Here is a 72,089-nt window from a genome sequence, read left to right on the forward strand (position 1 = left end):
GCTCCCAAGAGACTAAACCAACAATCAAGGAGTACACATAGAGGGTCCCATAGCTCCAGCCCCATATGTAGCAAAAGAAGGCCTTGTCCGGCATCAATGGGAGGAGAGAGCCTTGATCCTGTGATGGCTCCATTCCCCAGTGTAGGGGATTTTGAGGGCTGGGAAGCGAGAGTGGGGGGGGTTGGGAAAAGGAAACCCTCATAGAAGCAGGAGATGGGTGATGGGATATGTGAACTCAGGGAGAACATGTGAAGGTGATAACATTTGAAATGTAAATAAAGAATATATCCATTAAAAAGATAAAAAGAAGATAATTCTATTATGACCAAAAAAGACATAAGCTAACAGACTGGATATGCAAACAAGATCCAGCTTTTTCTGCATGCAAGAAGCCCACCTCAATAACAACAATGCTACTTTCAGAATAAAAGGATGAAAAACAGTCTTCCAAGTAATTGGTCCCAAGAAAAAGGCTGGAGTTGCCATCCTAATATCCAATAAAATAGACTTTTAACTAAAAGTTATCAAGAATGATGAGAAAGGACTTCATGTTCATCAAAGGCAAAATCCACCAAGAGAAAGTCTCAATTCTGAACATCTAGGCCCCACATTCATAAAGGAAACTTTACTAAAGCTCAAAACACACATTGAGATCCACACAATAATAGTGAGAGACTTAACACCCCATTCCCACCAATAGACAGGGCATTGAAACAGAAACTAAACAGAGACACAGTGAAACTAATAGAGGTTATGAACCAAAAGGATTTAACAGATATCTATAAACATGTCATCCTAAAACAAAACAAAAAAAAAATACCTTCTTCTCAGCACATCATGTTACCTTCTCCAAAATTGACCATATAATTGGTCAAAAAAACAACCCTCAACAGATGCAAAAAGATTGAAATAATCCCATGCATCCTATCAGATCATCACTGACTATGGCTGGTCTTCAATAACAGCAAAACCAACAGAAAGCCAACATACACATAGAAGCTGAACAACTCTCTCTACTCAATGATAACTAGGTCAAAGAAGATATAAAGAAAGAAATTAATGACTAGAATTTAATGAAAATGCTCACACATCATACCAAACTTATTGGACACAGTGAAAGCAGTCCAATGAGGAAAGTTCATAGCACTAAGCACCCTGGTTAAGAAACTGGAGACATCTTACACTAGAAACATAATGACACACCAGGAGCTCTAGAACAAAAAAAAAAAAGAAAACATAAATAAGAGGAGTTGCAGGCAGGAAATAATCAAAATCAGAGCAGAAATCAACCATTAGAAATAAAGAGAACAATACAAAAAAGCAACAAATCAAAAAGCTGATTCTTTGAGTGAATCAACAAGATAGAAAAAGCCCCTAGTAAAACTAAATAAAAGGGCCCAGAGGCATTATCCAAATTAACAAAATAAGAAAAGAAGACATAACAACAGAAACCAAGGAAATTCAAAAGAAAATCATCAGATCTTACTACAAAAGACTATACTCAACAAAACTGGAGAGTCTAGATGAAATGGATGGTTTTCTAAACAGCAACAACATACCAAAGTTAAAACAAGAGCAGGTAAAATATCTAAACAAGCCCATATCTCAATAAGAAATAGAAGAAGCCAACCAAAAGAAGCCTAGGGCAGCACCCAGTCGTGCATGTTCTTAGTCAGCCATCATCTTCCTGACTAGCCTAGGCCTGAAAATACAACACTGCTGCTCGGTTCAGCCCCCTGGCTCTGGAGGGACAGAGACACCAGCCCATCACCCACGAGACACCAGCATGGGAGATGGCTCTACCAATCTTCCATGCTGTCTCCACAAGGCTGGGCTGAGCACACACCATCCCACCATTTTTTGGTACCCAATAGAAAAGAGACTCTAATGTGTAAAGATTATCCAATAGCTTTATATCTTTGGCAATGCTCAAATAACAAGAAGCCCACACAATTGGAAGTGTTAACTAATTAACTGACCTAGATATAAGTTGTTATCCAGGATGGCTCCTGATACATGTGTGGCCATCCATGGCTCCTACATCTCTCTCCTCAGCTCCTCCTCCTCCTTCCCTCTTCCTCTCCTTACTTCTCCCACCTCAGCTCCTCCCAACTTGCAGGGGAATATGCTGCTACAAAGGTGATCACTAATAACCACTGTACTGAAATTTTTCTCTCTCAACTACATTTATCCAAAACTCTTCAGTTTGGCCTCTGGCTGGTGTTTTAGGACAAGGGCAAAGAGCAGCCACATTTTTTGCCAAAATACCATAATAGTTGTCTTCAGGATTATTTCTTCTGGAATCTCTTGAGCCACCATGGTCCTCGCTGCACTCAGCATTTCTGTAGTCCGAGTTCCTACAATGAGTGCATGGTAAGGTCTACTTATACAGTTCAACTGCATTTCTTTTTTTCCAACAGATAAAATTTTTTAAATACTATATCATATTAATATATTTCTTCAATTATTCCTGAAATTTCATCACTTACTGTAAAATAGTTATGATAGTCAAATACCTCTAATTCAATTTTAAGTGAAAAGCCAATCAATCTTATTTTATATAACAGGTGATATAACAACTTTCATCATCCCAAACTACACATGTGCCTGGTTGCATGAATGTGGCTATTTGAAGACCCAAAAATTTTGCTATTATTTATTTTGTTTTAATTTTTATTTGTTGTTTTATTTATTTATATTTTCAATGTTGCACCCCATCCCGATTTTCCCAAAATAAACTCACTATCCTATTCTGCCTGCAGCCCTGATTCTATGAGAATGCTCCCCCACCCACACATCGACTCCTGCCTTTCTGCCCTAACATTCCCCTATTCTGGGGCACTGAGCCATCACAGGAACAAGGGTCTCCCCTCCCATTGATGCCAGATAAGGACATCCTCTGCTACATATGCAACTGGAGCCATGGGTCCCTCCATGTTTATACTTTGTTTGGTGGTTTGGTCTCTAGGAGCTCTGGCGAGTCTGGTTGTCAACTGCATATCTGGTCCAAAGGTCCAAATGATAGAATGTTCAGACCTATCTCAGTCTGATCATGTTGCATAGTTTATCCTGGAGAAAGGCTCCATTCTCAAGTACAAATTTAGTTACAGTTAGTTTTGTGTGATGTAACACAATTTGCACAGAAATTTTGGAACAAATACAGCTATTTGAGGGCTAGCTTACAGTCTCAAAGGATTAGTCCATTTCCATCTCAGTAGGGACTGTGGCTTAAGGCAGGCAGACCTAGGGCTGGACTACAACCTGATAGTTTATATCTTGATGCACAAGCAGGATCCAGAGAGAGACCCGATTAACTTTTGTTCTGTAACTGAGACTGTTGATTAAAATCACCATCCTTGTAGAAGATCATTTTAAACTATAATCAATAGAGACCAATGGCTTCAATGATTCTACTACTGTGACACTCTCCATGGATACAAAGAACAGCAATTGTTTCAGCACTCACATCATATACTATGAATTGCACTTCTCCCAGGCTAAATTGAAAACTGTATTGGAAGGAAACATTGTACATATTGTGTGTCTACTTTGAAGGTTCATGTTGGCCATGTGTTCACAGAAAACAACAGAGTACAAGAAAGGGAAAGAAGGATACAGACATTATGGCATTTAGTGTTCTCTGACTCCACAAGCACAGTGTGTTGTCTGGTAAGAACAGGCACAGCAGAGCCTGAAAACTGAGATGTAGTGTCTTAGGAGCAGAAAGGGACAGAATGCTGGAAAGCATGCACTCATGGCTAAATTTGCATTTGACAGCCACATAAATGTTACATCTATCACAGACAGATAAAATGTCAAGACAATAGAGATTACATAGAACACCACAAAGGTACTCACTAAGATGAGGATGCTTTGGGTGGCTCTGGTCTCAAGGGATGACCTAGGTGATAGAGATTTGTGAATGTGTTCAACCCTCTGCTTGTGTTTGATCAGAATAAACACCATGGAGCCACTGGCCCACATCATCAGTCCCAAAAACATGACATCATTGAATGTCAAAAACATTACATTAAGAATGCTGATGATTCTCCGGGAATTAACAAAAGCGCAGTATCCAAATTCTTTTACACCAGTAACATTTTTTACACTCCATATGTCAGTTGTGTATATAGGAATGAAGACATATACCAACAGCTGGATTGTCCAGCACAGGCCCAGAGAAGGACCAACTATCCTGGGAATTCTGACCTTGAGCTGTGCCCACTTGGAATTCCCAGGGCTGATAGTGATGAACTGAAAGACACTAAGCAGAGATGTGGAGCCAAGGGATACACCTCTGGCAACTCTATGAAAATAAAACACAAGTTTACATGTAAAGTCATCTAGAAAATATGTCTGACCAAATGCAGTCATTGTCTGAGGGATGCCTTTGAAGAGAAGAACCATGATGCTGGAACAGGTCAGGTGTTTGACAATCAGGTCTGTGGGCTTTGCCTTGATCCCAGTGAAGTTAGAAATGATAAAACAGCAAAGCAAGGTTGAATTCCCCAGAATTCCCAGTGCAGTCTGGAACAGAAAGAACATCCCTGTGGCCAAGTCTCTGGAAGCCATACCATCACTGTCCTAGGTCAGTGCATATAAAGTCCAGAGGACACTTGTTAAGCAAATTAGACTATCTCCTTCATAGCATGACCACCACTGTGCTGCCTAGAATTCACCGCCATATGTTCATAAGTTCATATATTAAAATGTCTTTCTAGTTTGAGATTCCTAGATTTCAATGATTTCCTATTGTTTTAATTACAGGTAATTAACTTGGACATTATAGTAAGAGTTGAACTTTATATTGCCATTCGTGAGAGTCTTAGTCAGGGGTTCTTTTCCTGCACAGAACATTAAGACCAAGAAGCTAACTGGGGAAAATTGGGTTATTCAATTTACACTTCCAAATTTTGTTCATCACCAAAGGAAGTCAGGACTGGAACTCACACAGGGCAGGAACCTGAAGGCGGGAGCTGATGCAGAGGCCATGAAGGGGTGCTGCTTACTGGATTGCTTTTCCTGGCTTGCTTAGCTTGCTTTCTTATAGAACCCAGGAATATCAGGCTAGGAATGGCACCACCCACAACACCCCCGCTTGTCATTAATTGAGAAAGTGACTTACAGCAGGATATCATTGAGACATTTTCTCAAATGAGGCTCTATTCTCTGTAATAACTCTAGCTTATATGTAGTTGACACACAAAACCAGCCAGTACATTAAGGGTTTTCATTTCTCAAATGCTTTACAACTAATTGCTGGTTTAATATCAACAAGTGCACTGTAGAGAGGGTATAATGATGAAGCCACATTCAGAAGAGTGTCCTAACTGGTTTCCAATGTCCCTGCAACTAGGAAAAGCAGGCACTTACCAGTAAGGACACGCTCTGTCTCCAGAGAAAATACTAACCACTAAGATGCTCTTGACATTGTATAGCTACCAGAGAGGGCAAGTCAGCTTCCTTTAAATATATGGCTCCTAATACGTTGATTGACAATGCTTCAGTGGATGTCCACCCACCTAAGATCATATGGCCCATACAAATTGTGTCATATGAGTTAAAAATCTCAAAAAGATACAAAGTTTATCAGGTAGAGAAGGGTGGATGAAGAAGTGGGGAAATCATGGAAATGATGAAAACACATTACTAGAATTTCTCAAAGGTAAACCATGACAATAAATAATAAAGAATAATAAAAACATAATAAATTCTGAGAATAAGAACAAAGAGTAATTAAAAATAAGGAAGGAATATAGGGACAATCACATATCAAGAAAAAACATTTGAATTCTCCTGTGTCGTTACAGTCACATGTAAATCTAGTTACTTATGTCTCAAGTAAATAAATGTATTTATCTTACTTTTAAGTGTTTTCACAAACACATTCTAATGTTTACTTTGGTGAACAGTATTTAAAATATAACTGTATCACAAATAATTATGTCTACAAATAAAGAGAAATAGCAAAGTACTTGTGAATGTGTTTAAAACAGTATCCAAGAAATGTATTTATTCTATAGGAGGATTGCTGGTGTGATACTTAACCTTTTGTGTAATGAAATTAAAGTAAATTAGATACAGCATAGAAATATTTAGCAATAGTAGCATGTTTTCTGTGGGACATAATGTTTACCAAGTAGGCACTAAAGACATGGCAAAGTGACTAGAACATAATACATGGCACAATTGACATCACTGATCAATTTGAAAGCATTATCTGGGCAGAGAATATTGGAACACTCATCTTATCCTGGCATCTGGTAGATCCCTGTCAGTTTCAGGCTAATCTAGTCTACATAACAATCTCCAGGACAGCCAGGAATACATAAAGAGAAAGTATCTCATAAAAACAAACAAAAAAGTAAGCTCTGAGGTTCTTGGTCTTGTTCATGGGCTTCTGTGTCTGAGGAACTTGAAACAGCAGAATGTGACTTCTGATGTTTGGGTAACATGAGGTTGGAGTTATTCAGTTAGTCAAACATGATTGGACTTGGAATTTCCATATTGAAGCATCTGGTTACTGGTTGATCATCTTTTCATAGTCCCAATCATACAGGCCTCACAGAAGGATATTAACTTCTCAGTATGACACTCTACACTGATATTTTCTGCAAATGGAAAGAAATAATTCGCATCTACATGAGAAACTGCACAAATCATGATTTGAGTTGTAAGTATGAAACGGTCATCAAACACATCTCAAATAACGCTTGCAACTCCCTAAACTCTGGAAGAGATTTTACCACCCATGTGAAAATAACCTTAGGTTCCCTGGGAAAAAATAAGTGCAAGTTTATTCTGAGAAATAATCACAAACAATTTTAGCCATCAGGACCCCATAATGCTGGAAACAATTATGCTGTCACTGTCTTGGGAAAGAGCAACAAAAAATAATACTAGTAATATAATAATCAAAGTAGCATTTTCTCTAAAGCCTCTGTCAAATCATGTTGGATTCACATCTTGGGATGAACCTCCCCACTCTGAGCATTCAACCTGTGCAGGCTTTCCCTGAAAGAGGAGAACCATTTCAGAGAGCTGCACTCACACATCTTCCAGATGACAGCCTGCCCTCTGCACACGAGTGACCTGAAGGAGAGCAACTCACCTGTGCAGGTAGGATGCAGTTGTGATGCTGGCTACTAGATGGGGACTCAGTGGCCAGTGGGGCTTTCAACCCTCACATAGCTATGAAGTTAGCAGCAATCCCCAAGTGAAGGCTGAATGTTCTCAGAGCTCAGACCCCAAGAGGATGACATGGTCATGTCACAGAAAGGAAAATGACAATTTACCAAGGGAGCTGACATCTCTAAAAAACAAAACAAAAACAAAACAAAAACAAAACTTCTTCCCACTAATAAGAAAAGAAAACTTATAATTGAATAGTGAGCATCACAGAGGGACAAGCTGGAAATTAATGGAACTCTGTTCTCTTGTGGTGTCAGAAGCTGAGAATCCAGTTAGGAGAACCAGACAGAGACTACATTCTATGGAACAGAGACTGATACCAGATGTTCAACTCACTTTCAAGCAAACAGTGTTACAACCAAACATACTTGCTTTAGTTTCTGATGTCATCAGCTTTTATGGTCAAAACCTCGCCTATGGTATCATCCTAAAATATGTAGTCTTCCATGCCCCTGATAAATGTGTAGTTCAGGTGTCTGTAAGTTTTGTGGTAATCAAACCTGAAACAGCAAGTATTTTGGTAGCCATCTTTGTAAACAAAATTTTACCATAAGGTTTGGGGGAGAAATAATAATGAGTTGATAAATCTGTGTATAGTGATGTTTGCAACATGTTGCCTGGGTCACTTGGGGAGCAGTTGGAGTCAGTGACTTAATCCCCACAGTGAGAGAGATGCAGCACAATTCAAATCTGTACTTACTCTTGGTTAAATACACAAGGAATGTGATTCTTAATTTCTTTTCTTTAATGTGACCCTGATACATTTTGCGTCATTTGGGGATATTATTGATTCATTCAATCCAATACACCGTGATTCTTTACTATCTGTTTTTGTCAAATTTAACTGACACTTGTTCTATTTAAATCTTATTAAATTTCCCTCGCCCGGATCCCAGTGACTGGAGCAGTCACACAGCTGATCTGCTCCCCTTTAAAAACTGCACCCAGAGGCATCCTAGAGAGGTGATGGAAAGCAGAGCTGCAGGTAGGAGCACAGGCACACTGCCCCAGGCCCCAGAAGCACAACTGGCAGTAGGGAGCCCCCAGAGAGCACCTGGCATCCAGAACCCACCCCTGCGGAAAAACCACTCCCCTTCCGGCTCTTTCCTGGATCCAGGTGGCTGGAGCAGTCAAACAGCTGATCTGCTCCCCTTTGGGAACTGCATCCGGAGGCATCCTAAAGAGGTCATGAAACAAAGAGCTGCAGGCATCCTAGAGTGGTCACAGACCACGGAACTGCAGAGCAGGGGACACCATATCCTAAAGCATCCTAGAGGATCGACTACATCCAGAGCAGCAAACAAATAGCTGGTCTACTACCATGGAGACACCATATCCTAAGATAACCTAGAGGAGCCACAGTACCCAGAACAGCTGGAGCTCAGGATCATACAGACATCTGGACCCGGAGGAGCTCTGACACAACCAAGATAACTGGAAAGGCAGACTCCAGTCAGAACCAGTAAGTTCGAGTTGCACTACAGCTAACCAAATGGCAAAAGGTAAGCACAAGAATGTAAACAACAAAAACTAAAGTTACTTGGCATCTCCAGAACCCAGTCCCCCCAACATAGCAAGTCCTGAACACCACATCACACCAGAAAAGCAGGAATCAGAATTAAAATCATACTCATGATCATGATAGAGGACTTTAAAAAGGACATAAACAACACTCACAAAGAATTTGAGGAGAACACAGGTAAGCATGTAGAAGCCCTTAAAGAAATGCAAGAAAACACAACCAAACGGGTGAAGGAATTACACAAAACTGTCCAGGATCTAAAAATGGAAATAGAAACAATAAAGAAATCTCAAAGGGGGACACTACCCTGGAGATAGAAAACCTAGGAAAAAGATCAAGAGTCATAGACACAAGCATCACCAACAGAATACAAGAGATAGAAGAGAGAATTTTATGTGCAGAAGATACCATGGAAAACATAGACAAAACAATCAAAGAAAATTCGAAATGCAAAAAGCTCCTAACACAAAACATCCAGGAAATCCAGGACACAATGAGAAGACCAAGCCTAAGGATAATAGGTATAGATGAGGGTGAAGACTCCCAACTTAAAGGGCCAATAAATATCTTCAACATAATTATAGATGAAAACTTCCCTAACCTAAAGAAAGAGATGTCCTTAAATATACAAGAAGCCTACAGAACCCCAAATAGACTAGACCAAAAGAGAAATACCTCCCGTCACATAATAATCAAAGCATCAAATATACAAAAGAAAGAGAAGATACTGGTACTAGCCGGGACAATTTAGCCCCCAAAGCTTAGGGCTCTAACAGTTTTGGCCCTTAAGCTTTTGGCAGTGCTGGTTCCAACATTTGGCATATTGGTCCTTGGTCCTTGACACTTTGGCTCTTAACGTGGGGCAGCAAGAACGGTCCTTGGTCCTTGACACTTTGGCGCTTAACGTGGGGCAGCAAGAACGAGAGACCCAGTGAGGGATCTTATTGGAAGAAGGATCTGCTGAAAATTCAGAAGTGAAACTAAGGTGATCACCGCGGGGAATCTGCCGTTGAAAAAGGTGCCCTCATCTGGGCCCCAGTCTCTGAAGATCATGATGGCATATATGAACCCGGGGCCTCACTATTCTGTCAATGCCTTGGCTCTGAGTGGCCCCAGTGTGGACCTGATGCACCAGGCTGTCCCATACTCAAGTGCCCCTAGGAAGCAGCGTCGGGAGCGGACCACGTTCACCAGAAGCCAGCTGGAGGAGCTGGAGGCCATGTTCGCCAAGACCCAGTACCCAGATGTGTATGCACGTGAGGAGGTTGCTCTCAAAATAAACCTGCCTGAATCCAGGGTCCAGGTCTGGTTCAAGAATCACAGGGCAAAATGCAGGCAGCAGCGACAACAGCAGAAACAGCAGCAGCAGCCTTCAGGGGGACAGGCCAAGGCTCGTCCTGCGAAAAGGAAGGCAGGCACATCTCCCAGACCCTCTACAGATGTTTGTACAGATCCTTTGGGCATCTCAGATGCCTACAGCCCATCTCTGCCTAGCCCCTCAGGCTCACCTACCACAGCAGTAGCCACTTGTATCCATTTGGAGTCCAGCTTCAGAGTCTCCTTTGCCTGAGGCCCAGAGAGCTGGCCTAGTGGCCTCAGGGTCCTCTCTCACCCCAGCCCCTTATGCCATGACCTATGCCCCTGCCTCTGCTTTCTGTTCTTCCCCTTCAGCTTATGCATCTCCAAGTTCCTACTTCAGTGGGTTGGATCCCTACCTTTCTCCCATGGTGCCCCAGCTAGGTGGTCCGGCTCTCAGCCCCCTCTCAGGCCCCTCTGTAGGGCCATCCTTGGCCCAGTCTCCGACCTCCTTGTCAGGCCAGAGCTACAGCACCTACAGCCCTGTGGACAGCCTGGAATTCAAGGACCCCACAGGCACCTGGAAATTTACCTACAATCCCATGGACCCTCTGGACTACAAAGATCAGAGTGCCTGGAAGTTTCAGATCTTGTAGAAGAGGCTTTATACTCCCACTTCCAGTGGAATCACCCTCTGTGGACTCCAGCTGCCTCCTCCAGCTTAGATTCCAGGAGAGCAGCCCTCAGCAGGCAACAGCAAGTAGCAGTCCTGCCAAAGGCTGTGAACAATCCAGCTTCAGGTGTAGTCCTCCCTCAGCTCCATGAGAGAGCTTAGCCCATTTATAGTCTACCCCAAGCAATGAAAGAGACTTCTTCCTCACTCAAGACAGCCCAGCAGCAGCCATGGTTGTGTCATGGTGTGCATATCTGATGCTTTCCCCCCAGTCTTCAGTAAAGGTGCTGAGAACTTGCTCTGGAGAGAAAGGAAATCTGTCTTGCAAGTGACTTGGAGAATGTTTGGGTTAGAACTCGTGGTGTGCTAAGCCAGGTGTGGTGACTCAATGTTCATAATCCCAGCATGGAAGAAGTTGAGGCAGGAGGATGGCTGGGAATTTGAGGCCAGCAAATCTGGCCTCAAATCTGGACTGTGAAGTGAGACCTCTAAATTCATTTAGAAAATTTATACAGTTAAAGTTAATAATCATCAGGTTTACCTGGTAGGTTTAGGGGATTGTTCATTTGAACATGTATATATGATTTAAATGTATATATGATCTATGTGTCTGTATGTATTACAGGCATGAGACACCAAACTGAGCTGGGATGCTGCAGCTTGTATTAAAAAATTCAAAAGAAGCTTGATGTGAATAGTGGGGAGGACTTGAAAGATAAGGTGCCCCAGGCAGAGGTTCCTAGGGTCAGATTAAGGAATTCCAGATGCCTATAGGAGTTGAATCTCAAGAGGCTGGAAGTCCTATTCATGGGCAAACCTGGGTAGAGGTCTTTTAGACATCCATAGAGTATGTTCAATATTCTTTTTTTAAAAAAAGATTTATTTTATTTATATGAGTGCACATTAGCTATCTCCAGACACACCAGGAAAGGGCATTGGATCCCGTTACAGATGGTCGTGAGCCACCATGTGGTTGCTAGGAATTGAACTCAGGACCTCTGGAAGAGTAGTCAGTGCTCTTAACTGCTGAGCCATCTTGCCAGCTCATGGACAATATTCTATTTCATAAGCCAGGAGTGGTGGCACATGCTTGTGATCTCAACACGAGGGACGTGGAGGCAGAAGGATTATGACTTCAAGATCATTCTAGGCTACAATGCAAATTTGAGACCAGCCTGGGCTACATAAAACTCTGTTGCACTCTGACCCCTGCAAATCTTACTAGCCAAACCACAAGGCTGATAAGGCAAATGGACATAGAATGACAAGGCCAGGAGTTCCCCTTGTTTAATGTTAGCATCTTTGTTCTCTCCTTTCCTACTTACTAGCCTTGCAGGTCTCCCTTCCCTGGCTACCCAGAGTGAAACTGATTAAAAATGTTGGATCTAAAAAAAAAAAAAAGAAGAAGAAGAAGATACTAAAAGCAGTAAGGGAAAAAGGTAAAGTACCAAAGTACCATATAAAGGCAGGCCTATAAGAATTACACCAGATTTCTCACCAGAGACTATAAAAGCCAGAAGATCCAGGAATGATATTATACAGACCTTAAGGGATCACAAATGCCAGACCAGACTACTATACCCAGCAAAACTCTCAATCACTATTGATGGAGAAACCAAGATATTCCATGACAAAACCAAATTTACACAATATCTTCCCACAAATCCAGCACATCAAAGAATAATGGATGAAAAACTCCAACACAAGGAGGGAAACTACAACCAAGAAAGAGCAAGAAAGTAGTCTTCCAGCAACCTCAAAAGAAGATAGCTACACAAACATAATTCCACCTCTAATAACAAAAATAACAGGAAGCAACAATCATTTTTCCTTAATATCTCTTAATATCAATGGACTCAGTTCACCAATAAAAAGATGCAGACTATCAGACTGGTTACATAAAGAGGACCCAACATTCTGCTGCATACAGGAAATGCACCTCTGTGACAAAGACAGACACTACCTCAGAGTAAAAGGTTGGAAAACAATCTTCCAAGCAAATGGCCCCAAGAAACAAGCTGGAGTAGCGATTCTAATATCAAATAAAATCGTTTTTCAACCAAAAGTAATCAAAAAAGATAAAGAAGGAAACTTCATATTCATCAAAGGAAAAATGTACCAAGAAAAACTCGCAATTCTCAACATCTATGCCCCAAATGCAAGGGCACCCACATACATAAAAGAAACTTTACTAAAGCTTAAAGCATATATTGCACCTCACACAATAATAGTGGGAGATTTCAACACCCTACTCTCAGCTATGGACAGATCATGGAAACAGAAACTGAACTGAGACCCAATGAAACTAACAGAAGTCATGAACCAATTGGACTTAACTGACATCTATAGAACATTCCATCCTAAAACAAAAGAATATACCTTTTTCTCAGCACCTTATGGTACCTTCTCCAAAATAGACCATATGACTGGTCACAAAACAGGCCTCAACAGATACAAAAAGATTGAAATAATCCCTTGTACCCTATCAGACTATCATGTACTAAGACTCATCTTTGATATGGACAAAAACAACGGAAAGCCCACATACACTTGGAAACTGAACAATGCTCTACTCAATGATAACTTGGTCAAGGAAGAAATAAAGAAAGAAATTAAAGACTTTTTAGAATTTAATGAAAATGAGGACACATCATATCAAAACTTGTGGGGCTCCATGAAAGCAATACTAAGAGGAAAAATCATAGCTCTAAGTGCCCACAAAAAGTAAATGGAAAGAGCATACATTAACAACTTGACAGCACACCTGAAAGAGTTAGAACAAAAAGAAGCTAATATACCCAAGAGGAGTAGACGGCAGGAAATAATCAAACACAGGGATGAAATCAACCAAGTTGAAACAGAAAGAACTATACAAAATATCAACAAAACCAGGAGCTGGTTCTTTGAGAAAATCAACAAGATAGACAAACCCTTAGCCAGACTAACCAAAGGGTGCAGAGACAGTACTCAAATTAATAAAATCAGAACTGAAAAGGGAGACATAACAACAGAAACAGAGGAAATTTTTAAAAATCGTCAGATCCAACTACAAAGGCTTATACTCAACAAAATTGGAAAATTTGAATGAAACGGACAATTTTCTAGACAGATACTAGGTACCAAATTTAAACGAGGAGCAGATAAACCATCTAAACAGTCCCATAACCCCTAAAGAAATAGAAACAGTCATTAAAAACCTTCCCACCATTTAGTGCAGAATTCTATCAGACCTTCCAGGAAGACCTAATACCAATTCTCTTCAAACTATTCCACAGAATAGAAACAGAAGGAAAAATACCCAATTTGTTCTATGAAGCTACAATTATGCCCATACCTAAGCCTCACAAAGACCCAACAAAGAAAGAGAACTACAGAACAATTCGCTTATGAATACTGATGCAAAAATACTCAATAAAATTCTCAAAAACCAAATCCAAGAACACATCAAAACAATCATCCATCATGATCAAGTAGGCTTTGTCCCAGGAATGCAGGGATGGTTCAATATTCAGAAATCTATTAATGCAATCCACTACATAAATAAGCTCAAAGAAAAAAACCACATGATCATCTCACTAGATGCTGAGAAAGCATTTGACAAAATTCAACATCTCTTCATGTTAAAAGTCTTGAAAAGATCAGAAATTCAAGGCACATACCTAAACATAGTAAAAGCAATATAAAGCAAGCCAGTAGCCAACATCAAACTAAATGGAGAGAAACTTGAAGCAATCCCACTAAGATCAGGGACTAGACAAGGGTGCCCACTCTCACCCTACCTATTCAATATAGTACTGGAAGTCCTAGCCAGAGCGATTAGACAACAAAAGGAAGTCAAAGGGAAACAAATAGGAAAGGAAGAAGTCAAAATTGCACTATTTGCAGATGATATGATAGTATACTTAAGTGACCCTAAAATTTCCATCAGAGAACTCCTAAACCTGATAAACAACTTCAGTAAAGTGCCTGGATATAAAATCAACTCAAACAAATCAGTAGCCTTCCTATACTCAAAAGATAAACAGGCTGAGATAGAAATTAGGGAAATGACACCCTTCAAAATAGTTACAAACAATATAAAATATCTTGGAGTGAATCTAACCAAGTGAAAGATCTGTATGACAAGAACTTCAAGTCTCTGAAGAAAGAAATAGAAGAAGATCTCAGAAGATGGAGAGATCTCCCATGCTCCTGGATTGGCAGGATTAGCATAGTAAAAATGGCCATCTTGCCAAAAGCAATCTATAGATTCAATGCAATCCCCATCAAAATTCCAAACCAATCCTTCATAGGGATAGAAAGAGCAATTTGCAAATTTATTTGGAATAACAAAAAACCCAGGATAACGAGGAATATTCTCAACAAAAGAACTTCTGGGGGAAACACCATCCCTAATCTCAAACTGTACTACAGGGCAATAATAATGAAAACTGCATGGTATTGGTACAGAGACAGGCAGGACGATCAATGGAACAGAATTGAAGATCCGGAAATAAGCCCACACACCTATGATCACTGGATCTTTGACAAGGAAGCTAAAACCATCCAATAGAAAAAGGACAGCATTTTCAGCAAATGGTGCTGGTTCAACTGGAGGTCAATATGTAGAAGGATGCAAATCAATCCATTCATATCTCCTTGTACAAAGCTCAAATCCAAGGGGATAAAAGACCTTCACTTAAAACCAGATACACTGAAACTAATAGAAGAGAAGGTGGGAAAGACCCTCAAATACCTAGGAACAGGGGAAAAGTGATGCCTCAGTTCTACTTAGAACGAGTAACAAAAATGCTCAAGGGAGCAAATATGGAAACAAAACATGGGACAGAAACTGAAGGAGGGGCCATCAGGAGACCATTCCACCTGGGTATTCATCCCATGTACAGCCACCTAAGCTAAACACTGTTGGGGATGGCTGGAAGTGCATAATGTGAGAAACATGATATAGCTGACTCCTTAGAGGTCTGCCAAAGACTAACACACTCAGAGGAGGATGCTCACAGCTAACCACTGATATGGTCAGGAGTTTCCCAATGGAGAACTTAGAGAAAGGACTGAAGGAGCAGAAAGGGTTTGTGACCCCAGGAGGAAAGCAACAATACCAAACAACCAGAGCCCCCAGGGTCTAAACCACCAGCCTGGAAACACATAGGGAGGGACACAAGACTCCAGCGGTATATGTAGAGGAGGATGGCCTTGTCGGACATAGGTGGGAGAGGAGTTTCTTGGTCCCATAAAAAAATAAACACAGAGTGGGGGGTAATGTGAGGGTGGGGAGGGGAAAGTGGGGGGGTAGGTGGGGTCACTGCCTCATAGAAGCATGAGGAGGGGGATGGGATAGGAGGTTTCTGGGTGGTGGGAGGAAGTGGGATTAGGTGATAAAATCTGAAATGTAAATATTACAACCAATTTTAAAAAGGGGAAAAAGTTGTTAGAACCAACATCTTTAAAAAAAATGTCAGCCCCCTAGGGGGAAAATTTTTTTTTCTTGATACTAAAACTTGTTCTGAGAATTGTATATTGCAGAATACACAGCCTTGGTGTATCTACTCATCAAGCAAACTGAGCACACCTGCCCAAACCTCTGATGTCCTGAAATTCCATCTGGATTCAGTGAAGACACAGCATCAGAGGCTTATCAACTTATTCTTCTCCCCACCCCTCTTCTAAAATCTCAACACCCATAATCAGCTTGAAGAAGTTACAGAAGAGTCAGCGCCCCTATTCCCTGGGCTTGGTAACTAATGTGGTTAATAATGGTCTGTCTTTCTAAGGAAAAGTAGTGGTTTTGTTGGAACAGGGAGGATTAGCTAGGACTTATTGCATAGCCATAACCTATTGGTAAAAATATGTATAATTATTATCAAAATGAAGTTATAATTTCTTAAATGGTACAAAATTTACTTTGATTTCAAATCTAAGGTTTTCTTGGTAGGAGCTTCTTATTGATATAAAAGTGAGATGAATATTGATACTCTAATGGGCATTGTGCCTGTATAACACATTTAGGAATACAAGGCTTAGTCCCAGCCCTTCTTTAACTTTTTTAACTGATTTGAGATGGTTAGCCTGTGAGTTAAGGGACTATAGCAAATTCATGGCTTTGAGTTTATTGTTAGGGTGTTTTCTATATTTTATTTAGAAATAGCTGAGAGGAGTTAACAGACAACAGTCCAGGTGAACTTACATGGATAGTTGGTTTTCAAAACATCAGAAGTCCATAGAATTGACACTAAAAATATTTATATGTTAATGTCCATTTTCATTAGAGACCTGTCTGCTCCTGACAGCTTCCTGTCTTGGATTCTAAGAAGAAATTGAGCATCTTTGGAGTTACTCCAGTTGTGGTGAGACAGCCACTAGGCAAGAATTGCCTCTTTCCATCTACAGACAAATTATTGTCCAGAAAAGGACACACTTTCAGAATAGTCAACTGTGTAGGAAGCCGCAATATAATCTGCCACCCCAAGTTGGCGCTAGCCTTGTGTTTTCCCAGAAGTAAACAATTATCTGCGCAGCTGCTAGGCAGAAAGGCGTGCCAAAGTCACTGCCAATCCCGAGGCATAATGTTGGGTGGTGAGCGAACAGCCAATCAGAAGTGAATACGTCACTCTAGACTGTATTTAAGCCAGGCCCCTTCCACAGCTCAGCCCTTCCGCGTTTTGCACATGTGGATTACATGTTCTGCAGTAACTACCCGATCTCTGCCTCATGATTTCTCTTCCACGGATGGTAAAGGGCTCGGGGGGGGGGGGGGGTTGTTAGACAACTGATTATATCTGCCTAGACAGAGTAATCAGCCCTTAATAATTCTGCATCACTAGGTCTGTCAGAAGATCCTGGGCCAGAAGGCTGAAGATCGGATGCTCCAACGTTTTATAGTATAGGGACTGTCCAGGTGTTCAGCGTTATCTATAAATTGGCTAAGTTTTAGAAGCTATGCTTTGTACTTCCCATAATTTCAGTTAACTCAGTCATTCTGGATTTCTGATGGGGTTAAAACTTATAGTCTCATAGCCAATCCTGGATATTTGCTTTGAGAGAAAAGATTTGAGTGGATGGTTTTCAGCTCACATTCACTCTAAAGCCAAGAAAAAAGCCAGGTTCAAAACTAAGTGTTTTAGTTAGGAGAGATGACAGAGGTTCTGGTTAGTCAACAAAATGTTGGACTGGGTATTAGGACTATCTTGTACCTCACTGGTACAATTAGGAATAATTATGCTCTAATTGTATTTTGAGAGAAAAGTTTTATTTTAACAGGAAGGGTGATATGTAGGAGGAGCTAATTGGGAAGGAGTACCGAGAGGAAGTGATGGAGTAAGGAGAGAAGATGAAGGAGAGGAGAAGCTAGGTGATGAGAGAGAAAAAGAGAGAAAGAGAGGGTGGGGCATGGAGGCAGATATTCAGGTGTCTCCACCAGTCAAAGATAGTTGATATATCTAGGTTGGGTATTGGGTTATACTTCTGATTGAGCATTAGCAAACTTATAAAACCTTTGATTAGCATTTTTTAAAAAAATGTATAAAAGCAAAAAAGAAAAGGGAGCATAGGATAGGGGTTTTTTAGGGAGGGGAAATGGGGAAAGGAGATGGCATCTGAAATGTAAATAAAATATTCAATAAAAAATAAAATGTAAAAAAAAATCTTATTAAATTCACTTATGGTAGCATAAGCCTTGAATCCCAGAACTCAGGATGTAGACCCAAGTGGATTTCTGTGAGTTGGGGCTGGGATGAAGCTTGGTATACACAGCAAATTACAGGGTGGCTAGAGCTACACAGTAAATGTACTTCATGGTTTAAAAATCACCTTAAAAAGGAGATAGCTCTTTGTACTTAGTGTTGGCTATATAAGCAAGAGGATATCAGTTGGAATCTTCAACACACACAAGTTACACACCAGTCACAGAGGAAATGTGTACATATAATTCTACTTTGAGGTGTCAGAGAAAAGATGTGGCACAGGATTCCTGAACATGGAGTCTAGCCTAACGGGAATACTCCAAATTAAATTTTTAAAAATGCCATATTTAAGTATATGGTATACATGGGCCATGGATAGAGGATGGCACCAGCATGTAACATCATGGCAATCCTGCAACAGGAGCCACTGCAATATTCAAATATGGTCAGATGAGAGAGAAAAACAAGAGCAGCCTGAGAATTATGAAGAAACATGGAACTGGAGACTGGAGGATGGAAAGGAGAAATTTGGTGTAAGAGTCAAACCCCACTATCTGGGGTCATGGTAAGTCCCAGTCTGAGCTACCACTGAAAGCCATGTCTGAAGTCAGGGCTACAAAGCACCAGGAGTCAGTGTCAATCAATGTTTATGGCTCCTAGTACCACTAGAGAATATGGTGTTATCACTGTCTGGGAACCACAGGGATGTACAGGGTCTGTGTATAACAGGCCCCACCCATCACTGGATGCAATGCTCTGGAGAGCTGAACATATCTCTCACCACCTGCAGCAATCTGGAGACCAGACATAGTACCTAGCCCAGGCAATACAGTAGACCTGGTCCTGGTGGTATGCATTAGTGTGAGACAGCCCTAGAGATGTGTGTAGAAGAGTGGGCCCTGCCATCATATGCCATGGAATGGCATGAGTACATAGGTAATGCTTGCTCTTGCTCAGCTGCAGCAGTTGGGCATGCTGCTCCCACAGTTCTGAGTTTGATAAAGCAAGGCCTACACCTCAGCACCTGAACACTCTGTAGATATGGCCCTGCATCTCTCCTTACTCTCATTCCCCTTATACCTGGCATCTTTGGCAGTCAGAAGACCTAGCCACAGCATCATGAAAACTGGTAGGCTGCCCCTGTCCATCACAGGCTACAACACTCAGGTAAGTGGGATCTACACTTGTTCTGGGCAACACAGTAGTGCTAGGCATGGTCAAGAGGGAGCAGGTGAGCTATCCTTGATTATAAAAATAAGGTAGACATTGCTCTGTCATTCATCTACTGTGAGGTATCATGGATGCAGGAATGATGCCCTCTACACACTTCATGGCTCATTACCAGTAGGAGCCAAAATAGATGGCTATGGAGTCATAAGACTGGGTGAGCTGGACCTGCCCCTCTTCATCTGTAGCACTGAGGTTCTGTACCTCATCTTGGAAGCACAGTAGTGGTGGCAGGTGAGTGTGCCCTGTGAGCAAGAACATGAAAGAGCTTGTGCCACTCCTGATGTATGTGATGCCATGGGAGCATGAGTGATGGATTCCCCCTTCTCCGTCTTGCTTCCTGCAGAAGCCAGGAGAGATGTTCCTGGGGTCATGAGAGCAGAAGACATAGCTCTGACCCTCACAGGCTCTAGATCTTGGGACAGCAGTGCCTGCACCTCACCTTGACAAGACAGTAGAGCTGGCCAGGATGGGGAAGGCATGGGTGATTTAGCCCCAAAGATGTGAGGGCAGAAGGGCAGTCCCAGCTCCTCACAGGTTGCAGTAGTTTCAAGATTGGGCCCTGCACCATGGTTGGGCAGCACAATGGAGCTGGTGCTGGAGACAGAGATGGAAGTGAGCTGCCCCCCAAAAGCTTTGGAGCAGAAGAGCTGACCCAGCATCCTACTGGTGGCAGCATTGGGTGGACTTGCTGGAGCACTGCTGGAAAGTTCACCCTCATGGTGCTGATGAGGGGAATCTGCAGGGCTGAGCAGCTTAGCTACCACCCAAGAGCAGATCAATGGCTCTGAATTTGACAACCCTAAATACTACATCACTTGAGTATAGTTGAGATATGTGAAAGGGCCAATCCTGCTGGCCCAAAACTGCAAGATCTCCATGACACAGGACAACTACAGGATAAGTGGGAGGAGTCTCTATGAGATTCCAATATGGTAGAGTCACAAAAGCCAGAGGTCTCTGTGAGGATACAGCTCTAACAACCCAGCAGGTCCAACCTACAGTGATAAGAAACAGGTGGAGGAGATTACTGGATGAATGAGTCAGAGACCACGGCTGGGTGAATCTTGCATCTCACTGAGTAGACACCAGAATGTTTCTTTATTTATATACATTCCACAAAAAGGTAAACTTATGGTATCAAAAGAAATACAAATCATATGATATTGTCCCTGGACAAGTGTTACAAGTACAGAGAAAATAGGTATTACTGATGTAAAATCATTTTAGAATACATGAGCATTTATGACATAAGACATTCTTCTATTCTTTAGGAAAATGAAACATTAAGTTGATAGCAAATTATGTGAGTCAGTGTGGATGAATGCCCAAGTCCTGAACAATGCATGTGAAGTACAATTTGCAGGTGTTTTTAGCCTAAAACCTTGAATGTTCTCCCACCCCTCACCCCCACCCCCACTGTGGGATGACTTGTTTGATGCATTTGTTTTCTCTTTGTTTTGATTTGTTGTGTTTTGTTTTGTTTTTCAGTTAAAAGACATTACTGTAACTTAATGTGAGCCGGTCTCCTTATGATTGGCAAATTCTTACAATCCATTTTTTATTTATTTTTATTCATTTTACATCCTGTTCTTTGCCCCCCTCCAAATCAGCCCCTCCCACAACCTTTCCATACACCCCACTTTCCATCTCCTCTGAGAAGGGACAAACCCCCTGCCTATCTTCCCACTCTGGAATATCAACACTTTGTGGGAATAGGCACATCCTCTCCTACAAAAGCCAGTCAAGGCAGTGCCACTACTCTAGAAGAACATATGTTACAGACATGCAACAGCTTTTGGGGTAGCCTTGGCTACAGTTGTTCAAGACTCACATGACATCCAACCTGTACATCAAGTATATAAGTGCAGGGAGCCTAGGTCTGGCCCCTCTATGATTTTCAGTGGTAGGTTCAGTCTCTGAAACGCTGAAGGGTTGGGGTTAATTGACACTGTTGATCTTCCTGTGGAGCTACTATCTAATTTGAGGCCTGCTATAATTTCCCTAACTCTTCCATAAGAGTTCCAAAGCTCCATCCATTGCTTGTCTTTGGGTCTCAAACAGCCAGATATAGCTGTCTCCTGGGAGTCTCTGCCAGAGCCTGACAAATACAGGCGCAGATGCTTGCAGCCATCAATTGGACTGACACAATGGGTCCCCAATGGAGGAGTTAGAGAAAGAACTGAAGGAGCTGAAGGGGTTTGCAACCCCATAGGAAGAAAAATAATATCAACCATCCAGACCACCACCACCAGAGCTCCCAACAGACTAAACCACCAATCAAGGAGAACACATAGAGGGACCCATAGCTCCAACCCCATATGTAGCAAAAGAAGGCCTTGTCAGGCATCAATGGGAGGAGAGGCCCTTGGTCCCGTGATGGCTCCATTCCCCAATGTAGGGGATTTTGAGATCTGGGAGGCAAGAGTGCGGTGTTGGGTAAAAGAACACCCTCAAAGAAGTAGGAGATAGGTGATGGGAGAGGTGAACTCAGGGAGAACATGGGAAGGTGATAACATTTGAAATGTAAATAAAGAATATATCCATAGAAAAAACAAAAAGAAGATGATTCTATTCTGACAAAAAAAAAAGACATAAGCTAACAGACTGGATTTGCAAACAAGATCCAGCATTTTCTGCATGGAAGAAGACAACCTCAATAACAACAATGCTACTTTCAGAGGAAAATGATGGAAAAGGTCTTCCAAGAAATTGGTCACAAGAAAAAGGCTGGAGTTGCCATCCTAATAAAATAGATTTTTAACAGAAAGTTATCAAGCATGATGAGAAAGAACTTCATGTTCATCAAAGGGAAAATCCACTAAGGGAAAGTCGCAATTCTGAACATCTAGGCACCAAATGCAAGGGTACCCACATTCATAAAGGAAACTTTACTCAAGCTCAAAACACACATTGAAACCCACACAATAATAGTGAGAGACGTAACACCCCATTCTGACCAATGGACGGGGCATTTAAACAGTAACTAAATGGAGACACAGTGAAACTAATAGAGGTTATAAACCAAAAGAATTTAACAGATATCTACCAACATTTCTTCCTAAAACAAAAAAGTACAGCCTCTTCTCAGCACATCATGGTACCTTCTTGAAATTCGACCATATAATTGGTCACAAAACAACCCTCAACAGATACAAAGATTGAAATTATCCCAGGCATCCTATCAGATCATCACTGACTACAGCTGGTCTTCAATAACAGCAAAACTAACAGAAAGCCCACATACACATAGAAGCTGAACAACTCTCTGTACCAATGATAACTTGGTCAAAGAAGAAAGAAAGAAAGAAATTAATGACTAGAATTTAAATGAAAATGCTCACACATCATACCCGAACTTATGGGACACAGTGAAAGCAGTGCTAAGAGGAAAATTCATAGCACTAAGCACCCTGGTTAAGAAACTGGAGACATCTTACACTAGAAACATAATGACACATCAGGAGCTCTAGAACAAAAAGAAGCAAACACACCCAACAGCAGTTGCTGGCAGGAAATAATCAAAATCAGGGCAGAAATCCACCAATAGAAATAAAGAGAACAATACAAAGGAGCAACAAATTCAAGAGCTGATTCTTTGAGTGAATCAACAAGATAGAAAAAAACCCTAGCCACACTGAATAAAAGGGCCCAGAAGTAGTATCCAAATTAACAAAATAAGAAAAGAAAAGAGGACATAACAACAGAAACCAAGGAAATATTTTTAAAAATCATCAGATCTTACTACAAAAGCCTATACTCAACAAAACTGGAAAATCTAGATAAAATGGAAAGTTTTCTAAACATATACCACATACCAAAGTTAAAACAAGAGCAGATAAACTATCTAAACAAGCCCATATCTCAATAGGAAATAGAAGAAGCCAACCAAAAAAAAGCCTAGGCCAGACAGATTTAGTGCAGAATTCCATCAGACCTTCAAAGAAGGTCTAATATCAATATTTCTCAAACAATTCCATGAAATAGAAACAGAAGGAACACTACCTAATTTATTCTAAGAAGCCACAATTACTCTGATACCTAAGCCACACAAGGACACAACCAGAAAAGAGAACTTCAGACCAATTTAACTTATGAATATCTGTGCAAAAATACTCAATAAAATTCTTGCAAATTGAATTCAAGAACACATCAAAACCGTCATTCACCACGATCAGGTAGGCTTCATCCCAGGGATGCAATATAGGTTCAGTATAAAAAAATCCACCAACATAATCCACTATAGAAACAAACTCAAAGAAAATATGACAGGATCATGTCCTTGGATGCTTAAAAAGAATTTGACAATATACAACACTGGTTCATACTACAAGTCTTGGAGAAATCAAAAATTCAAGACCCATACCTAAACATAATAAAGCAACTTATTGAAAACCAACAGCCAATATCAAATTAAATGGAGAGATACTTGAAGCAATCCCATTAAAATCAGGGACAAGACAAGGCTGCCCACTCTCCCCATATCTGTGCAGTATAGTACTGGAAGTGCTAGCTAGAACAATAAGACAACAAAAAGAGATAGAAGGGGATACAAATTGGCAAAGAGATAAAGGTACCATTATTTGCAGATGATGTGACACTACACATAAGTATAAGGAAGGATGGAAAGAAGAAAGAAAGAGAGAGACGGGAAAGAGGGAGAAAAAAAGAAAGATAAAAGGAAATAAAGAAAGATGAAATTTTTAAAAACGTACCTATCTGATGACAGCCAACAACACTGATTCTGCAACTTAGGATGAAGATCTACACACAGGCATACACTGGTAAACTTATCTTATTCTCTCACACTTTACATCTTAAACACATTTTTCCTTCTATTTACTTTTACCAGTCCCTCCCCCTGTTGGGAGCCGACTTTTAGCAGAAAGTGGCTAGAAGACAACTATCATCTTTGCAGTCATCTGGAACTATATACTCTGATAGAGACTTGTTTTTCAACAGCCTACAACAGCTGAAGCACACTCTGACAAACATCTTGTTCATCCCACATAATTTGTTTTGCTGTTTAGTGACCCCAGCCACATGGTGCATGTGGTAAAATGTCTTCACCTGTGTTCTCCTGCTTGTGCTTATAAATACCCAGGATTTCCTTGCAATAGAGTCAATAGGAGAAGTCAATATGAAATAGGAGGTCAATAAGAGTCAATAGGTGATGTAGTAGTCAAAGGTGTGGTGTGTGTGTGGTGGTCAGTAGGAGGTGTGAATATAGTCTATGGGAGACAGTAAACGAGTCTTGACCACACACCCTGTCTTGCCTCCATTCTTCACATCTCTTGCCGCTCCATCCCCACTCTCTCCCCTGACCAGAGCAACAGAGCAGTCCAGGACATTTTGGCCCCAAAGCATGTGACAGAACGGTCTGCAACACAATAGCTGCCAAGCCAGACAGAATACGGGTCTCAACATCCCCCCACATTTCTCCTCCCCCAAATCTGTTCTTCATTCTCTACCCTTCAAATAAATAAAACTGTCCTCCCAGAAATATCAGCTGCATTGTATTACATTTAAAATAAGCCTGAGTACAAACCCTCACATCGAGGCTGGGCATGACAACCCATTAGGAGGAAAAGGATCTAAAGCATGGAGTCAGAGAGCTTCCCACTCCCTCTATTAGGAGTTCCACATAAACCCCAAGATAACAACAATACCGTATATGAAGAAGACCTAGCAGGCTCCATGGTTGGCTGCTCTGTGAGCCCCTATGAATCCATGATAGTTGATTCTGTGGGTCTTCCTGTAGTGCCCTTGACACTTGGGATTCCTGGAGTCCTTCCTTGTACTCCTCAGCTGAATTCCTCTGAATGCTCTCTAATATTTGCTGGGCATCTCTCCATCAGTTTCCATCAGCTGCTGGGTGAAGCCTCTTTGATGAAAATTGAATTAGACAACAATATATGAGTATGGCAGATTGTCACTTGATATCATTTTATTAATTTTTTCAGTCATGTTTGATCCTCTCTTGAGTCTCTGGACTGGCCAGCCTCTGTTTCTTGGCCATTCAGGCTGTGTCTTAGATGAGCTCGCTCTTCTGATAGGGGCCTCAAGTTGGATGAGTCATTTGTTGGCCAGATTCTGTGATAGCACTACCCCAAAACATCTTACAGAGAAAACCTATTTAAGTCAAAGGTTTTGTAACAAGATTAAAGCCTCATGCCCATTATACATGCAGGTTATGCAAGATGGCTATTTTTGCCTTTCTCTTTATTTTTCATTTCTTTTTAACAGGACTTGACTCCTATAATACCTTCCCATACTTCTCTACTTCCCTTCAAATGAAACATGGTTATTCCCTTTATCACGTGCGTTTTTCAATAGGTCTGCATGGAGGTGTGTTACAGAAATATTTTAAAATGGCAGCACCCAGTCATGCTTGTTCGTAGTCAGCCAACATCTTCCTGACTTGCCTAGGCCTGAGAATACATCACTGACGCTCAGTTCAGGCCGCCAGCTCTGGTGGGACAAAGACACCAGCCCTGTCACCCACAAGAAACCAGCATGGCTCTACCAATGGCTCTACCAATCTTCCCTGCTGTCTCCACTAGGCTGGGCTGAGAACACACCATCCCACCATTTTTCGGTACCCAATAGAAAAGAGACTCTAATGTTTAAAGATTATCCAATAGCTTTATATATTTAGCAACGCTCAAATAACAAGAAGCCCACACAATTGGAAGTGTTAACCAATTAACTGACCTAGATATAAGTTGTTATCCAGGACGGCTCCCGATACGTGTGTGGCCATCCATGGCTCCTACATCTCTCTCCTCAGCTCCTCCTCCTCCTTCCCTCTTCCTCTCCTTACTCCTCCTCTTACTCTCCTTACTTCTCCCACCTCAGCTCCTCCCAACTTGCAGGGAAATATGCTGCTACAAAGGTGGTCACTAATAACCACTGTACTGAAATTCTTCTCTGTCAACTACATTTATCCAAAACTCTTCAGTTTGACCTCTGGCTGGTTTTTAGGACAAGGGCAAAGAGCAGCCACATTTTTTGCCAAAATACCATAATAGTTGTCTTCAGGATGATTTCTCCTGAAATCTCCTGAGCCACCATGGTCCTCGCTGCACTCAGCATTTCTGTAGTCCGAGTTCCTACAATAATTGCATGGTAAGGTCTGCTTATACAGTTCAACTGCATTTCTTTTTTTTTCCCAGAGATGGAACTTTTTAATACCATATCATATTAATATATTTCTTCAATTATTCCTGGAATTTCATCACTTACTGTAAAATAGTTATGATAGTCAAATACCCCTAATTCAATTTTAAGTGAAAAGCCAATCAATCTTATTTTATATAACAGGTGATATAACAACTTTCATCATCCCAAACTACACGTGTGCCTGGTTGCATGAATGTGGCTATTTGAAGACTCAAAAATTTTGTTATTATTTTGTTTTAATTTTTATTTGTTGTTTTATTTATTTATATTTTCAATGTTGCATCCCATCCTGATTTTCCCAAAATAAACTCACTATCCTATTCTGCCTGCAGCCCTGATTCTATGAGAATGCTCCCCCACCCACACATCGACTCCTGCCTTACTGTCCGAGCATTCCCCTATTCTGGGGCACTGAGCCATCACAGGACCAAGGGTCTCCCCTCCCATTGATGCCAGATAAGGACATCCTCTGCTACATATGCAACTGGAGCCATGGGTCCCTCCATGTGTATACTTTGTTTGGTACTTTGGTCTCTAGGAGCTCTGGGGAGTCTGGTTGTCAACTGCATTTCTGGTCCAAAAGTCCAAATGATAGAATGTTCAGACCTATCTCAGTCTGATCATGTTGCATAGTTTATCCTGGAGAAAGGCTCCATTCTCAAGTACAAATTTAGTTATAGTTACTTCTGTGTGATGTAACACAATTTGCACGGAAATTTTTGAACAAATACAGCTATATGAGGACTAATCAAAGGATTAGTCCATTTCCATCTAAGAAGGGACTGTGGCTTCAGGCAGGCAGTCCTAGGGCTGGACTACTACCTTATAGATTATATCTTGATGCACAAGCAAGAGCCAGAGAGAGACCTGATTAACTCTTGGGCTGTGACTGAGACTGTTGATTAACATCACCATCCTTATAGAAGATCATTTTAAACTATAATCAATAGAACCAATGTCTTTAATGTTTCTGCTACTGTGATACTCTACATGAAAACACAGAACAGCAATTGTTTCAGCACTAACATTTTATACTGTAAATTGAACTTAGCCCAGACATAATTTCGTGGTGTATTGGAAGGAAACATTGTACATATTGTGTGTCTACTTTGAAGGTTCATATTGACCATGTGTTCACAGAAAACAACAGAGTACATGAAAGGGAAAGAAGGATACAGACATTATGGCATTTAGTGTTCTCTGACTCCACAAGCACAGTGTGTTGTCTGGTAAGAACAGGCACAGCAGAGCCTGAAAACTGAGATGTAGTGTCTTAGGAGCAGAAAGGGACAGAATGCTGGAAAGCATGCACTCATGGCTAAATTTGCATTTGTCAGCCACCTAAATGTTACATCTATCACAGACAGATAAAATGTCAAGACAATGGAGATCACATAGAACACCACAAAGGTACTCACTAAGATGAGGATGCTTTGGGTGGCTCTGGTCTCAAGGGATGACCTAGGTGAGAGGGTCCTGTAAATGTGTTTGACCCTCTGCTTGTGTTTGATCAGTATAAACACCATGGAGCCACTGGCCCACATCATCAGTCCCAAAAACATGACATCATTGAATGTCAAAAACACTACATTAAGAATGCTGATGATTCTCCTGGAATTAACAACAGCACAGTATCCAAATTCTTTTACACCAGTAGCATTTTTTACACTCAGTATGTCAGTTGTGTATATAGGAATGAAGACATATACCAACAGCTGGATTGTCCAGCACAGGCCCAGGGAAGGACCAACTATCCTGGGAATTCTGACCTTGAGCTGTGCCCACTTGGAATTCCCAGGGCTGATGGTGATGAACTGAAAGACACAAAGCAGAGACGTGGAGCCAAGGGATACACCTCTGGCAACTCTATGAAAATAAAACACAAGTTTACATGTAAAGTCACCTAGAAAATATGTCTGACCAAATGCAGTCATTGTCTGAGGGATGCCTTTGAAGAGAAGAACCATGATGCTGGAACAGGTCAGGTGTTTGACAATCAGGTCTGTGGGCTTTGCCTTGATCCCAGTGAAGTTAGAAATGATAAAACAGCAAAGCAAGGTTGAATTCCCCAGAATTCCCAGTACAGTCTGGGACAGGAAGAAGATCTCTGTGGCCAAGTCTCTGGAAGCCATACCCTCATCGTCCTAGGTCAGTGCATATAAAGTCCAGAGGACACTTGTTAAGTGAATTAGACTATCTCCTTCATAGCATGACCACCACTGTACTGCCTCGAATTCATCACCATATGTTCATAAGTTCATATATTAAAATGTCTTTCTACTTTGAAATTACTAAATTTCAATGATTTCCTGCTGTTTTAATTACAGGTAATTAACATGGACATTATAATAAGAGTTGAACTTTATATTGCCATTCATGAGAGTCTTAGTCAGGGGTTAATTTCCTACACAGAATATCAAGACCAAGAAGCTAACTGGGGGAAAATAGGGTTATTCCACTTACACTTCCAAATTTTGTTCATCAAAAAAGGAAGTCAGGACTGGAACTCACACAGGGCAGGAACCTGAAGGCGGGAGCTGATACAGAGGCCATGAAGGGGTGCTGCTTACTGGATTGCTTTTCCTGGCTTGCTTAGCTTGCTTTCTTATAGAACCCAGGAATACCAGGCCAGGGATGGCACCACCCACAATGCCCCCCCCCCGCTTGTCACTAATTGAGAAAGTGACTTACAGCAGGATCTCATTGAGACATTTCCTCAAAGGAGACTCTGTTCTCTATAATAACTCTAGCTTATATGAAGTTGATACACAAAACCAGCCAGTACATTAAGGGTTGTCATTTCTCAAATGCTTTACAATTAATGGCTGGTTTAATATCAACAAGTGCACTGTTGAGAGGGTATAATGATGAAACCACAATCAGAAGAGTGTCCTAACTGGTTTCCAATGTCCCTGCCACTAGGAAAAGCAGGCACTTACCAGTAAGGACACGCTCTGTCTCCAGAGAAAATACTAACCACTAAGATGCTCTTGACATTGTATAGCTACCAGAGAGGGCAAGTCAGCTTCCTTTAAATATATGGCTCCTAATAGGTTGATTGAAAATTCTTCAGTGGATGTCCACCCACCCAAGATCATATGGCCCATACAAATTGTGTCATATGAGTTAAAATCTCAAAAACATACAAAGTTTATCAGGTAGAGGGGGTGGATGAAGAAGTGGGGAAGTCATGGAAATGATGAAAACACATTACTAGAATTTCTCAAAGGTAAACCATGACAATAAATAATAAAGAATAACAAAAGCATAATAAATTCTGAGAATAAGAACAAAGAGTAATTAAAAGTAAGGTAAGAATATAGGGACAATCAGATATCAAGAGAAAAACATTTGAATTCTCCTGTGTCGTTACAATCACATGTAAATCTAGTTACTTATGTCTCCAGTAAATAAATGTATTTATCTTACGTTTAAGTGTTTTCACAAACACATTCTAATGTTTACTTTGGTGAACAGTATTTAAAATATAACTCTATCACAGATAATTATGTCTACAAAAAGAGAAATAGCAAAGTAGTTGTGAATGTGTTTAAAACAGTATCCAAGAAATGTATTTATTCCATAAGAGGATTGCTGGTGTGATACTTAACCTTTTGTGTAATGAAATTAAAGTACATTAGATACAGCATAGAAATATTTAGCAATAGTAGCATCTTTTCTGTGGGACATAAGGTTTACCAAGTAGGCACTAAAGACATGGCACAGCGACGAGTACATAAAGCATGCCACAACTGATATCACTGATCAATTTGAAAGCAATATCTGGGCAGAGAATATTGGAACGTGTCTCTTATCCTGGCATCTGGTAGACAGAGGCCAGAAACCACTGTCAGGTTCAGGCTAGTCTAGTCTACATAACAAGCTCCAGGACAGCCAGGAATACATAAAGAAAACCTATCTCATAAAAACAAACAAAAAATAAGCTCTGAGGTTCTTGGTCTTGTTCATGAGCTTCTGTGTCTGAGGAACTTGAAACAGCAGAATGTGACTTCTGATGTTTGGGTAACATGAGGTTGGAGTTATTCAGTTAGTCAAACATGATTGGACTTGGAATTTCCATATTGAAGCATCTGGTTACTGGTTGATCATCTTTTCATAGTCCCGAAATCATACAGGCCTCACAGAAGGATATTAACTTCTCAGTATGTCACTCTACACGGATATTTTCTGTAAATGGAAAGGAATAGTTTACATCTACATGAGAAACTGTGCAAATCATAATTTGAGTTGTAAGTATGAAGAGGTCATCAAACACATCTCAAATAACTCTTGCAACACAATAATTCTGGAAGAGATTTTACCACCCATATGAAAATAATCTTAGGTTCCCAGGAAAAACATAAGTGCAAGTTTATTCTGAGAAATAATCACAAACAGTTTTAGCCATCAGGACCCCATAATACTGGAAACAATTATGCTGCCATTGTCTTGGCAAGAGCAACAAAAAATAATACTAGTAATAATAATAATCAAAGTAGCATTTTCTCTGAAGCCTTTGACAAATCAGGTTGGATTCACGTCTTGGGATGAACCTCCCCACTCTGAGCATTCAACCTGTGCAGGCTTTCCCTGAAAGAGGAGAACCATTTCAGAGAGCTGCACTCACACATCTTCCAGATGACAGCCTGCCCTCTGCACATGAGTGACCTGAAGGAGGGCAACTCACCTGTGCAGGTAGGATGCAGTTGTGATGCTGTCTACTAGATGGAGACTCAGTGGCCAGTGGGGCTTTCAACCCTCACATAGCTATGAAGTTAGCAGCAATCCCCAAGATGAAGACTGAATGTTCTCAAAGCTCAGACCACAAGAGGATGACTTGGTCATGTCACAGAAAGGAAAATGACAATTTAACAAGGATGTTGGCATCTCTAAAAAACAAAAACAAAACTTCTTCCCACTAATAAGAAAGGAAAACTTTTAATTGAATAGTGAGCATCACAGAGGGAAAAGCTGGAAATTAATAGAACTCTTTTCTCTTGTGGTGTCAGAAGCTGAGAATCCAGTTAGGAGAACCAGACAGAGACTACATTTTATGGAACAGAGACTGATACCAGAGGGTAGAGTAGAGTTGCCAATCTACTCTACTGGGGGCTGCATCACTAGAAAAATATCTCTTACATTCTAACAGACTGGAAGTGTTGATGGACCTCACAGGCATAATTAATGCACCTTGTAGGTATTTCAGATTCAAGACTGCTGTCCTACTGTGTACACTCATCCTGCTTGTTCAACTCACTTTCAAGCAAACAGTGTAACAACCAAACATACTGGCCTTAGATTTCTGATGTCATCAGCTTTTATGGTCTAACCTAAGGCATGTTTTCATCCTAAAATATGTAGTCTTCCATGCCCCTGATAAATGTCTAGTTCAGGTGTCTGTGAGTTTTCTGGTAATCAAACCTAAAACAGCAAGTATTTTGGTAGCCAGCTTTTTAAACAAAATTTCACCATAATTTTTGAGGAAAAATTATAAGGAGTTGATAAATCTATGTGTAGTGATGTTTGCAACATGTTGTCTGGGTCACTTGGGGAGCAGTTGGAGTCAGTGACTTAATCCCCACATGGAGAGAGATGCAGCACAATTCAAATCTGTACTTACTCTTGGTTAAATACACAAGGAATGTGATTCTTAATTGCTTTTCTTTAATGTGACCCTGACACATTTGGGTAATTTGGGGATATTATCAATTCATTCAACCCAATACACTGTGATTCTTTATTATCTCTCTTTGTCAAATTTAACTGACACTTGTTCTACTTAAATCTTATTGAATTCACTTGTGGTAACACCAGCCTTGAATCTCAGCATTCAGGATGTAGATCCAAGTGGATTTCTGTGAGTTGGGGCTGGGATGAAGCTTGGTATACACAGCAAATTACAGGGTGGCTAGAGCTACACAGTAAATGTACTTCATGGTTTGAAAATCCCGTTTACAAATAAGGTGGCTCTTTGTACTTAGTGTTGGCTATATAAGCAAGAGGATATCAGTTGGAATCTTCAACACACACAAGTTACACACCAGTCACGGAGGAAATGTGTACATATAACCCTATTTTGGGGTGTCAGAGAAAAGATATCACAGCAGCTTCCTGAATATAAAGTCTAGCCTAACTGGAATACTCCAAATTAAATTTTTAAAAATGCCATATTTAAGTATATGGTATACATGGGCCATGGATAGAGGATGGTACCAGCATGTAACATCATGGCAATCCTGCAACAGGAACCACTGCAATATTCAAATATGGTCAGATGAGAGAAAAAAACATGAGCAGCCTGAGAATTATGAAGAAACATGGAACTGGAGACTGAAGGATGGAAAGGAGAAACATGAGGTGAGAGTCAAACCCCACCATCTGGGGCCATGGTAACTCCCAGTCTGAGCTACCACTGAAAGCCATGTCTGAAGTCAGGGCTACAAAGCACCAGGAGTCAGTGTCAATCAATGTTTATGGCTCCTAGTACCACTAGAGAATATGGTGTTATCACTGTCTGGGCACCACAGAGATGTACAGGGTCTGTGTTTAACAGGCCCTACGCATCACTGGACGCAATGCTTGGGGGAGTGGACCACATCTCTCACCACCTGTAGCAATCTGGAGAACAGACATAGTGTCTACCCCAGGCAATACAGTAAATCTGTTCCTGGTGGTAGGCGTGTCTGTGAGACAGTCCTACAGATGTGTGTAGAAGGGTGGAACCTGCCATCATATTCCAGTCTCTTTATGCTTGGCAAATTCTTACATTTAATTATTTATTTATTTTTATTTATTCATTTTACATTCTGTTCTTTGCCCCCCTGCAAATCAGCCCCTCCCACAATCTTTCCCCACACCCTACTTCCTATCTCCTCTGAGAAGGGAGTAACCACCGCCTATCTTCCCACTCTGGAACATCAACTCTTTGTGAGAATAGGCAAATCCTTTCCTACTGAAGACAGTCAAGGCAGCCCCACTACACTAGAAGAATATGTTACAGACATGAAACACCTTTTAGGGTAGCCTTGGTTCCAGATGTTCAAGACTCACATGACATCCAACCTGTACATCGAGTGTATAAGCACAGGGGAGCCTAGGTCTGGCCCCTCTATGATTTTCAGTGGTGGGTTCAGTCTCTGAAACGCTGAAGGATTGAGGTTAATTGACACTGTTGATCTTCCCATGGAGTTACTATCTAATTTCAGGCCTGCTATAATTTCCCTAACTCTTCCATAAGAGTTCCAAAGCTCCATCCATTGCTTGTCTGTGGGTCTCAGACAACCTGATATACTTGTCTCCTGAGAGGCTCTGCCAGAGCCTGACAAATACAGACACAGATGCTTACAACCAAATTGGACTAACCCAATGGCTTTCCCAGTGGAGGAGTTAAAGAAAGAACTGAAGGAGCTGAAGGGGTTTGCAACCCCATAGGAAGAAAAATATTATCAACCAACCAGACCCCCCCCAGAGCTCCCAACAGACTAAACCAACAATCAAGGAGTACACATAGAGGGTCCCATAGCTCCAGCCCCATATGTAGCAAAAGAAGGCCTTGTCCGGCATCAATGGGAGGAGAGAGCCTTGATCCTGTGATGGCTCCATTCCCCAGTGTAGGGGATTTTGAGGGCTGGGAAGCGAGAGTGGGGGGGGTTGGGAAAAGGAAACCCTCATAGAAGCAGGAGATGGGTGATGGGATAGGTGAACTCAGGGAGAACATGTGAAGGTGATAACATTTGAAATGTAAATAAAGAATATATCCATTAAAAAGATAAAAAGAAGATAATTCTATTATGACCAAAAAAGACATAAGCTAACAGACTGGATATGCAAACAAGATCCAGCTTTTTCTGCATGCAAGAAGCCCACCTCAATAACAACAATGCTACTTTCAGAATAAAAGGATGAAAAACAGTCTTCCAAGTAATTGGTCCCAAGAAAAAGGCTGGAGTTGCCATCCTAATATCCAATAAAATAGACTTTTAACTAAAAGTTATCAAGAATGATGAGAAAGGACTTCATGTTCATCAAAGGCAAAATCCACCAAGAGAAAGTCTCAATTCTGAACATCTAGGCCCCAAATGCAAGGGCACCCACATTCATAAAGGAAACTTTACTAAAGCTCAAAACACACATTGAGATCCACACAATAATAGTGAGAGACTTAACACCCCATTCCCACCAATAGACAGGGCATTGAAACAGAAACTAAACAGAGACACAGTGAAACTAATAGAGGTTATGAACCAAAAGGATTTAACAGATATCTATAAACATGTCATCCTAAAACAAAACAAAAAAAAAATACCTTCTTCTCAGCACATCATGTTACCTTCTCCAAAATTGACCATATAATTGGTCAAAAAACAACCCTCAACAGATGCAAAAAGATTGAAATAATCCCATGCATCCTATCAGATCATCACTGACTATGGCTGGTCTTCAATAACAGCAAAACCAACAGAAAGCCAACATACACATAGAAGCTGAACAACTCTCTCTACTCAATGATAACTAGGTCAAAGAAGATATAAAGAAAGAAATTAATGACTGGAATTTAATGAAAATGCTCACACATCATACCAAACTTATTGGACACAGTGAAAGCAGTCCTATGAGGAAAGTTCATAGCACTAAGCACCCTGGTTAAGAAACTGGAGACATCTTACACTAGAAACATAATGACACACCAGGAGCTCTAGAACAAAAAAAAAAAAAGAAAACATAAATAAGAGGAGTTGCAGGCAGGAAATAATCAAAATCAGAGCAGAAATCAACCATTAGAAATAAAGAGAACAATACAAAAAAGCAACAAATCAAAAAGCTGATTCTTTGAGTGAATCAACAAGATAGAAAAAGCCCCTAGTAAAACTAAATAAAAGGGCCCAGAGGCATTATCCAAATTAACAAAATAAGAAAAGAAGACATAACAACAGAAACCAAGGAAATTCAAAAGAAAATCATCAGATCTTACTACAAAAGACTATACTCAACAAAACTGGAGAGTCTAGATGAAATGGATGGTTTTCTAAACAGCAACAACATACCAAAGTTAAAACAAGAGCAGGTAAAATATCTAAACAAGCCCATATCTCAATAAGAAATAGAAGAAGCCAACCAAAAGAAGCCTAGGGCAGCACCCAGTCGTGCATGTTCTTTGTCAGCCATCATCTTCCTGACTAGCCTAGGCCTGAAAATACAACACTGCTGCTCGGTTCAGCCCCCTGGCTCTGGAGGGACAGAGACACCAGCCCATCACCCACGAGACACCAGCATGGGAGATGGCTCTACCAATCTTCCATGCTGTCTCCACAAGGCTGGGCTGAGCACACACCATCCCACCATTTTTTGGTACCCAATAGAAAAAAGACTCTGATGTTTAAAGATTATCCAATAGCTTTATATCTTTGGCAATGCTCAAATAACAAGAAGCCCACACAATTGGAAGTGTTAACCAATTAACTGACCTAAATATAAGTTGTTATCCAGGATGGCTCCTGATACATGTGTGGCCATCCATGGCTCCTACATCTCTCTCCTCAGCTCCTCCTCCTCCTTCCCTCTTCCTCTCCTTACTTCTCCCACCTCAGCTCCTCCCAACTTGCAGGGAAATATGCTGCTACAAAGGTGATCACTAATAACCACTGTACTGAAATTTTTCTCTCTCAACTACATTTATCCAAAAATTTATCTTCAGTTTGGCCTCTGGCTGGTGTTTTAGGACAAGGGCAAAGAGCAGCCACATTTTTTGCCAAAATACCATAATAGTTGTCTTCAGGATTATTTCTTCTGGAATCTCTTGAGCCACCATGGTCCTCGCTGCACTCAGCATTTCTGTAGTCCGAGTTCCTACAATGAGTGCATGGTAAGGTCTGCTTATACAGTTCAACTGCATTTCTTTTTTTCGAACAGATAAAATTTTTTAATACTATATCATATTAATATATTTCTTCAATTATTCCTGGAATTTGATCACTTACTGTAAAATAGTTATGATAGTCAAATACCCCTAATTCAATTTTAACTGAAAAGCCAATCAATCTTATTTTATATAACAGGTGATATAACAACTTTCATCATCCCAAACTACACATGTGCCTGGTTGCATGAATGTGGCTATTTGAAGACCCAAAAATTTTGCTATTATTTATTTTGTTTTAATTTTTATTTGTTGTTTTATTTATTTATATTTTCAATGTTGTACCCCATCCCGATTTTCCCAAAATAAACTCACTATCCTATTCTGCCTGCAGCCCTGATTCTATGAGAATGCTCCCCCACCCACACATCGACTCCTGTCTTTCTGCCCTAACATTCCCCTATTCTGGGGCACTGAGCCATCACAGGAACAAGGGTCTCCCCTCCCATTGATGCCAGATAAGGACATCCTCTGCTACATATGCAACTGGAGCCATGGGTCCCTCCATGTTTATACTTTGTTTGGTGGTTTGGTCTCTAGGAGCTCTGGCGAGTCTGCTTGTCACCTGCATATCTGGTCCAAAGGTCCAAATGATAGAATGTTCAGACCTATCTCAGTCTGATCATGTTGCATAGTTTATCCTGGAGAAAGGCTCCATTCTCAAGTACAAATTTAGTTACAGTTAGTTTTGTGTGATGTAACACAATTTGCATGGAAATATTTGAACAAATACAGCTATTTGAGGGCTAGCTTACAATCTCAAAAAATTAGTCAATTTCCATCTCAGTAGGGACTGTGGCTTCAGGCAGGCAGACCTAGGGCTGGACTACAACCTGATAGTTTATATCTTGATGCACAAGCAGGATCTAGAGAGAGACCCGATTAACTTTTGTTCTGTAACTGAGACTGTTGATTAAAATCACCATCCTTGTAGAAGATCATTTTAAACTATAATCAATAGAGACCAATGGCTTCAATGAGTCTACTACTGTGACACTCTGCATGGAAACACAGAACAGCAATTGTTTCAGCACTCACATCACATACTATGAATTGCACTTCTCCCAGGCTAAATTGAAAACTTTATTGGAAGGAAACATTGTACATATTGTGTGTCTACTTTGAAGGCTCATGTTGGCCATGTGTTCACAGAAAGCAACAGAGTACAAGAAAGGGAAAGAAGGATACAGACATTATGGCATTTAGTGTTCTCTGACTCCACAAGCACAGTGTGTTGTCTGGTAAGAACAGGCACAGCAGAGCCTGAAAACTGAGATGTAGTGTCTTAGGAGCAGAAAGGGACAGAATGCTGGAAAGCATGCACTCATGGCTAAATTTGCATTTGTCAGCCACCTAAATGTTACATCCATCACAGACAGATAAAATGTCAAGACAATGGAGATCACATAGAACACCACAAAGGTACTCACTAAGATGAGGATGCTTTGGGTGGCTCTGGTCTCAAGGGATGACCTAGGTGATAGAGATTTGTGAATGTGTTCAACCCTCTGCTTGTGTTTGATCAGTATAAACACCATGGAGCCACTGGCCCACATCATCAGTCCCAAAAACATGACATCATTGAATGTCAAAAACACTACATTAAGAATGTTGATGATTCTCCCAGGATTAACAACAGCACAGTATCCAAATTCTTTTACACCACTAACATTTTGTACACTCCATATGTCAGTTGTGTATATAGGAATGAAGACATATACCAACAGCTGGATTGTCCAGCACAGGCCCAGGGAAGGACCAACTATCCTGTGGATTCTGACCTTGAGCTGTGCCCACTTGGAATTCCCAGGGCTGATGGTGATGAACTGAAAGACACTAAGCAGAGACGTGGAGCCAAGGGATACACCTCTGGCAACTCTATGAAAATAAAACACAAGTTTACATGTAAAGTCATCTAGAAAATATGTCTGACCAAATGCAGTCATTGTCTGAGGGATGCCTTTGAAGAGAAGAACCATGATGCTGGAACAGGTCAGGTGTTTGACAATCAGGTCTGTGGGCTTTGCCTTGATCCCAGTGAAGTTAGAAATGATAAAACAGCAAAGCAAGGTTGAATTCCCCAGAATTCCCAGTACAGTCTGGGACAGGAAGAAGATCTCTGTGGCCAAGTCTCTGGAAGCCATACCCTCACGTCCTAGGTCAGTACATATCAAGTCCAGAGGACACTTGTTAAGTGAATTGGACTATCTCCTTCATAGCATGACCACCACTGTACTGCCTCAAATTCATCACCATATGTTCATAAGTTCATATATTAAAATGTCTTTCTACTTTGAAATTACTAAATTTCAATGATTTCCTGCTGTTTTAATTACAGGTAATTAACATGGACATTATAATAAGAGTTGAACTTTATATTGCCATTCATGAGAGTCTTAGTCAGGGGTTCTTTTTCAGCACAAAACATCAAGACCAAGAAGCTAACTGGGGGAAAATGGGGTTATTCCACTTACACTTCCAAATTTTGTTCATCAAAAAAGGAAGTCAGGACTGGAACACACACAGGGCAGGAACCTGAAGGAGGGAGCTGATGCAGAGGCCATGAAGGGGTGCTGCTTACTGGATTGTTTTCCTGGCTTGCTTAGCTTGCTTTCTTATAGAACCCAGGAATACCAGGCCAAGGATGGCACCACCCACAATGCTCCCCCTCCGCTTGTCACTAATTGAGAAAGTGACTACAGCAGGATCTCATTGAGACATTTCCTCAAAGGAGGCTCTGTTCTCTGTAATAACTCTAGCTTATATGAAGTTGATACACAAAACCAGCCAGTACATTAAGGGTTTTCATTTCTCAAATGCTTTACAACTAATGGCTGGTTTAATATCAACAAGTGCACTGTTGAGAGGGTATAATGATGAAACCACATTCAGAAGAGTGTCCTAACTGGTTTCCAATGTCCCTGCCACTAGGAAAAGCAGGCACTTACCAGTAAGGACACGCTCTGTCTCCAGAGAAAATACTAACCACTAAGATGCTCTTGACATTGTATAGCTACCAGAGAGGGCAAGTCAGCTTCCTTTAAATATATGGCTCCTAATAGGTTGATTGACAATTCTTCAGTGGATGTCCACCCACCCAAGATCATATGGCCCATACAAATTGTGTCATATGAGTTAAAATCTCAAAAAGACACAAAGTTTATCAGGTAGAGAAGGGTGGATGAAGAAGTGGGGAAGTCATGGAAATGATGAAAACACATTACTAGAATTTCTCAAAGGTAAACCATGACAATAAATAATAAAGAATAACAAAAGCATAATAAATTCTGAGAATAAGAACAAAGAGTAATTAAAAATAAGGAAGGAATATAGGGACAATCAGATATCAAGGTAAAAACATTTGAATTCTCCTTTACAGTCACATGTAAATCTAGTTACTTATGTCTCCAGTAAATAAGTGTATTTATCTTACTTTTAAGTGTTTTCACAAACATATTCTAATGTTTACTTTGGTGAACAGTATTTAAAATATAACTCTATCACAGATAATTATGTCGCAAAAAAAGAGAAACAGCAAAGTAGTTGTGAATGTTTTTAAAATAGAAATGTATTTATTCCATAAGAGGATTGCTGGTGTGATACTTAACCTTTTGTGTAATGAAATTAAAGTACACTAGATACAGCATAGAAATATTTAGCAATAGTAGCATCCCTTCTAGTCTGTGGGACATAAGGTTTACCAAGTAGGCACTAAAGACATGGCAAAGTGACTAGAACATAATACATGGCACAATTGACATCACTGATCAATTTGAAAGCATTATCTGGGCAGAGAATATTGGAACACTCATCTTATCCTGGCATCTGGTAGACAGAGGCCAGAAACCACTGTCAGTTTCAGGCTAATCTAGTCTACATAACAAGATCCAGGACAGCCAAGAATACATAAAGAAAACCTATCTCATAAAAACAAACAAAAAATAAGCTCTGAGGTTCTTGGTCTTGTTCATGAGCTTCTGTGTCTGAGGAACTTGAAACAGCAGAATGTGAATTCTGATGTTTGGGTAACATGAGGTTGGAGTTATTCGGTTAGTCAAACATGATTGGACTTGGAATTTCCATATTGAAGCATCTGGTTACTGGTTGATCATCTTTTCTTAGTCCCAGTCATACAGGCCTCACAGAAGGATATTAACTTCTCAGTATGTCACTCTACATGGATATTTTCTGTAAATGGAAAGAAATAATTTGCATCTATATGAGAAACTGCACAAATCATAATTTGAGTTGTAAGTATGAAGAGGTCATCAAACACATCTCAACTCTTGCAACTCCCTAAACTCTGGAAGAGATTTTACCACCCATGTGAAAATAATCTTAGGTTCCCAGGAAAAACATAAGTGCCAGTTTATTCTGAGAAATAATCACAAACAGTTTTAGCCATCAGGACCCCATAATGCTGGAAACAATTATGCTGACACTGTCTTGGAAAAGAGCAACAAAAAATAATACTAGTAATATAATAATCAAAGTAGTATTTTCTCTGAAGCCTTTGACAAATCAGGTTGGATTCACGTCTTGGGATGAACCTCCCCACTCTGAGCATTCAAACTGTGCAGGCTTTCCCTGAAAGAGGAGAACCATTTCAGAGAGCTGCACTTACACATCTTCCAGGTGACAGCCTGCCCTTTGCACACGAGTGACCTGAAGGAGAACAACTCACCTGTGCAGGTAGGATGCAGTTGTGATGCTGGCTACTAGATGGAGACTCAGTGGCCAGTGGGGCTTTCAACCCTCACATAGCTATGAAGTTAGCAGCAATCCCCAAGATGAAGGCTGAATGTTCTCAAAGCTCAGACCCCAAGAGAATGACATGGTCATGTCACAGAAAGGGAAAATGACAATTTACCAAGGGAGCTGACATCTCTAGAAAACAAAAAGAAAACTTCTTCCCATTAATAAGAAAGGAAAACTTTTAATTGAATAGTAAGCATCATAGAGGGACAAGCTGGAAATTAATGGGACTCTTTTCTCCTGTGTGTCAGAAGCTGAGAATCTAGTTAGGAGAACCAGACAGAGACTGCATTCTGTGGATCAGGGACTTGGGCCAGAGTGTAATGTTGGCAATCCACTCTACTGGGGGCTGCATCACTAGGAAAATATCTCTTATATTCTAACAGACTAGAAGTGTTGCTAGACCTCACAGCCATAACTAATGCACCTTGAAGGTATTTCAGATTCAAGACTGCTGTCCTACTGTGCACTCAGCCTGCTTGTTCAACTCACTTTCAAGCAAACAGTGTAACAACCAAACATACTTGCTTTAGATTTCTGATGTCATCAGCTTTTATGGTTGAACCTAAAGTGTGGTTTCATCCTAACATATGTAGTCTTCCATGCCCCTGATATGCAATTATAATGTACAGTGCAGGCAAGTGTGAATTTTATGCCAATAAATCCTGAAACAGCAAGCTGTTTGAAAGCAACCTTAGGAAACAAATATTCACCATAAATGTTGGAAGTGACATGGAAATAACTTGACAAATCTGTGTGCAGTGATTTTTGCCTGGGTCACTTGAGGGAACAGTTGAATTCAGTTACTTAGCCCTTTGTAAAATGCTTTTAAATTTTTCTGCAAAAATCCCTCATTCCTTGTTCTGTCAAGCTTCCATGTTGTTCAAAAAATACAAATCAAAGACTTTTGTGAGGCATACACCGAGACACAAACAAACAGAAACTAACAAATGCACAAGTCATCATTCATGTAGGAACAGACTCAAATTTACATGATATGGGGAGACATAGGGAGAGAGAAATAGCAAAATTTAAATCTGGATTTACTCTTGGTTAAATACCCAAGAAAAGTGATTTTTAATTTCTTTTCTTAATGTGACCTTGACACATTTTGGGTATTTTGGGGTTATTATTCATTCAAACCAATACACTGTTATTCTTTATTACCTGTCCTTCTAAAATTTAATCGACAACTGTTCCATAAAAACCTTACAAAATTCACTTGTCACTATATGTGGTAGCACAAGCCTTGAATCTCAGCCCTCAGGATGTAGATGCAAGTGGATTTCTATGAGTTGGAGGCAGCCTGGTCTATGCAGCAAGTTCTAGGACAGCCAGACTGTAAATAAATTAATTTTTAAAAAAAAAAAATTACTTTTTAACCAGGCAGGGGGCAATGACTTGAATCTAAAGTGTATAAGTAAAAAATAAAATTAGATTTAAATACATCACTTTTCACAAAGGAGATGGCTCTGTTCATTAAGTGCTTTCTACATAATCATGATGATATAAGTTGGGATCACAAACACACATATGCGCGCGCGCGCGCACACACACACACACACACACACACACACACACACACACACACACAAGCCATGGGGGCAATGTGTCCCCATAGCCCCATTTCTAGTATATCAGAGACAAGAGATCCCAAAGGCTTACTGGCTACCTAATGGAGAATTCCAGGTTCTGTGAGAAATGCTATCTCTAAAAACAATATGAATAGGAATTAAGGAAAACACTGATCATCAGTCTCTGGCCTCCGCTTATCACCTGCAGCAGTCTAAAGAACTAGCCCTGAGGTCATGAGAGTGTGTGAGCTGTCCCAGCTCCTCTCGGTCTATAGCACTTGGGAGAGTAGGCTCTGCACCTTGACTGAGCATAGCAACTGGCTCTGGAGACATGGGTGCAGGTGAACCACCCTGAGGGCATGAGAGCAGGAGAACTGGCCCTGCCTCCCGCCAAGGCTGCATTGGGCAGCCTAGCCAGACCACTTCTGAAAAGTTCGTGCTGGTGGTGCAGATAAAAGCTGGTGGGCTGACCAGTTCAGCTACTAGCCAGGCCCAGATCCAGGGCTCTGAACTGGCCCACCCCAAAAGCTATAACATCAGCTAGTGATTGGGATTCGTGAGTGGGCCAATCCTGCTGTTCCAAAGACGTGGATCTTCATGGCACCAGACAACAGAATAATCAAGAGGCTTCCTGATGAGGATCCGATATTGACCAAGTCACAGGAGCCAGAGATCTCAAACAAGACCAATGACTCATTGCAAAGAATAATGGACAGAGAAATAGACAGTTGTTCGAACTGTGACATGCTACGGCTTCAACAATGTGATGTTTCCTATGCTTAGTTTTGTTGTTGTTTGCTTGCTTGCTTGCTTGCTCGCTTCCTTCCTTTGTTTTATTTTGGCAGGGAGGCTGCGAGGTCAAAGGGTGGATATGAGGGGCAGGGAGGTGAGCAGGACTGGGATGCATGATGTGAAATTCACAAGGAATCAGTAAAGATAGAGATAGAGATAGAGATAGAGATAGAGATAGAGATAGAGATAGAGATAGAGATAGAGATAGAGATAGAGATAGAGATAGAGATAGAGACATAGAGAAAGAGATAGAGATGATATAGATAGATATAGATAGATATAGAGATAGAGATAGAGATAGAGATAGAGATATAGATGATATAGATAGATATAGATATAGATGATATAGATATAGATAGATATAGACATAGAGATAGAGATATAGATGATATAGATAGATATAGATAGATATAGACATAGACATAGAGATATAGATGATATAGATAGATATAGATATAGATATAGATATAGATATAGATATAGATATAGATATAGATAGACATAGAGATAGAGATAGAGATGATATAGATAGATATAGATATAGATAGATAGAGATAGATATAGATATAGATATAGATATAGATATAGATATAGATATAGATATAGATATAGATATAGATATAGATATAGATATAGATAGATATAGATAGATAGATATAGATAGAGATAGAGATAGAGATAGAGATAGACATAGAGATAGAGATAGAGATAGACATAGAGATAGATATAGAGATAGATATAGACATAGACATAGAGATGATATAGATAGATATAGATAGATATAGATATAGATATAGATATAGATATAGATATAGATATAGATATAGATATAGATATAGATGAAGTTAGCCATTAGATGGAACACTGAATTACATACTATTTCCTTAAATAAAAGCTCTGACAAGAGCTGGTCATTTCTGCTGTGTCCTCAGTGTCATGAAGGTAGGCTGTAAACTCCATCACGGAACAAGTAAATGATACCTGAATGCATGGTCAGACGGTCAATATGAAGAGTAGAAACTGACAGTATCATTCATTTATTCATTAAATTTTCTTCTCATTTGTTATTATTTTTTTACAACCTGACCACAGTTTCCCCTTCCTCCTCTTCTCCCAGTCCCTCCCTACCACCTACACTCTGTCCCCTCCCCTCCCCACACCCCAATACCATCCAATCCTACCTTTCAATTTAGAAGAGGACAGGCCTCCCACGGGTATCACCAAACATGGCTTATCAAGTTGCAGTAAGACTAGGCACCTCCCCTCATACAGAGGCTGAATGAAGCAACTACTATGAGGAAGAGTCCCTAAAGCAGGCAAAGGAGTCAGAGACAATCCTTGTTTCCACTATTAGGATTTCCACAAGAAGACCAAGTTACACATATATGCAGAGGGCCTATGTCAGTCCCACGCAGGCTCTCGGGTTGTTGGTTCAGTCTCTGTGAGTCCTTATGAGCCCAGGTTGGTTGATTCTGTGGGGTTTCTTGTGGTGTCCGTGACCCCTCTGGCTTCTACACTTCTTCCTCCTCCTCTTCCACAGGATTCCCCAAGCTCTTCCTAATGTTTGACTGTGGGTCTCTGCATCTTTTTCCATCCATTGATAGGTGAAGCCTTTATGATGATAATTGGGCTAGACACTGTTCTATGAGTATAGTAAAAGATCATTAGAAATCATATTAATTGTGTGTGTGTGTGTGTGTGTGTGTGTGAGAGAGAGAGAGAGAGAGAGAGAGAGAGAGAGAGAGAGAGAGAGAGAGAGAATCGTGGTGTGTGGTTCTATCCTAGTATCCTAGGTCTCTGGGATATCCACCCTTTGGTCCTCGCCCTCCAGGCAGTGTCAGGAATGGGCTTCCTCTTACAGCACTGGACTCAAGCTAGGCCAGTCATTGGTTGGGCTCTCCCACAATTTCTGTGACACCTTTGCCCCAGCATATCTTGTAGAACAAAAAAATATTGCAGGTCGACGGTTTTGTGACTGGGTTGGTGTCTCAATTCCTCCACTGGAAATCTTGACTGGTTACAGAAGATGGCTGCTTCCGGCTTTGTATCCGCCATTGCTAGGAGTCTTAGCTAGGGTGATTCTTGTAGATTTCTGGAAGTTTCCATTGCATTAGGTTTCTAAGTCACCCCCAGGATGCCCCCCAATTCTAGTTGTCTCTCAGTGCTCTTTTCCTCTACCCTCCCCCTGCCACCTGATCCCTCCTGTTCTCATTTTCCCCCAATATCTATTTTACTTCCTCTTCACAGTGAGATTCGTGTGTTCCCCCTTTGAGCCCTCCTTACAACTTAGCTTCTCTGAGTCTGTGGATTGTAGCATGGTTCCTTTATTTTACAACTAATATCCACTTATAAATGAGTACATAACCATGTTTGTCTTTCATGGTCTGTGTTACCTCACTCAGGGTGATTTATTTTTTTTTTTAGTCCCATCCATTTAACTGCAAATTTCATGTTATTGTTTTTTAACAGCTGAATAATACTCCATTGTGTAAACGAACCACATTTTCTTTATCCATTCTTCAGTCAAAGGACATATAGGTTGCTTTCTATTTCTCTCTATTACAAATAAAGCTGCTATGAATATACCTGAGCAAGTGTCCTAGTGGTGAGATGGAGGGTCCTTGGGGTATATGCCTATGAGTAGTATAACTGGGTTTTGTTCCCTTTAATTTTTTAAAGAAAAAGCTAGGTAAGGCTGGAAGTGTAGAAGATGGCAAGTTGCATCTGGTACTTCACAGAGGTACATGTGAGAAAACAAAGTTTAGACTTGAGATTCCTCAGTTATGACGATACAAGCATCTCTTTCTGCAACTTATCCTGGAGCCCAGGAATTCTAACTAGTGTGTGTGTGTGTGTGTGTGTGTGTGTGTGTGTGTGTGTGTTAATGAAGGGACCATTTTTGCTGTTATAAAATACATATATCTTGAACTCCAGCAGCATAGTCATTTAGAGTATATGATTAAATAAGGCATCACTGTGGCACATCTGCAGTCCTAGCACCTGCAAGTAGAAACAGAAAGATGAGTTCAATGTTATCCTTGGCTATACAGCAAATTTAAGGGTAGCCTAGATTACATAAGACCTTGTCTCAAAATAAAATAAAATAAAATAAAATAAAATAAAATAAAAGCTGGTCATGGATGGCCCACACCTTTAATCCTAGCATTCAGGAAGCAGAGGCTGGAAACAACGGCATGCACCACCATAACTGGCTCTGTTTTTATATTTAATATAAATGATGTCAGACAACATGCAGCACTTTGAATCAGGCTTCCTTCATGCAACATATTTATGAGGCTCATCTATATTGTAGCTTATAGTAATATCTCACTTCTTTCCATTAGAACTCCTTCTCGTATTAAAATGCTATTTCTTATTTCTTTTTTATGGTATTTTCAAATAGTTTTGAATGCACTTAGTCTATTTTAATATAATTTCACCTTTAAATAGCATATCTATTTTGTATTTTACTTATCTATTATTCTTTACTTTCTCTTTAAAAGGTGATTTAGTGAATACATAACCTGTGCAAGGTACCAGGTCTCCAGTAAAACACACACACACACACACACACACACACACACACACACACACACACACCATCCTATGAAACCTTTCTTTGGTGAGGCTCTTGAAATCAACTTAGAAAAAGCAGTCCCTTAGAAGTGCTTTTCTGAGGTCCCTTGTGTCTGGAGATGAACTGCTCTCTCCCCTAGTTCTGTGAGGAAGGTGTCAAGTCCCAGAGAAACAAGAGGCTAGCTATGGTACCCCATAAGAATACCAGTGTCTGCTTGGCCTCTAGGCTTACCCAGTACCTGTTGCTCCTCTAAGCAGTTCTCACTCTACCCTCTACCCTAAACCTCTCTAACCCAGGGACTGCCCTTCCATTCCCCCAATTTCTCTTTCCTCAGCCACAGGATCTCTTGGCTCACTCTTGGCTCTCTTGGTCAGCTTGCCCCCAACCCACCCCCTCTCTCTGTCTCTGTCTCTGTCTCTGTCTCTCCTCTTCACTTCTTCTCTTGAATTCCCTATCTCTCTTGGTCAGTCTGGACCTTTCCAGATGCCTCAGTCTGTACTCTCCCTCACATCTACAATAAAAAACCTTCTCTTCAACCATACCTTGGAGCTATCATGTCTTTGTTTTCATTCAGAAGAAAAAGTAAAACAGCCTGAGTGTGAAGTCATGTGCCCTTAAGAACAGCTATAAAATGAACATTTCCAATAAACTTTCCTACTGTTTCTCCTATGATATAAAAATTTCTGAAATGTGCCCAGAGTGATGGCCCATGCCTTTAATTCAGCACTCCAGAGGCATGCGTATCTCTATGAGTCAGAGACCAGCCTAGTTTACATACTGAGTTCCAGGCCAGCCAGGCTTATGAAGTGAGAACTTGTCTCAAAACAAAGAATCAAATAATACATTAATAAGTTCATGTATCAAAAAAAGAAAAATTCAGCCATAAGAAGCTCATGACTGGGGGGGAAAGCTCAGTCAGGAACTCCTGCCACTGACTCACCTTGCCCACCCCACCCCTGTCAGCTTCTGCTAAATGTTGTGAATACCTGATTTGATGATGTCTCTATGTGGTGCTGTTTGTTCTTTCCCCAAGTATTTCCTGAGATGACATTGTTCTGCCTGGGATCTTCCCCACTGGGGCCTACAGCTGGCTGTCTTGTTCGTTTTTTTGCTGGATATTTTCAACTCCCAATTTGATGTTTTGGTATTTCTTTCTTCATATTTATTCTTCAATTTGAATTACTCTATACTTAACTCACTCATTCTAAATGCAAAATGGCTTGCAAAATCCCTCAAAAACAGATTTGTAGAGATTTTCCTGTCTGCTATTTTAACTTCCTAAATGTGTGCTAAATAATCTCTATTTAAAACGTGCCACAGTGTGTCAGATATCGTTCCATAAGTAGCAACGTATTCCTTTGCTAAGCATGGTCAGAGACGTGCCAGCATAGCATCTGGGATAGGTTCCCCCAAATAAAAACCCCAGTCTTCCTTTACTGCAGAAATACTCCGAGACAAATAAAGATCCTTCTGAGGATGGATTATAGATTGATGTCGGTTCAAGTCTGAGCAATAGAAACTACATTACCCACAATGCCAGGAGTAGCAAACAGCGGGAGCCAAAGAGGGCAGTTTCAGCCTGGGAGGGTCGACAGATACTGGGCGGGACTTCCTGCTCTGCGTCCTGTCCATGGTTTAACTTCCCATGGGTTGTTATTTGGAAGATTCTGAGCTTTAGGATCGCCAAGTTAGACTCAAGGTAAGAGAGCGAGCAGGCGCAGGGTGACGGCGGAGGAGACCGTCGGCAGCGGCGGTGGCTGTGCCCTGGCTCCTGCGTCTTCAAACAGAGCCGGATGGCGACGCTGAAGCACCCGGCTCAGGTGAGTGCTGCATGCTAGGCGCTCCCCCGTCCTGGACACTTGAGTCCCAGAGCCCATTGAGGACTCCTGCTTAGCTCACGTCCTTGTGGAAGACTTAATCCCTGCGTCCAGAACAGCGCCAAGCCCGTGGGTGGAGTCCGCATTGCTCGTAACTAGTGTGATGAGGCATGGAAGAGTGGGACCAAGAGGAGGGTGATTGATTGATTTGTGTGAGCAATATCATGTTCGGCCACTTGAACCTGGAGCATTCTAGCCTAAAACTGGCAAGGTGATGTGTACTACCTATGTCCTGACTACCTAGGAGCCAGCAGGACCGAATGGAAGATAAGTGTGGCCAGAGGCTATTCAAAATATTCCAAAAGCTGCGCCGCCGAGTTAGAACGGGCTGGAGGAGAATAATACGGAGCCTCGGGAGAGTTAAGCTTTGTGCACCATCCCACAGCTGATATGACTCAGCATTATGCACTAAGGTTTAGAGATAATTTAGATTATAAAATGTCATGAAGATCCGGGACTGGACAGGGGTCACAGGGAGGCCTGAGCCCATGAAATCTTAATATGGTCCTTGATTCTTACAAGTTTCTGCCCACAGACTCCCAGATCTACAGAAACGGGTATGGTCTGTACGCAGGTAAGAGCAGAGTGTTCTAGGAAGCCCACCAGTGTGGCCACGGTTCTTGCCTCACGTTAGTAGTAGAATTCATTTTTGTCGGGGTTCTTAAGAATGGAGTGTAAAATTTCTCATGGAGTAGTCTCAAGACTTGGGTCTCTGCTTCTGTCCACGAGCAGGGAAACCATTGCAGTAGGACTCCCTGACTTGGTTTGTGAGCAGAGAAGCAGTTGTAATAGGGTCCCTTGCCCTAGTTCATGAATAACTGTGGACTGGCTTGGATAAGAATGGGTACCCTAACTTCTGCACTCCGTGGTACAACAGGTACAGAGAGACCCACCACATGCAAGGGAAATGGGCTATATTTCAGAGGAATCAAAAATTACCTGTTGCTTAGAGCAAAAAGCCGTTTTGACTGCTCTCCACCAGTCAAAGATGGTTTTTATATCTAGGTTGGGTATTGGGTTACGCTTCTGATTGAGCATTACCAAACTTATAAATCCTTTGATTAACATTTTAAAAAATTGTATAAAAGCAAAAAAGGAAAGGGGGGGCATGGGACAGGGGTGTTCTAGGGAGGGGAAATGTGGAAAGGGGATGGCATCTTAAATGTAAATGAAATATAAAATAAAAAAAATAATAAATAAAAATAAAAAAATAAAAACTCAGACTGTGGTTTTTATGTTTCATCTTCTTATGTCCTAAAGGCCCATGGCCTCAAAAGAAGTCTTGATGACCCTGTATTGTCAGTCAGGTCCGAAATGCATAGCTACCCCTCATCCTTCTGTGGATGCAGGAGGATGTAGTGATCTGGGAATAGAATGACAGGTGTTAGCCTCCATGTGTCAAGCGTGTTAATCATCTCAAGAGGAGAGTTAGCAACGTGAGTGAGTAAACTGGGAATCCTTAAGGAAGATGGTCATTGAGTGACTTGTCTTCATCACAACAGGGCTGTGTGAGCTTTGAGGACGTGGCGGTTTGCTTCTCCCAGGAAGAGTGGGAGCTCCTGGATGAACCTCAGAGACTACTGTATCTTGATGTCATGCTGGAGAATTTTACCCTTATAACTTCACTGGGTAAGGCCCTTGTACTCACCCATGTGTCTTGGTTCCCATCTGTCTCTTTCTGCCAGAACCAGCTCCGTGCTTTCCACAGCCAAACCACAAACCACAGGCCTTATTGACTTCCCTACTTTCTTGGCAGGTGTACAGTTTTAGATGGTGAGCCCTTCTGCTCCAGCCACCATGCCTTCACTCTGCCATCATGGACTCTTATCCCTCTGGCTGAGCTGTGTGCACTGCCCTAAGCATGCCCTAACACATGCCACCCCAGAGCATTCGTCAAAATGTCTAGGTGGCAGAATCTCTGCAATCCAGGTAATAGGTCTGTCTTAGTTTGATAAAGTTCCTGACAAAAGCAGCGTGAAGGATAAACAGTTTATTTAGACTCAGCAGCTCCAGGTTACAGTCTATCATGACAGAGAAGTCATAGAAGCAAGAATTAGAGAAAACTGGCCACACCCATCACATCCACAGTCAAAAGCGGAGAGCAATGACTTAATGCATGCCATTGCTCCGCCCACTTTCTCATCTATAGTCAGTCCAAGACTCTAAGCCCAAGGAATGGTGCCACCCATAGTGGGCAGGTCTCAATTAATATAATCAAGACATTCCCCCACAGGTAAGCCAGGAGATCCATCTCCCAGGTCATTCAAAATTGTGTCAAGTTGACAGTTAAGGACAACCACAGCTTCTAAACTGAAATTGCTCCTTCTTTTGGCCAGGTGGCCATGTTCATATACATAATTCCTTTTTCTCTAAGTTCTGCCCCCTTCTAGCTAGTGTCTGATAGCTGCCTCTTTTAGGAATTCCATATGCTGTGATGGTTGGTGCTTATATGGACTATGGACTGTGGACTGTTTGTGTAAGACCTTCTATCTAGGCTTCTTTAAAATACTGATCATTTTGTTCCAATCACTCATCTGTCTTGTCCTTCTTTAAGGCTTACATTATCCATTCCTTACATAATTGAACGACTGGGGGTGTGGGGAATGTCCTGATTTCTTTCACAAGGTGGATATGTTGAGATGGTCTCAACAGTGGCCTGCTCCTTATGAGTAACAGCTGATACAGGGTATGACATTAGGGATGTCAGATCAAACCTAGAGTCTGCAGTGTATTTAGCGGTATTAGGATGTAAGTATGTTGTATGAAACTTTTCCTGCTTGCAGTTTTAGATGGTGAGCCCTCCTGCTCCAGCCACCACGCCTCCACTCTGCCATCATGGATACCTATCCCTCTGGAACTGAATAAATCCTTCCTTCTCAAAGTTGCCTTGGTTTTTATCACAGCAATGGAAAGTCTTATACACTAACCAAAAAGAAAGTAGTTATGAGATCTAGGTTTTTATAATGTCCCTGTCTTCCCAGCTAGCAACTGGTCTCCAGTAATTCAGTTTATCTAACAGAAGTTCAAATAGATCACACAAGTTAAAAGACTGCTCCCAGTTAAGTAAAGGTTTTTGTTCTTTGCTGTCTAGCAATATTCCCCTATTCATTTCTGATTGTGTTAATTTGGGTCCTCTCTTTCTTTTGAGAGTTGGATCAAGGTCTGTGATTCTATGTCTTTATTTCTGTTTCATTAGTTTCTTCCTTCTTATTATTTTTTGCCATCTATTATATCTTGTTTTGTAATGTCTTGCTTTTCCAAATTCTTAAGTTGCCTGCATTAAGTCATTTATTTATCCGTGGTTTTTTTTTTACTTTTGTGTGTGTGTGTGTGTGTGTGTGTGTGTGTGTGTGTGTGTGTGTGTAGGCACTTAGAGCTATACACTTTCTTCACAGGACAGTTTTTAATGCGTCTCAGGGGTTGTGTTTTTATTTTCATTTAGTTCTGGGATATTTTTTTTTTAATTTCTACTTTGGCTTGCGCATCATTTAATAGAGCATTTAATCTCATTGAATTTGTGCAGTTAATGGAGATTTGTTTACTTTTAGTTTTAGGTTTTGTTGCTTTATGGCCACATAGGACATGTGGAGTTATTTCTTCTTTCTACTTTTCTGAAACTGTTAAGACAGTCTCTTAGACTATAAGATATAGTTTATGTTAGAGAAGCTTTCATGGGCTGCGGAGTAGAGTGTGTATATTCTTTTGTGCTTGGAAAAAATATCCTATGGGTGTCTATTAAGACCATTTGTCTGTTTATTTTTTTTATCCAAATAACTTGTCAATGGAGAAAGTGGGCTATTGAGACTGCCTACTGGTAGTTGGTGGGTGCTTATCTGTGTCTTTAATTCTAGTAATTCACTTTGTATGAAATGGCGTATACCAGAGTTTGCTACATACATGATTAGGAAAGTAATGTCTTCCTGGTTAATTGTTCCTAGATTAGAATGAAGTGTCCTTCTTTATCACTTTAGGTTAGTTTTAGTTTGGAATCTGTTTGTCAGATATTTCTATAGCAATAAAGTAGGTGTACTTGCTTCCTGGTCCCATTTAATTGGAGTACATTTTTTGTATCCTTTCACTTGAAGGTGCCTATCTTTAAAAACTGAGATGAGTTCATTGTAGACAACAGAAAGATGATTTGTTGTTCTGGTTCTGGTTCTGGTTCTGGTTCTGGTTCTGGTTCTGGTTCTGTTCAGCCAGCTTGTGTCTTTTGATTGGAGAATTGAAGCCATTAATATGTAAAGTTATTGAAATCTGTGCATTGATTGAAGTCATTGCATCGCTATTTGCCGTCTATATCTCTTGGTATTGATTATTCTACTTTCCATTCCAAAGTATTGCGTCTTACATGCTGTTTAGGATTGATCTGCTGTATATGAATTCCGTTAGCCTGTTTGTATTGTCTTTCTCCTTCAACCATGGAAGATAGTTTTGTCAGGTACAGTAATCTAGATTGGCCGTCGTGGACTTTTAGAATTTGGAGTGCATCACTCTGGGCTCTTCTGGCTTTCACAGTCTCCATTGAGAAGTCAGCTGTTCTGATGGCTTTATATGTGACTTGGTGTGTTTTCTCATAGCTTTTACTAGTCTTTTTTGTACTACATATTAAGTGTTTTAACTATTAAATGTCATTGGAAGGTTTTTTTCAGGGTGTGTCCATTTGAAGTTTCGTATGCATTTTCTATCTATATGACTCTCTTTCCTGAGTTTAGGAAAGTTTCTCTACGGTATTGTTGAAGGTCGTGTCTATGGCGTTGACTAGGAATTCCTCTCCCAAACTTTCTGCATATCCCTTCCCCATGCTTTTAAATTTTTTCCCATAATCTTTTTTTGTGTGCTCTAACTCTTCAAGACTTGATATTCTAGCTTCTACTTCATCCGTTCTGTTTATAAGGCTTTCCATTGAGTTGTCTAGTGGAGTTGTTCTAAGACCTGACCTTCTGTCTTCTGTTTGATCTGCACTATGCATAAGGTTTTCAGTCTTCTAGTTGTCTGTTTAGCTTTTCAATTCTGTCCTTATTCCAGCTTGAGTGTTCTGTCTCTTTGATGAACTCAGACTTTCAAATCTGAATTTCATTCAGCCATGTGCTTGTATTTTTTTAGGCATTCCTCGGGGGTCTATTGTTATCTTCTTGAAGTTCTGTTAGCTGTCTGTTCATGATTTTATTAAACTCCTTGAAACCTTTGATAAAGTTTATGGTTTTGTTTTGGTTTGTTTGTTTGCTTGCTTGTTAGATAGGGTCTTACTATGTAGCTCTAACTGTCCTGAAGTTCAGTATATAGATCAGGGTGGCCGCAAACTCTAACTGATGTGCCACTACACCTGATTATGATTATCTTCTTCGAGTCTGTATCTTGGGATTCATCTAGTTAGTTCTCATTAGGAAACAATTTTATCAAAGTATACATTTACATATGTGTGTGCATGCATGTGTATACAAATAAAATCATAGTAATTTTTTCTACCACTTTTTATTTTTAATATTCTCCTTTTCTATGTATCTCTGTTTGTATTTCTGTTTGTTAAATTTGAGCTTTTAACTTCCTGAACCTTTGGATTTTTTAGTTTCCAGTGTGTGTGTGTGTGTGTGTGTGTGTGTGTGTGTGTACTCATGCACACATCTGTAGGGAAGAAAATCTCGCGGGGGGTGGGGGGTGGGGGGGAGGGAGTCCGATCCGGTGGCATCCCACGGCGGTTTGGCAGTGGGTCTGGCAGGCTTCCCGCGCAGCCAGCGAAGGGTCCCACATTCACACAGCCGCCTGGGGCGGCGGCGGCTGCTGCGGTTCGAGGTTCCAAAGGCTGGGAATCTGGCGGCAGGAAGATCAGGGAACACGTGGAGTTTCCCAAAGCTTTTATTCTTCATGGCATGGCAAGTGGGTGTAGATGATGAGCGCTCCCCCCCCCCCACACACACAAAAGCCAGGGGAGCCTGACTTTTATAGGGAGGGGGAAGGGGAGGGAATAACTTAATTAGCTACACCCCTGGCCTTTAGATAACTCATTAATATTTAAATCTCTGGAGGTGGAGACTTGTTAATCACTCCCTCTACCTGTTTTCTACGTGATTGATGGGCGCAGGTTAAATGGAGTTACCTCATCCAAGGCCCAACACACATACATCAGATAAGCGTGGGAAGTAAGGAAGGGCTGGAGTCTGCACCTTTTGAGTTGATGCTTGCTTGGTGAGTCCCTCATGGTAGGAATAGTCTGTTATAAAATAGTGAACTCTCTTTCTAAGATGTTCTGCTTACCCATATTGTTCTTGGACTCTACATCTGGGAGAACAGTGATAACTTTAGTTTTATTTTTTGAATTCTTTGTTTTGTGATTAACTTGGTAGGCGTGTCAACTAGGGGCCTATTACCCACTTTATCATCATCTGTAAAGGTAGAGAATGTGTTATGAAGTCAATGGAGAAGGCATTCCATGTTACCCTTCACTGCCTGCCTCTTCAGTATCAGCCTTAGTCATTTTAAATTATACTGAGGGACACTTCACTCTGTTTCTTCTGGAGCTTTCTTCTCCCATCAGCTAGCTAGTAGCCCTGAGGATTCCTGCAGCTACACCAGTAGCCCATCCTACTCTTACTATATGGTCCCCAGGACCAAACAGGTCCAGAGACATACAAGTTGCCTGCAGTCCTTAGACCCAATGATTCATTAAGAATATGTAACACTCACCATACACTATGACCTGTTGCAGTTTTAAGGTTCTGAACAGTACAGAACCAAGTGTCTACCAAAGACAACCATGCCGGAGTTCAAAAGGGCAGTCAGGCAGCACTGTTGGTCAGTACTCCAGGCAGTAACTACAGAGTAATCCAGGGAACAGCGTCTGCTCTACCATTTGAGTGGCCCAGCCTGCTTTTGCACTTTCCTTAATATGTACCATGGGTTTTAATTTCTAGAGATGACTGAATGGCAGCATGGAGAAGTGAATGCTATTGAAAATGGGGCTTATTTCCAAACTTTATGAGAGGAGGATATTTATGCATCATTCAGGGTGGCAGGGGAAACAGCAGGTGCTGAGGATGCAGCTACAAGAAAGAGATTAATTAAAGGGAAGGAAACATGTACATGACCATGTGCAGGTGCCTCTGAGGGGCAGAAGAGAGAATTGCATCTCCTAGAGCCAGAGTTATAGATGGCTATGGATGATGGGAACCAAACTTGGGTCTTCTGGAAGAGGAGTGCTCACTCTTAACCACTGAGGCACCTCTCCATTCTCAGGATATGGCCTTCTCATCTAGAATATGACCAGGATAGACAAGGGAGAGGAGTCCATTCTTGGAAACATGGTTTGCAGTGTGGGATCTGAACTATTCTAACAACAACTAAACTGCATATTCATAGTTAAGTTTTATTCCATCTATTAAGAGTTAGCCTCCCATCCCATGCTATGAAGGAATAAAAAGGTTAGGAGGGAGGGAGAGGAGGAAGAGAGGGAAGGAGGGAGGGGATAGGGAGGGAAGAAGGAAGGCAGGAAGGCAGGAAGGCAGGAAGGCAGGAAGGAAGGAAGGAAGGAAGGAAGGAAGGAAGGAAAGAAGGAAAGAAGGAAAGAAGGAAAGAAGGAAAGAAGGAAAGAGAGAGAGAAATGGCCCTCTACTTCAAAGCATTTGCTACTCTTGCAAAGAACCAGAGTTTGATTTCTAGCATCTGTGTATATGTGCAAATATACACAGATACACTTGTGTGCACAATATATAGAAATACAAAAATAAGAAGCTGGAGAGATGGCTCAGTAGGTAAGAGCAGTGGCTCTTCTTCCAGACGTCCTGAGTTCAATTCCCAGCACCCATATGGCAACTCACAACTATCTATTACTCTAGTTCCAGGGTATCTGACGCCCTTGCACAGGCACACGTGCAGGCAAAACACCAGAGCACATAAAATAATCTTTTTTAAATTTTTAAAAAGAAATACAAAAATAATTTTTTAAGGAAAAAAAAGGAGGGACCTAAGGAGGTAGACATTGGAAAAAGGTTTCCACTTTACGTCTAGATGGTGCCTATAAAGGAAGGCCTGGTTGTTTGCCCTATAGCCTTTATTCTCTTCTATAGAAACATTTAAATGATATTCCTTTTTTTTTCTTTTTTAACCAACCATACAAATGAAATCTACCTGTAGATAGTTGGATACAAGCAAATGGCTGGACACAAACTAGTCTGTTAGACAGAAATCTGCCGAAAAAGTAGATTTGCTCTGAGAGGTTCAATTGGTTTATGTCATTATTTTTTCCTCTCCAGTTGACACAACTTATGTCTTTGCAATAAAAGCAGCCAAAATCTTGGGCAAATATTTTTCTCTTGTATCCTACAAATCATAAGATAATCCACAAATAAAACTAAGCATATAATATTAAAAAATAAATAGCCTCTGCTCATGGCATTCCAAAAGGGAAATAAAGTTAAAACATAACTGGTAATTCCAACCACAGTTGATGTGCTTTTCACTAGGTTCTTTGTCCTTTCAGTTTATTGGTATGAAGCAGAGGCAGAAGAAAAAACCTATGCACAGAGGAGTTCACAAACTGAACCACCACAGGTCAGGACTCCAAAGGAAAGTCTACCCACACAGAAGCCTCGCCCCTCTGACATCTGTATCACCATCCTGAAAGATATCTTGCATCTGAATGACCTACCTGGGCAGAAACCGTATTTGGCTGCAGTGTGTACAAACCTCCTGGACCAGAAGCATCACAGAGCTAAGAATTGGTTAAAGAGAGATGTGGACTCCCTTTTGAAGAGCTGTATATTTCGTGTAGCAGGGAATCCTTCCATCTGTAGTAAGATTGGAGAGAAATTCCCAGCTATATGGAATCTTCTCCAACCCAAGTCCATTCCCAAAGGTGAGAATCAAAATAAAATTAAGAGTGGAGAGGCTTTTCACAGCAGTAAAAATAATTCTAGGTCAGTTGAATATAAGAAATCTTCCAGTCCCCAACACAGGCTTAATGAATACCCAAAAGTTTGCGGTGGAAAGGGGGGTTTGGAATCTAGCGGTTGTGAGCAAGACTTAAACAAGTACTCGATCACATCATCCCAGACGGACCAAACTGAAAACCGACCATATGAGTGTCATGACTGTGGAAAATGGTTTGGCCAGAAAGCCACACTTAGAATACACCAGAGACGCCATACCGGAGAAAAACCGTATAAGTGTGGTGAATGTGGAAAGTCTTTTTGTCAGAGCTCTAACCTAAGTGAACACTGTCGAGTTCACAGTGGAGAAAGACCTTTTGAGTGTCTGGAATGTGGGAAAGCTTTCGGGTGCCATTCTAGTCTTCTGAGGCACCAGAGAACTCACACAGGAGAGTGGCCGTATGAATGTGGTGACTGCGGAAGGCTGTTCAGGCAGATTGTCAGCCTGGTTACACACCAGAGGACTCACACTACAGAGAAGCCTTACGAGTGCGGACAGTGTGAAAAGTCTTTTAGTCACAAAGCCACTCTTACTGTACACCAGAGAGTACACACTGGAGAGAAGCCCTATCACTGTGAAGCATGTGGGAAGTCCTTCAGCCAAAGCGCCAACCTTATTAAACACTCCAAAATTCACACCGGAGAAAAGCCTTATGAGTGTGGGGAATGTGGTCTGTGCTTTCGCCAGAGAGCTACCCTCATGAAACACCAGAGAACCCACACTTCAGAACGGCCTTATGAATGTAGAGAATGTGGTAAGTTCTTTAAACAATACTTCTACCTCATTGAACACCGTAGGATTCACACCACAACAGAATACTACGAGTGTGAACAGTGCGGGAAATCTTATACCCAAAAAGCCACCCTTATCAGACACCAGCGAGTCCACACAGGAGAGAGTCCTTATAAATGTGAAGAGTGTGGGAAAGCCTTTGAATACAAATCTAGACTTAATCGACACCAAAGAACGCACACTGGTGAAAGGCCTTTTGAGTGTGCCAAATGTGGGAAATTCTTCCGGGAAAGCTACAATCTTGCTGAACACCAGAAAATTCACACTAAAGCAAAGCCTTACAATTGTGATCAGTGTGGCAAGTGTTTTAGCCGGAGAGCTGACTTGGTTAAACACCAGAGAGTTCACACTGGCGAAAGGCCGTATACATGTGGTGAATGTGGGAAGACCTTCAGCCGAACGACCAACCTTGTTCAACACAGAAGAATTCACACTGGGGAACGGCCATACGAGTGTGACCAGTGTGGGAAGTCTTTTAGCCAGGTGTCTACCCTAACTCGGCATCAGCTACTTCACACTGGAGAAAAACCTTATAAATGTAGCAAATGAAGAGAAGCCTTGACAACCCTCTAGTATCTTCTTAACACCAAAAGATAGACCATCAGAGCTCCCAGAGGCCAACCCTTGAAAGCACCCTCAGGCCTCCAAGGATGTTGTGTTGTTGTTCACTGTAACAAACTAGAGGGTTTCATAGAGTTCTGTGCCGTGTAACTTGTACTAGAGCTAACCTGCAAGTTCTAGGCAGTCTGTTCCCATTGCCAGAATTAAATAGCTGCCATAATGTCTCATAGAAACTGTCTCTCCTCTAGCACCTTGCACTGAGTGCATCTTCCCCTACCCCCAACAAGCCCATACTCTCTCCTTCTCTAATGGAAGCCTCAACTTCCTGTGCCTTGCAAATGACCTTGATCCCGTTTTCCCACTGAGTATGTCTGGGTCTGGATTTTGCCTAAAAGAACCTGGTCTGGGATTAGCTGGAGGCTCCAGCAAGGAGTATCTTCTCAAGTCTTTGTCTCACGTGATTCATGTGGCTGTTCGCACACTCCAAATCACTAGCCAGGAGCTTCCTGCCACGTCGTGCAATAATAAAAGACCTTGTGTTTTGTTTCGTTTTGTTTCCCATGTACGTTTAATCAAGAGCTTCTATTCACAGACTTGGGCAGGCAAAATACTACTGTAGGCCCTATTGTTTGTTTGTTTGTTTGTTTTAATTCTTTTATTTACATTTCAGCTGTTATCCCTCATCTCACTCCTCTTCCCCCTTGCCTCCAAGAGGGTGCTTCCCCCAACACCACCAGGCCTCCCCCTTCCCTGGAGACTCAAGTCTAGAGGGTCAGGTGCATCTTCTCCCACTGAGGCCACACCAGGCAGTCCTCTGCTATGTACATGCCAGGGGCCTCGGAGCAGCTCGTGTATGCGACCTGCTTGGTAGGCTCTGTGTATATAGAGATTGGAACAGTTTGAGGGTTTATTTTTTAATATTTATGTATTTATTTTATGTATGTGTGTGCTCTGTCTTCATGCACACCAGAAGAGGGAATCGGGCTCCATTACAGATGGTTGTGAGCCGCCATGTGGTTGCTGGGAATTGAACTCTGGACCTCTGAAAGAGCAGCCAGTGCTCTTAACCACCGAGCCGTCTCTCCTTCCCGGGAACAGTTTTTGAGGCTGCACCATTCATGCCTCGGTGTGGGTACTGTCGTGAGAAAGAGTAACTCTCATTTATGCTGCTTCCAAAACGTTTAGTGGAGCAAAGCAGAGGGTTCAGACCTAGCTTTGTGCCTCAATGCCTGATTTTTGTTTGTCGCTAGGAGGAAGGTGTTTTGTTTTCAGACTACAGATTACCCTGAGGTCAGTTGTTGGAACTGCAACATTCAGTGCTCTTAGAATAGCTTCAGTTTATCCTGTCATTCTCACACGATCTGACCTGATGCCCAAGATTGTTGAAGGGAACCTTTTCACTGAGTTTCACTGACAGAAAACCCAAGTCTGTAATTCCAAGTGTCACTTGTGACATTAGGAGAACCAGTTAGGAACAATAACTGGTACATTAGTACAGGCTTTGATAACTGAGAGGTGAGGTTTTATATGAGACCATTACCTGGGGATTACTCTAGAGACAGTGGATGTTGCATTCTGGAAAATAATTTGCCTATATCTTATGTCCTGAAATCTTAACTGAGTCTGAATTCAGGCTGTAACTTACAGCCAGATTTACAGTGAGAAGCATCAGCAAAAAGCACATCAGGAAGATTCAAAAGTATGCAGTTTTGCCAAGAATAAAATGTGTTGGAGTTACAAACAAAGAAGCCATAGTTACTAATGGAGACCACACTGTTAAAAGGAACTAAGCACTTTGTACTAGGAGCATAGAAAAAAATAATAATAAATAATAATGCCTTCATGGCTCAGCAGTTCAGAACACTAGCTGCTCTTCCAGAGATCCTGAGTTCAATTCCCAGCAACCACATGGTGGCTCACAACCACTTATAAAGGGATCTGATGCCCTCTTCTGGGATGTAGGTGTACGTGCAGACGGCAGTCTTACATTTAAAAAATAATGCATAAATAATTTTTTAATTTGTTAAAAGAAACTTATTTGTGGAAGTCCTTTCCTCGGTCCAGTTTCCCCTATGTAGGCCACTTCAGCTATGGATCAGTGAGCCTGTGTTTCTGATTGAGCTGGCATTGTTTGTAGCACTAACGTGGTGCTCCTTATACAGGCAGGCAGAGTGTAAGTTACAGATGTGTGTCGTAGAGCCTTCCACCAATTCCAGGCATAACCTGAAGTGCTAACTGGTGTGTAACAAGGCCTTAGGGTTAGGCATACTCAAGCCTGTTGGATCTCAAGTGATAGCAGCATGTAAACCCAATCGCAGAAGTGGTGCTACAGAATTTATTTTTTTTTCCATATCGTTTGTTGCTCTCCTTGGTTTCCATTCTTCCCTTCTGTGGTCCAATTCTTCCCTTTTGAAATAGGTATGTTTGCTCTGTGCCACTGTTACTTTGGATTTATAAAACTCCCTTTTCGGTTTTACTTTGCTCATTTTGGAGTTTAACCTTTGGTTGCAGAAGAAACATTGAGCCTCTGGACACTATTGAACTGTTAAGATGCAAGACTCTTGAAGTTGGGTGAAATGCATTTATTTGCATCCTAAAACAGCTGTGAGGGGGCTGGAGAGATGGCTCAGTGGTTAAGAGCGCTGACTGCTCTTCCAGAGGTCCTGAGTTCAATTCCCAGCAACCACATGGTGGCTCACATCCATCTGTAATGGGATCTGATGCCCTCTTCTGGTGTGTCTGAAGAGAGCGACAGTGTACCCACATCCATAAATTAAATAAATCTTAAAATTAAATAAATAAAAGACAACTGTAAGCCTTTGGGAGCCAGGAATGGAATTTTATGGTTTGAGTCTGAATTGTCTCTCACATTTTAAAAACCTTGCTACGCTGGCAAGTGGTGGAATCTTTGGGGATTGTGGCATAGGTAAGCAGGAGTTGGTGACTAAGAGCAGGTTTTTTGAAGGTTATACCTAACCCCTAGTTCAGCAATTCTCACCCCTTTGGGACCTTATCTGATCTCTTTGGGAGATCACATAATTTACAATACAATTCAGAACAGCAAACTTGTTAGGAAATTGCAACAAAATAGTTTTATGGTTGGGGGTCACCACAACATGAGGTACATATTAAAGGGTCACCGCATGGAAGGTTGAGAATCAAGCCCCCAGTTGTTACTGCCAGTCTGCTTAATACCATGTTGTGAACCTTTGCCATGTGTTCCTGCTTGTTGCCCGACGCCAAGCTGCACCCCACCCCATCCCACATCCCCCAGTTTGACAAACTGAAACCCTTTGAAACTGAACCAATATAAATTATTCCTTTGTTTGTGCAAAATTAACACACTGAAGTATAGCAGATGTGCAAACTGAACCAATATAAATCATTCCTTTGTTTGTGCAAAATTAACACACTGAAGTATAGCAGATGTGCATTTGTATGTATGTTTTTATGGTATATGCACTGAACAGGTTATAAGTCCATAAAACCTTCATGATCTCAATAATGTTTCTATCCAGAATTTTCCTTCTCTTGTATAATGGCTTCCGTGGCGTTTAGGTACCTGGTGACTTGCTTACGTTCAAAATGGTTTAATCTGTAGCTCTTAGAATTTTATTTGAAAGGAATCGGAAAGTGCCCGTTTTCTAATTATTTCCACATTTAATAATTGGCTCATTACTGTTGCCTATATGAACACATCATTATTTTTATCATTAAGCAGAATTCTGTGGACAAGTTAATGGCCAAGTGGCTGGTTGCCAATTGATAATAAAGCTACAAAGAATGCAGGTGTACAGTTCTTTTTTTTTTTTTTTTTTTTTTTTTTTTTTTGGGAAAATGTCTATGAAGGTCAGAGGAAAACACTGGCATTATCTCCTTCCACCTTTGCTTTCAGAAATCAACCCTGAGTCCTTAGACCTAAGCAGCAGGTGACCTTGCCCATTGAGCCATCTCATTAGCCATAGGCTATATTTTCAAAAGAGCAGAGAAGGAGTTGTTTAGAAGAGCAGTTGTGGACACACCCACTTGAAAGATGGTCCCGCAGATCAGGGACTCTGGGGATGATTAAGCTTGAAGAAACCTTAAAAGGCTGGTGTTTGTTCTGGAATATAGCCTGACTTAAAAGGAATTGGAATCAGTCTTATGTTGCACGAGCTCATCTAAACTTGCTGGAGTCGAATAATCCTTCCAAGTACTTGGACCACAGGTATGTACTGCTGCACCTGGGAGACTCCTGGTGCTGATGTTCAAGAAAAATACGAGTAGGGACCAAGCCTGAGTCTCATGACTTGAGTATCTGGGCACAGTTAGTGGGCATCACAAAGATGAGAGAATGAAGTTTGAAAAGAATTGAATGAGAATTTAGATGAGCAGGCAGGAATGAAAGGCTTCCATAGAAAGAGTGAATATAATCAGATATAGAAAGCGTAAATCAAGATGCCAATGCAGCCAGTAAGAGTGTCTGCTCACCACGCTTTGGATACCAACATTTAGAAGTGTCTGAGAAGTTTCAGTCAGATGGACTTGACAAGATAAGATGGACTTATCTTGGAGTCATAAATGCTTATCAGTGTGGTCCAGAGTGGAAAGCCTCTTGGGATTAAGTGTTCAGTTGTTAGAGACAGGAGAGCTGTGATTAGGGAACCCGTATCAAGATAATCCATGTTAAAGCAAACTAAGGGGGTCCGTGATGCCTCCGATGTGTTGTTGGTAGCTATCCCACTTGGTTTTGGCTGTCGTTTTGACACGGCCTAGAATAACTTGAGAAGGGGGTCTCAATTGGTCCACTTTACAGATCAGATTGGATCATTGGTGTATCTGTAGGGGATTGACTTAATAGATAACTGATATAGGACAGAGCCCATCCCTCTGTGCACAGCACCATTCCCTAGGCAGGTAGTCCCAGACCATGTAAATATAAGAAAGCTATCCAAGTATGAGACATAAGTGAGCCAGCATTCCCCCGTGACTTCTGTTTCAAGTTCTTCCTTGATTTCCTACCCTGACTCTTCTCAGTGATAAACTATGTGACCTGATAGTATATGCCAATAAACCCATTTCTCCCAGAAGTTCTATCACAGCACTAGAGAGGAATTAGAACAGTAACTGAAACCAAAGTAAGGAACAGAAGAAGGTGGCATTGAGGCAGAGTGGTGGCTGCCTCTCACATTCGGAAGCATTGGAAGTCTGGGTTAGTCTGGAAAGCTCTGAACACCTTGTACTAAATAATGTGGGAGGACCAAGGAGATGCCTGTGGTGTTAGAAGGAAACAGATCTGGATGTGTACGAGAGAGAGAGAGAGAGAGAGAGAGAGAGAGAGAGAGAGAGAGAGAGAGAGGAAGATATGATCCTAGGAGAAATGTGTACAGAAGAAAGAACCTGTGGGTACTGGCATTTGAGAGATAACAGTGAAGGGTCAGTTCACATTTAGATGTGTGTGAAGGACACAAGCCAGGGACTCTGAATAACCGAAAGACAATGAGTTATAGACCTGTGTTTGCCAATTTCTGAGTTACGTGATTTCCTCCAGCACGCCTATGGCTGCTATAGAAGGGCACAGTGATATTGAGGCCATCATGAAAGGTGAGTGTTAATGGTCTTGTGTTGCAACTGGCTCCGCTCTACCTGACTTGAGACAAAAGACTTAAAAAGCCTGGTTAGTTACTATGTTGCGGCCTGCTCCGATCTGCCTGGCTTCAAACTGCCACTCCAGTCTTCGGGTCAGGGTCTAGAGGGAGAGAGAGTGAGGATGAGGACAAAAGACGCAAGGAATGGAGACAAGACAGACGTTCTGATCAAGTCTCTTTCTTTGAAGGGAAATCTAGGGTATTTATACACTTTTGCCACGCCCCTTGTAGGTGCATGGATATGACGTAAGCCTTGGAGGCATGACTAGCATGTGGATAGCTGCTTTCTAGCCGCTTTCTGCTAAAGGTCAGCTCCCAACAGTCTTGGATCCTAGTACTACCCAAAGAGGGACAAAATAAAAAGTATAATGTATAAAAGAAGGATGCGCAGGTGGTTGGACTTGGAATCTTAGGAGAGAAGTAGATCGATCATTGAGTGACCTGTCCCCATCATGACAGTGATGTGTGACCGGTGAGGACATCACTGCTTACTTCTCCCCAGAAGAGTGGGAGCTCCTGGATGAAGCTCAGACATTACTGTATCTTGATCTGATGCTGGAGAACTTGGCTCTTACAACCTTACTGGATAAGGCCCTCATACCCACCCCCTGTGCTGGTTTCCTTCTTGTGTCCGTATCCAGAACATTCTGCAGTCAGTCTTAGAAGCTCTGTTGATTGTCCCACTTCCTTGGTAGGTACACTGTGGGTGCCAGCACTGAGCTGTGTGCATTACCCTCAGCAGCCCAAACACTTAATGTGCCCCCAACCCCAGAAAAGATTCACTAAAAGTTCTGAGCGCAAGAGTCCTGCAATCAAAGCTGTAGTTCCCCCTTGGCTTGGTCTCTCCTTGGCTGAGTGACTCTCCATATGCATAGTACCATTGCACCACATTCTTACCCTCCTAACAGACATCTCTTTACAGCCACCTCTTTCAGGAATAGGCAGGCACTGTCATGATTGGGGCTTGTGCAGAACTGTGAACTATTACCAGACCTTCTGCTAGGCTTTTTTTTTTTTTTTACAATGCTTGTTTTCCTTCCTAATGACTTTCCATGTCCTGAAGTGCCCTAGACCACTGCTGATCATTCACATGTCCTGTTTTTCCCCAAGACTTGCATCATGCTGTTCACATGTACTTACACAACTGGGACTGTAGGGAGATTCCTGGTTTTATCACAGGGTGAAAGGCAATATAGGTCTCAGACGAAACTGGACATTAGAGTTTGTCGGAATCATACAAGAGACCTGTTTATACAACACTGTTGTGATAAGCCCCTAACCATATCCCATTTCTGTCTTTTCATCACCACAGTCAGCCTTAGCTTGTTGCAGTATAATATTAATCCACTCTATATTCCCAGTGGGTGCACACATGCTTCTCACTACCACCCCAGTGTTCTGAATTCTCAAAAGAAAGATACACATACACAGTCTTGTATTTTAAATACCTTAAACAGCTCAGTTGCTGGGCCACTACCTAATTCCACGTGGCTACCACACACTCCCCTCTGATATTCCTGAGTTAATACTTACTAAAGCTATATTTTATCTCTGCTGCCCTGGACCCTGTTGAGCAGCCCTCCTCGGGCTACTTTCCCCCTTCACCTACATGTCAGCTGTCTCTCCCTCCTGCACCTTTCCAGTGTAGTCCGTCTCCTACAACCTCCTCATGGCGGAATCCCCTCTTCCTCCTTCCTTGGTCCCTTCCGGGGAATCCTAAAAGTTCCGCCTCTGTCTCCTGGCCCAGCCATTGGCCACCAATAACTTTATTGACCAGTGCATGAGGTACACTGCAAGCAGGTTTTGGGGTAACAGAATTAGCATGAGAACACGAACTGCTACATTTGCATGTTGTTTTTACCTTTCTGTTCCAGGTGTTCCGACCTTTCTTCCATGCCAGCAGGCATCACTTGCCCCCTCATCAGTGTTTTCAACACTGATCCATACTTAACACACCCTTGAACATATATCATTACATAGCACTGCAGACTTCTACCATTTGAATTCTCTGGACCCAGACATGCAAAGTGTGTTACAAGTCCACTGTTGTCAAAGGAGTATGTCGGGCAGTTACTTTGTTAGATTGTCTGATGAAATAGGCTTTTAAAATACTTGTAAAGATTAGTTGCATTGTGTCTAATCAATAATAAAGAATGTTCATGGGGTCTGGGTGTTTTTATGGTACCAACAACCAATTTGCCACTGCCCAGGCACTACAATTCTGCATATTGATTCCGATTTGATTCTGTCTATCAGGCATATGAGGTATGTCTCATGCATTAAGGCTCAATGTCTTCACCTCAAATTCCAGTTTTCAATTCAGGTGTCCAGCATATTCCATTTCTGCCTATGCAATTACTCTGGTTTAATAATTTTCTAGAAAAACATAAAATTTAGAAATGCTGTTCTGGGTTTGGTGAAAGTCTCATAACCTTCATAAAAGGCATAATTGATTTAATCATTTCTCATAATTGATTAACCAATTCCACTCCTCTCCCCTCCCAGTGATCAGTTCAGGATGAAATCCAGGAATACCAAATGGAATATACGCAAAGATCCGGGTGGAGGGCCAGCAAGATGGCTCAGAAGGTAAAGGCATCTGTGGCCAAGTAAGGAGTCTCAAGTTTGATCCCCAGACCCCATGTGGTAGAACTACATAACTAACTCCGAAAAGTTTTCCTCTGGCTTCCACACAAGAAAATGGTGGAGATAGAAAGAGGAGGAAGGAGGGAAGGAGGAAAGAAAGCAGAAAGAAAAGAAGGACAGAAAGATTATTTGGGCAGAAGGTTTGGCAGCTTTCTGTCTTCTGTGGACACACCACCTTACAACACTGCACTATAGTGATCAACCCAGGTCATGTGGTGGGTTTGATGAAGATCTCATAACCTTAATAAAAGGCATGATTGAGTTAATCATTGCTCATATCTGATGAACTGATTCCACTTCAGGACTCATCCACAATGGGACTATTGCTAAGTTATGGGCAGCGAATGGCTCTAGAAACTTGTTAGCACATTAGCATAAAAAGCATTTTAGGATTAACCACGGACATAACTGGGCTATCCAATAAAGAAGCAGTGGAGATCATCCGCCCTTTATAAGTTTTATTTTGTGTAAGTTTTAGCTCTTGAAAGTTCATTTTTAACTTACTACAGGCTGTCATGTAACAGTAGTTGTAGCAGAAGTACGAGTAGAAGTAGACTAGTAGTAATACTTTTTCTTTTGGTGCTGAGTGTTGAACACAGGACTCTGAACTTACTTTTAAGAACCACTCTACCACTGAGCTACATACAGTGCTAACTTTTAAACAGGGACTCAACTGGATCCATTTTCTTTAGTCATTTTGTGTCTAAGACGATCTAAATTTGTTATTTCTTAGAGTTAGACTCTAAGCAATAGAGTCTTACTCTACCTCATGGGCAGAGTAATGTTGTTAGATTTGGACAGGAGTATGGACTTGTGGTTCAGTATCTGTCCCTATGACAGAATATAGGATTGTATTCTTGGAGATATATATATATGGAAACATGATTTTTAATGTGTTTTCTGGAATGTTCCCCCACCCCCACTCCATATTAATTGGTCACTATTATGCTGGGTGTCGTAGCACATGGTTTAACCCCAGTACTTGGTAGGCAGAGGCAGATCTTTGAGTTCAAGGCCAGCCTGGTCTATAGAGTAAGTTCCAGGACAGCCAGGGCTATGTAAAAAAAAAAAATCTTGTTCCTAAATAAATGAATAAATAGCCACTTTTAAGAGTGAATGAAAGATTCTTCCTAGCTAGAAGCATTCTTTAGGATGTTAAAACATCATAAATAAAGAAAAATAATAATAAAGTATCATTGATAACCTCCACCCACAGTTAACATGACTTTTAACTACATTTCTCTTCCTTCAGATTGTTGGCATGAGTCAAAGTATAAAGAAAATCCTTCTGTGCAAAGTATTTATGTAGAAATGTCACAAGCCAGGACTCCAAAGGCAGGGCTTCTCACTGGGAAGACTTACCCCAATGACATCTGTGTTCTTGCCTTGACAGACATTTTGCATCTGGATGATCTACCTGGACAAAAACTGTCTTTTGCAGAGGCGTGTTCAATCCTCCAGGGCCAAGCGCTTCACAATGGCAAGAATCCATTAAGGGGAGATATGGACAGTGACTCTCTTGAGAAAACCTGCATCTTCCATAAGTCAGGGAATCTCTTCACATATAGGAAAATTAGAAAGGACTTCCTGGCTAGATGGAAACTTCTCCAGTCCCCAAATGATCCCAAACATGAGAAGCTTAGTGAAATCACCAAGTCTGGGGAGGCTAATGGTAGAAAAATTCACTATAAGTCACAAGAATTCAGAAAACCTTCCAGCCACAAACTTAAGCTTGTTCAGCACCCAAGAGTGTGCACTGGAGAAATAGGTTTTGCACCTAGCAAATGCCAACAAGCCTTACAAGATAAATATTCACTGGAGCCATTTGAGAGAATTCACACTGAAGAAGGACCTTATGAGTGTAGTGAATGTGGAAACTCCATTAGCCAAAAGGCCACACTTACTATACACCAGAGACTTCACAATGGAGAAAAACCATACAAATGTGGCAAATGTAGAAAATCTTTCAGTCAAAGCTCCAACACTGTAGAATTCACAATGGAGAAAGGCCTTGTGAGTGTGGAGCTTGTGGGAAGAAAGCCTTTGGATGCAAAGCCATCTTGTCTGGCATCAGAGAAGTCACACAGGAGAGGAGAGGCAGTATGAATGTGACAAATGTGGGAAGTTGTTTAAGCAAAGCTTCAGCCTTGTTGAGCACCAGCTAATTCACACCACAGCTAGGCCGTATGAGGGCAACCAGTATAGGAAACCCTTTAGTCAAAAAGCCACTCTCATTATACATCAGAGAGTTCACACTGGAGGAAAGCCATAAAAGTGTGGGGAGTGTGGAAAATCCTTCAGCCAAAGCTCTAGCTTTATTGAACACTGCTGAATTCATACTGGAGAGAAGCCTTATGAGTGTTGGAAGTGTGGGAAATCCTTTAGCCAAAGAGCTACCCTCATTAGACACCAGCGAGTTCACACTGGAGAGTGGCCATATGAGTATGGGGAATGTGGAAATTCTTTAGGCAAAACTTCAGCCTCATTGAACACTATAGAATTCACACTACCACAAAGATTTATAAGTGTGAGGAATGTGGGAAATCTTTTAGCCAAAGAACCAGCCTTATCAGACACCAGCAAGTTCACACGGGAGAAAGGCCTTATGAATGTGGAGAGTGTGGAAAACCCTTCAGGTACAAATCCAAACTTTATCAACATCAGAGAACTCACACTGGGGAAAGGTCCTATGAGTGTGCTGACTGTGGGAAATTCTTCAGGCAAAGCTACAGTCTTGCTGAACACCAGAGAACACACAGTAGAGCAAGACCTTGTGAGTGTGGCCAGTGTGGAAAGTCCTTTACCAGGAGGGCTGCCTTCACTAAACACCAGACAGTTCATACTGGAGAAAGGCCTTATACATGTGGTGAGTGTGTGATAACCTTTAGTCAAAGTACCAGCCTTATTCAACATTGCAGAATTCACACCAGAGAACAGCCATATGAGTGTGGCCAGTTTGGGAACTGGTTCAGGCAAAAGCCTGTCCTCACTCAGCACCAGGTAATGCACACTGGAGAAAGGCCTTATGAATGTACCAAGTGTGATAAATCTTTTAGTCAGCATTCAAGTTTCTTTCAATACCAAAAGTGTCACAGCGCAGGGAAGATCAGGAAGGCAGCAAATGTGGGGGACTCTGAAACCCCATGTCTGATATAGCTCCTGAAAGTCCACATTTTAAAAGGACCTTAGAGCAGCAGGTAATGTAATCTTTCCCTCTTAACAGATGAGTTAAACATTTGTTGGTTGGTTGGTTGTTTGATTGGTTGGTTGGTGGGTGGGTGGGTTGGTGGGTTGGTGGGTTGGTGGGTAGGTGGGTTGGTGGGTAGGTAGGTGGGTAGGTGGGTTGGTGGGTTGGTGGGTTGGTGGGTTGGTGGGTTGGTGGGTAGGTGGGTTGGTGGGTTGGTTGGTTGGTTGGTTGGTTGAGAGAGGGTCTCCCTATGTATCTCTGGCTGTCTTGGAAAATCACTATGTAGAGCAGGTTAGCCTCAAACTCACAGAGATCCATCTGCCTCTGCTTCCCAAGTGCTGGGATTAAAGGTGTGTGCCACCACACCCAGCTAAGAATAGTTGAACTTTTCGAGTATGCCATCTGGAAACATTTAAACGTCACCATAAACATCTGGAGGGGTAAAGTGCCCCATGCCTCCCAGGAAGATGCGATATGCATAGGAGCTGCCCTTCAGCAGTTCTCCATGGTCTTCCTCGCCCATCAGTCACTGCCACATCCATCAGTCACTGCCACATCCATCAGTCACTGCCACATCCTTTCATTGCCAGCTTCCCATCTTAGCACCTTCAGCATGTACATACACATACCTCCAGCATGCTTGCTTTGTTGGGGCAGCATATTTCCCGTTTCTCATTGAATATGTATGAGTCTGTAGTTTGGATCTTAAGCAAGAGGCTTGTGGGGGAAGGTTCGCCTTCCTTTAAATTCTTAGCCGAGTGTTACCCTCTGTAGTTGAGATTGACTCCACTCCCTATTCTAACTAAATATGCATGGATCTAATCAACACACACTTCAACTCACTAACCAGTAGCTTCCTGTGTCACATTGGTCCACTTTGTACAATGATTAAGCCCTTACTCTCTTATGTACTTATAAACAAGGGGCATCTTATGCATTCACCAAAGATAGATGCTGATGTGGATGCCAGGAAGTGCATCTGTCAGGAGCCTGATATAGCTGTCTCCTTAGAGATCTGCCACAGCCTGAAATATACAGAGGCAGATCTCACAGCTAACCATTGAACTGCTCATGGGGTTCCCAATGGAGG

General features: G+C 41.4%; 4 protein-coding genes and 2 pseudogenes across 5 annotated transcripts; 3 read left to right on the forward strand and 3 right to left on the reverse strand.

Moving 5' to 3' along the window:
* Window positions 1-3,630: 3,630 nt before the first annotated feature.
* On the reverse strand, window positions 3,631-4,572 carry LOC143440572 (vomeronasal type-1 receptor 4-like). Its single transcript, XM_076927395.1, has one exon. The coding sequence runs from the start codon at window positions 4,570-4,572 to the stop codon at window positions 3,631-3,633; it is 942 nt and encodes a 313-aa protein (XP_076783510.1).
* A 5,031-nt stretch (window positions 4,573-9,603) lies between these two features.
* On the forward strand, window positions 9,604-10,873 carry LOC143440775 (cone-rod homeobox protein pseudogene; annotated as a pseudogene).
* Window positions 10,874-27,963: 17,090 nt separating this feature from the next.
* Window positions 27,964-28,905, reverse strand: LOC143440573 (vomeronasal type-1 receptor 4-like). The gene has a single exon (XM_076927396.1). The coding sequence runs from the start codon at window positions 28,903-28,905 to the stop codon at window positions 27,964-27,966; it is 942 nt and encodes a 313-aa protein (XP_076783511.1).
* An 8,986-nt stretch (window positions 28,906-37,891) lies between these two features.
* Window positions 37,892-38,833, reverse strand: LOC143440574 (vomeronasal type-1 receptor 4-like). The gene has a single exon (XM_076927397.1). The coding sequence runs from the start codon at window positions 38,831-38,833 to the stop codon at window positions 37,892-37,894; it is 942 nt and encodes a 313-aa protein (XP_076783512.1).
* A 10,157-nt stretch (window positions 38,834-48,990) lies between these two features.
* On the forward strand, window positions 48,991-60,087 carry LOC143440776 (uncharacterized). Of its 2 annotated transcripts, XM_076927553.1 has the most exons (3): window positions 48,991-49,207; window positions 50,767-50,893; window positions 57,738-60,087. In XM_076927553.1, the coding sequence occupies exons 1-3, from the start codon at window positions 49,181-49,183 to the stop codon at window positions 59,525-59,527; spliced, it is 1,944 nt and encodes a 647-aa protein (XP_076783668.1). In that variant the 5' UTR covers window positions 48,991-49,180; the 3' UTR covers window positions 59,528-60,087. The 2 variants fall into 2 exon arrangements, with proteins under 2 accessions (XP_076783668.1, XP_076783669.1); XM_076927554.1 differs by lacking the exons at window positions 48,991-49,207; window positions 50,767-50,893 and adding an exon at window positions 51,034-51,193.
* A 4,989-nt stretch (window positions 60,088-65,076) lies between these two features.
* Window positions 65,077-71,055, forward strand: LOC143440575 (uncharacterized; annotated as a pseudogene).
* Window positions 71,056-72,089: the final 1,034 nt, after the last annotated feature.

The sequence above is a fragment of the Arvicanthis niloticus genome, chromosome 30 (genome assembly GCF_011762505.2).
Source record: "Arvicanthis niloticus isolate mArvNil1 chromosome 30, mArvNil1.pat.X, whole genome shotgun sequence".
Taxonomy (NCBI): domain Eukaryota; kingdom Metazoa; phylum Chordata; class Mammalia; order Rodentia; family Muridae; genus Arvicanthis; species Arvicanthis niloticus.

What these genes read in the sequence shown, in the direction of transcription:
- LOC143440572 (XM_076927395.1), bottom strand. Translation starts at nt 4,572, where the DNA reads ATGGCTTCCAGAGACTTGGCCACAGGGATGTTCTTTCTGTTCCAGACT.
- LOC143440573 (XM_076927396.1), bottom strand. Translation starts at nt 28,905, where the DNA reads ATGGCTTCCAGAGACTTGGCCACAGAGATCTTCTTCCTGTCCCAGACT.
- LOC143440574 (XM_076927397.1), bottom strand. Translation starts at nt 38,833, where the DNA reads ATGGCTTCCAGAGACTTGGCCACAGAGATCTTCTTCCTGTCCCAGACT.
- LOC143440776 (XM_076927553.1), top strand. Translation starts at nt 49,181, where the DNA reads ATGGCGACGCTGAAGCACCCGGCTCAG. An exon ending in CGCTGAAGCACCCGGCTCAG is followed by an intron (nt 49,208 to 50,766) that starts GTGAGTGCTGCA and finishes TCATCACAACAG; the next exon opens with GGCTGTGTGAGCTTTGAGGA. An exon ending in TACCCTTATAACTTCACTGG is followed by an intron (nt 50,894 to 57,737) that starts GTAAGGCCCTTG and finishes TTGTCCTTTCAG; the next exon opens with TTTATTGGTATGAAGCAGAG.